Below are 60,948 nucleotides of genomic sequence, written 5' to 3'. Positions count from 1 at the left end.
TGAAAATCTAATAGACTGTAAGAATAGTGTTAAAGAATATAAAAAGGGTCTCCACAAAGCAAGAGCCGCCTACTATTCAAAACTAATAGAAGAGAATAAAAACAACCCCAGGTTTCTCTTCAGCACTGTAGCCAGGCTGACAGAGAGTCACACCTCCACCGAACCCTGTATTCCTCGATCCCTAAATAGCAATATCTTTATGACCTTTTTTAATGATAAAATTCAAACTATTAGAAATAAAATCAACCATCTCCTGCCCTCAATTGGCACTAATACCCTCCCAACAACAGAGATCTCAGAAACGGCTGAGAATCCTACCCATTACTTAGACAGCTTCTCTCTGATCACCCGTGATCAGTTTACCAAATTAATCTCAGGTTCTAAACCAACAACCTGTATCTTAGATCCCATTCCTACCAAATTACTTAAGAAATTCTGCCTCTAATTGATAGTTCGTTACTTAACATTATCAATCTGTCATTATCATCAGATTATGTACCACAGTCTTTTAAAATAGCTGTCATCAAACCCCTATTAAAAAAACCCACCCTAGACCCAGAGGTTTTAGCCAATTACAGGCCAATATCTAATCTCCCCTTCATTTCTAAAATCTTAGAAAAAGTTGTTGCCAATCAGCTGTGTGAGTTTCTCCAGGAAAATAATATATATGAAGACTTTCAATCGGGGTTTAGAGCCAATCACAGTACAGAGACAGCCTTGGCAAAAGTCACTAATGACCTTTTAATAGCCTCAGATCAGGGACTTGTGTCTGTCCTCGTTCTGTTAGATCTCAGTGCAGCATTCGATACAATTGACCATCAAATTTTATTACAAAGACTCAAACAGTTAATTAACATTAATGGAACCGCCCTTAACTGGTTTAAATCGTATTTTTCTGATCGCTCCCAATTTGTGCAAATTAATGATGAGTCATCTGTGCGCACCAAAGTTAACCATGGTGTTCCACAAGGCTCTGTGCTCGGCCCAATTTTATTCTCATTATATATGCTTCCACTAGGAAACATTATCAGGACACACTCGGTAAATTTCCACTGCTATGCGGATGACACCCAGTTATATTTGTCAATAAAACCTGAACAAAGTAATCAATTAACTAAACTTCGAACATGTCTCAAGGACATAAAAACCTGGATGACCCGCAATTTTCTCTTATTAAACTCGGACAAAACAGAGGTTATAATACTTGGCCCCAAACCCCTTAGAGATGCATTATCTAATGATATAGCTGCGCTAGACGACATTGCCCTTGCTTCCAATGAAACAGTCAGGAACTTGGGGGTGATCTTCGATCCTGATTTATATTTATAATTTATATATTAAATAGTCACTTAAAACAAATTTCTAGGACCGCTTTTTTCCACTTGCGTGATATTTCAAAAATTAGACATGTCCTTTCACAAAAAGATGCAGAAAAACTAGTCCACGCCTTTGTTACATCGAGACTGGACTATTGTAATTCATTATTATCAGGCTCCAGCAGTAAGTCGTTAAAGACTCTACAGCTTGTCCAAAATGCCGCAGCACGTGTCCTGACGAGAACAAAGAGAAGAGAGCACATTTCTCCAATATAAGCATCGCTACACTGGCTTCCAGTTAAATCTAGAATAGAATTTAAAATTCTCCTCCTCACCTTTAAGGCCCTTAATAATATAGCGCCTTTTTTACCTTAAAGAGCTGTTAGTACCTTATAAACCCACTAGAGCACTCCGCTCCCAGAATTCAAGCCTACTTGTCGTCCCTAAATTCTCTTAAAGTAGAGTAGGAGCCAGAGCTTTTAGCCATCAAGCCCCTCGGCTGTGGAATAATCTACCACTTTCAGTTCGGGAGGCAGACACCATCTTTTCGTTTAAAAGTAGGCTCAAAACCTTCCTTTTTGATAAAGCTTATAGTTAGAGCTAATTAGTGCGCCAGAACGTTACTTGTTCTATTTTATGACACATGACACACGGAGCTTCTCTTTCCAGCTTCTCCATCCCTATCCCCCTTCCCCGGAATCCCTTTGCTTTATCACCCGCAGATCCAGGGCCTCTGTGGCCGCACCATGGATTGCGTTTTGTGGATCGCGCACCGGGGGTCGCGGTGTTGGATCCAGTGTGGCGGATTCTGAGTCATGTGGGCTGATCGTGGTGCTGGTGGCGGAACCTGTGTCGCGTTGGCATTGGGCACGGGCGGTGGACCAGGACCGCGGTGGTGGCTTGTGATGGGTCCTGGTGGGCGGCGGTGGACGTTGACTGAGGACTGGAGTGGCGTCTGGTCTGGATGGTGGATCGTGGTCTATATGGTTGCTGAGCATGGACTGTGCTTGCAGCGGGACTGCTTGGCATGTCATGTTGGGGTTGTCCTTCTGGATGTCTACCCTCATCAAATGCTGCTAGAGACTTTGATTATTGATGATGTTTTCCTGCACGTGGCATCTATTGCACTTCTGTCCATCCTGGGAGAGGGATCCCTCACATGTGGCTCTCTCTGAGGTTTCTACATATTTTTACCCTGTTAAAAAGGTTTTTTTGTAGTTTTTCCTTACTCTTGCTGAGGGTTAAGGACAGAGATAGAAGATAAATTACATTAGTTTCATATAAAAAACTAAAATTACCAACATGCAACTGTTTGCCTCCGCCAACCAGTGCAGTATTCGTCTACATAAAAATGTTTTCCACTCACATGACGTCCCCTTGAACTTTGACCCCTAAAATGTCATCAGTTCATCATTGAGTCAAAGTAAACCAAATTTGAAAGAATAGCCTTAACCTGCGCAAGCATAGTGGATAATGCGCATGATGGCAATGCATAAGATGAAGTCAGACACAAAATACACCTTGAAATTATGTCTTTATTAACAGGAAGAATAACTCAGTTCATTGCACTCCACAACCACATTGCATTCATAGTTATCCTGTGAAATTGATTTATTAAAGGTGTAGTACGAAAAACAATTTAGCAAAATGTCAAAGCAACTATTTAGAAACCTCCCCATAAACAAAACTAAACCAAGTGACTGGCAAAAAGGTTTTAAGACAACTCTGAAAAAGAATTTAATACTGAAAATAGGTAACACAGGACAATAAAAAGTCTTCCCAACATGAGAAATCACAGTATTCTGCAGAAAGTACTTTTGGTTATTTGTACTTGGCAAAATGTACCAATTTGTGACATATGGCAAGACAATGCAGTTAAATGTAAAAAAAAAAAATATATATATATATATCAAATTTAAATAAAGGTTTTGCTACTGATTGAGCAACCCTTTCAGACAATGTCAATCTCAATCACATATTTACACCTATTCACTAGAATAAAACACAAAACTAATGAAAAAAAAGAAATGTATAGGGGAAGAACATACTAGTTCATTTGGCTCATATAAAAAAAAAAGTACAGTCAAGCATTAAGTGTTTGTGGAGTTACAAAGGAGTGCTGTAGTAATAAGTCTGAACTTGATTTTGTTTTTGTCCCAGTGAGTGTGCTTCGTCATCTGCTGACGTGGAATCGTTTCTTTACCTTACACTAGCTTGAAAAAACAACTGCATGTCTGAGACTACAGTAAACTTAGTTGACCCCTGAGTTTGTAATGCAAAACTAGTGTATGAAATACCTCATTACAGTGTATCTTAGTGCAAGCCAGCAATATGCTTGATTAATCAGAGGTAAATTAGATAGCACCCAAGCTGACAAAGAATCCCCAGAATAGTAACTCTGCTGGCCAAAATCACAACAAGCAGTATTAGAGGTGGCGTTCAGCTCTGCATCCTTGTGAAAACCAGCAGATCAAATGCTCGAATTTGTATTACATCTATAAACATGTTTTTTTTCTTCATAGAAAATATAAATATCCCTGAATGAAACAGATTCACAGCATTTTCTCTCTAGGACTCCAGTGCTACTACCATAACATGGCCATCAAGTGTCTTTGAAGTCTACATTTAATATCCTTTCTCTGTCTCCCCTCTACAGTCCGATGTTTCCAGCCATTTTGTCTTTCATTCGCTGTCGTGATAATTTACCGTCCGCTTCCCCCGGTTGCGAGTGTTCACACGCCTTTTCTGCTGCATTTTGCTGTACTCCTCCTCTTCCTCCTCCTCTGAGGCAGCCTGTTGCCGGCGCTGCCTCAGCTGCCGGCTGGCGCTCCTCCCGTCGATCCCAGATTGTATGTGACTTCTCCTCTTTGGACTGCTGTGGGACCCTGAGCTGACAACTGAGTTTTCAGAGGCAGAAGATGACTTGCTTTCTGAGCCGGAACTGTCGTTGCTGCTGTAGCTTTTGTTTTGTTTTGGCTGCCTAATTTTCTTCCCCTTTTTTGAGGAACTGATATCCTCCTCCTCGCCAGAATCAGACTCGGAAGAGGTCTCCTCCTCGTTGCTGTTGCCATCCCCTTTGTTTGATTCCCTTTTGGGAGGCTTTGAGGAGCCTGACCTGCTATTTTTATTGTTCTTGGACACTGGCTCTTTCTTTCCCTTCTCCTCCCGATTTTCTTCGGAGTCTGAAGTGTAAATACGTTTTCTCTTGGAAGACAGTTGATTCCTGGTTTCACTGGGAGATGTCCTCTTTGACTCTCTCGTATTACACTTGTCTTCCCTCAAAGCTCCAGCGATTTTGTTGCCGTTCCTCTGTTTACTCTGGCTTGCAGAAGCAGAATCTTCCTCGGAAAGGGAGTTGTCATTGATGTATTTTTTTTTTGGCAGGGCTCTGAGATTCCGCCGTCGATTTGACGTGCTATCTGAATTATCTGACTCCTCTTCTGATGAGCCAGTGGAGCGTTTCCTCCTAGACTTCCTCTTGGGTTTGTATTCTTGCTCAGAACTCTCTGAGGCTGAGATGTCGCCATGAGGCCGTTTAGATTTGCCCTGGGTTTGGGCCAATCTCTTTGTCTTAATTTCAACCTCAGATTCCTCACTGGAGTGATTGCTTTCTTCAAAGCTTATTTCATCTTTTTTCATTTTTTTCTTGCGTGGGTTGGATTTCTTTGGAGAATTACTGAGTTTGTCTGATTCTGGACCGTTCAGTTTATTAGTTGAGGCAGAATTTTGCTTATCTTGGCTTTTTGATGGTATAAGTTTACTCTTTCTCCTAGAATCCTTGTGGATTGCTTCCTCCACGTTTCTTCCATTTTGGTGCGGATGTTTCTGCAAACTGTTTTTTTTGTCCTCTTCACCTGAGCTCACAGGTTTGTGTCGCGTGGTCCTGTGTTCAGTGTCCTCTGCCTCCTCCTCACTTGTAATTCTCTTTTTCCTGGCTGGAGTAGCTGCTGTGCTTCTTGAAGGTCTCGGAAAAACTACTGTTTCTTCCTCATTCTCCTCAGCATCTCCAGAACTCTCCTCTGCAGTCCCCTCCTGCTCAGAGATACTGTCAGATTTGTGATGTTTTGCACTGTGTCCGTTCATGTGGGACAAAGTATCTGCAGAGAAGATGTTTAGATTAGAGAGACCTTGACATGAAGTCACAACTGGATATAAAAATGTAAACATGACATGAGGATATTTTCTCACCATTTCCCTTTGCTTTAGCAGCTTGTCTCCGTTTGTTGGATCTCGCGTTGCCATTTTGCTGATTCTGGGAGGAGGATGAAGCTTCGCTCTCATTTCCATCCTCCTCATCCTTCGTTTCACGACCTGATTCTTTTATATTCCGAGAAGCTATAAAGCCGAATGAGAGCAGAACTGAGCACATTTGTATCCTGTTAACTGCTCTAAATATAAAAATGGGAATGGAATGAATATATTTAAAAGATCTGAGAACATGCAAAGGCATAAACCTAATGCAGACATTTCATGCGTGTACAGAGGCAGTGTGAGCACGAAGAGATGAGCTGAAGCTGGAGTGCAGGGAATCTGTCTAAGCAAACTTAGATTTGAGTGAGAGCATTACAAAATCTTAACATGAAAGTCCTGCTCTCAAACTGAAAGACCCCACTCTTGAATAAAGATAAAAACCCAAATGAAAGAATTTCAATGTCTATTTTAACATGTATTTTAAAAGTACATTTGCTTACCCCGTGTTGACAGCTTTCCATCTGAATCTGAGCTGCTCTGGATCACTGCGGGGCGTTTGCCGGCCCGGGATGCAGGGCGAAGGCGGCTGCTGCTCCTTCTTGGCTTCTGCTCCTCTTCTTCATCCCCCTCAGATGCTTCAATGAGTTTCATCTTATTCACAGCTGCCCTTGCTGTCTTTCTCTTGAGTGACCTGCGGACTGAGATTTCCTTGTCCTCCCTGTCCCAGTCCTGGGACATGGACAAGTCCTGGTGGTGACGTTTCTCCTTAAGAGACGACCTGCTGCTGTGACCATTCATTTCAGCTCTGTCCTCTGAAAACAAGCCATGAAGATGTATGTGAAATGTGTAGCTGTGACTTACATGGCTTTCAGTTCACAAGTGTCTATCTTAAGCATTTACCTGTCCGTTTCCTGTCCGCAGCAGCACTGTTTCTGGTCAGACGTGTACTCCTGCTGTTTTTACTCCTGCTGGGGTAGACATTACCTGATGACTGGGAGGACACTTCTCCATCCTCACTCTTCTCAACTTCACTGTCAAAGTCCTCCTCTTCTTCATCGTCCTCTTCCTCTTCTTCACTGTCGCTCTTGGCAGCTGGAAAAACATTGTATTAACAGGGTTAATCACTTAAATACATAAACTTCCTATGTTGCATTATGATCTCCTTGGTTTTTCTCTGAATCTAATTTGAAAAATGGATTTCAACGGATGGAAACTGCTGACATTTTTTCCTCTGTTTGGCACAGTTGCTCCTTGTAACTCTTCCTTTATGTCTGCGTTGGTGGTGCCTTGAGGAATCAGGATGTTTTTCCTCTGGTTCGCTCAGCTCACTGTCAGACTCTGAAGTGGAAAAACATTGGATCATGTCACGATGAGCAAATGAGCTATCAGACTTGTCACTCTCAGTTTGGGGACAGAAAGAATTTATGAGAAGATTCAACAGCACATCTCCATAGCTTAGTTTCGTAAGACTGTATGTATTTCCACTATATAACACGTCAAAAACTAAATGCGGTAGTGAGGTGGATCTGGGTATATCTGACCACTTAGGATCAGGTTTTTGTCATCTGAAAAACAAACATGGCATAGAATCTTGTCCTATAATTTAAGTGCATGTATAAAAAAAAAAGTCTAATTTGTACCTGGTGTTGATGAAGCAGCTTTAGAGCCAGAGTCGTCTTCTGAGGAGCTGTGACCTGAGCTTCTGCGTCGACTCCGCCTGGCTCGCTCAGAAACTGACACTTTTGCTGAGGTAGATTTGGTCACTGACGTCATCTCGACTTTAACCTGAGTTTTGACTGCACCCTTCTTTTGACTTGAGAAAATAAATATTTATTTATTTAATTTTAATCAGGCAGTGTCATGGAAAACACGGATTTCTCTTAGGCATTTGTGCTGTAATTTACTCTGTACATTGGAGAAAAAGTTACAACAAAGTACTTAAACCAGATTTGTAGATAGTAGATATTATATACCCTGAACCACTCATTTGTTAGGCGGACACATTGAGAAAAGGCACAACTCAAACAGACCTTGTTGTGGTGGAGGATTGATCCTGTTGCTGCATCTTCTTACGGAATCTCTGACTGCGGCGGAGCCTATCACTGCTCTTCACAGCAGTTTTGTACTCAGATATGACTGTCCTGATTTTCTCCTCGAAGAAGGCAGAGAGCCGCAGGGTCATACTGTAAATCTACAGCAGAAAATGTATAGAAGAGATGGAGACCAACTAAAATATAAACTGTCACTTTTGTCTCTAAAAGAAGATTTGCAGTAGAAGATTAATTGATGATAAGTTTTAATTATTGCCCTACCTTGGAGCGTTTATTGGGTGTGTAGGCTTTAGCATTAGCAAATATTAGCCGGGTGTCTTTGCAAAGCTCGATGGGATTTTCATAGTGGTCTTCTTCTAGGGTCCTTTTCACAGAGCCAAAGTCCATTGGTGTATCAATAATATCATGGTAGTCCTGCACACACAAAACACGATTTAGACTTAAAAGAAACCCTAATTGTGACCACTGATGTGAACTCTGTTAATGGTATGACTACAGGGTTTTGTTTTAACTCACTGGATAGTTCTCAGGATCCACAGACTTCCTGAATGGTTCTGAGTCCTCACACTGGAATATGTAATTGACCAGACTCTTGCACTGTTCCTTCCAGGCATCTCTGTCTGGCACCACCTCCACAGAGCACTGCAGATGTCAGCAAATAAGAGAGGAGATCATCATTACAAGTTAAACACACTAATCTGTTGCTGCTGAAGTCAATCTGCCACCAAACAGGAGTTCAGTGCATGTCCATGTTATTAATGGGTTGTGTTGTTTTTAAATTGCTGAAAAATAACTTTGTATAAAACCGCATGTATTAGTGATGTTGATCATTAACCTTTTAACCATTGGCCAACAATAAGAATTTCAAACAATTGATACCAGGGACCTGTTAAAAAAGTCCTGGACATTGTTACTATCTGAGCAGGTGTTCTGTGTCGTGGGTCTCACAGTTGACAGCGCACCAGACTGAACCCACAGCATTTAAACATGTTGCAGTTTCTAAACAAAAGCATTATAAAGATTGTGTGCTGAAGAATGAACAGACCTGGCCATTTCTGTTTGACCATTGAACGAGTATGCAGTGTACCATCATGCCCATCCTATTAAATGCATGTCCATCATGTGCGGGAATGTGCACAGCTAATGTAGAATGTTAAGCCGATTTCTACCTGATGCAGCCGGTGTACAGCTGAGGTTCCTGGTGCTTCTGTATCCTCATCCTGTGGACATTAACCAAACGTCAGATACTTGAATCTGAACACTGAAGTGCTAATTTCATTTTCTACTGGTGAGCAGATGTTGATAAACTATCTTAAAATAAAATACCATGTTCCTATTACTAATGGAAAATCAAAGTCTTCTCAATCATCACTTCCAGATCTCTCATCTGTGTTTCAAGTAAAATCAACCAAATCACAACAGACTTAAGACTTGTATGTCACCAATATGTGACATACAGAAAATATAAAGAGTCATTGCATATAATATTATCGTTGTTAAATTCGGTTGATTTACCTCTTCGTCATCATCCATCTCTTCAACAGCATTGTAAATCTCCATGATATCTGTGCAGCTTGGATCACTGTCAAAGCCAAGGAGGTTTGAAGAAATTATACACTGTGGTATCATCACATAGTCTTCTTTTAAAGTTGTTGACATGCATCTATGTATCCCCTTAAATTTTTTTTGAGGACTTGTATATTTTGTATATTCAGATTACATTTAGCTTTGAGCAAATGGTAATATATCTAGCTGTCTGGCCTCTGTGTTGGGAGTTTCTCCATTTTTAGGTGCAAAATTGCTCAGGGGTCTCATTTATAACTGCTGCGTACGCACAAAGCGGGGCCTGAAATGTACGTACGCCACTTCTCAAGCAAACGTTGGGATTTAACGACGGGAAAATTTGCCTATTTCTATGCAAACTCTGACCCATGCGTACAAACGTTTTGGAGACAGGAAAGTGCTCATTTATTATTTTCATACACATTACTGATTCTGATTATTGATCATTTTAAGTATATTGTAATACATTTTTTAAGTTCGTTTTTTGGCAAATAACAACAGCTAAGAGAAGAAGAACTTACTTGACAAATTTCTGGAGGACATTTGTGATGATTTTTGCAGAGTGGGCAATCTTGCTTCTTGGCTCATTGAAAGTGCGGGCGTTATGTGCAATATACCTGGCATCCCAAATTAATGCTGAGAGGCGTCTGTGGATGGATGTGAATAAATATAGTGAGCACAATATATATGCAAAGACAAATCAAAGACAGATCAAGAGTACAAATAATTCCATGAATTCACTCTGACCAGCTTTGCATTAACAGATATGCAGAAGAAAGTCTGGACTGACCTGTAGAATCTGTGCAAGAGTCGCAATTTGATTGTTCCCAGATCAGTAGGATAGGCGATCACAGTGCAGTAGGTGGGATACTGAACCAGGTCCACGGGACCAGAGAAAGGAGCTGCGATCTCTGTAACATACACACAATGCAGCTGGGAAGAAATTCTTTAAAAAAACCATAGATACCAATGTGGGCAATTGACTGAAAGGAGACTGGGTGTCAATTGCCTGAGTGTCTGTATGTATACAAACCAATGGTGATGAGCTGGTCGATGGCTGCCATGATGCGTTCACACTCGTTGGTCCTGCTCCTCTCCCCCCACTCCCCTGGCAGAGGCTTGTACATCAGCTCGCTCATCTCATCTGCCGTCACAGGGATACCACCTCCTTCAGTCTCTGGCTGCTCGGCTGCACAGGAAGGACAGACCTCTTCAATATACAGTGAAACATCATTATGTCTTATAAAGACTTCATAATACATAATAATATCTGTACGTCTGTATGTGGTGGATGTGACTGTAAGTACAGTTGTTTTAATTACCATTATCCAGAATGGGTTCCACATCCCAGGGACTCAGTTTCTCATTTTCCCCATTGTCCCAGCTGGGAGGGAACACAAAAATTTGTGTAAGACAGTTTGTCATGACAGCTATCAGATCTACAACACTGAGAAATAATATTATATTATATTCATACATAACTTATAATAAACTTGATTTATGCACCACATTTCTTACAATATTCTTCGAAGAAAATGTGGAAATTAAAAGAAAAATAATAACGATATTTAGTTCCCAAATCTAAAGTGAAAAAAATTAAGCTACAAACAGTATTTGTAAAAGATTTGAAGAACAGACATAAAAGATACTAAGGATGTTGCCTGTCTGATCTCAATAACTGTTCAACATTTTTCAATATTTCAACAGCAAAGGCCCGGTCACCATTAGTACCCCCTTTTAAAAAATGGTATTCTTTTAAAACTCGTAAACATTATTTACAATCTTTGACAAGATTTTTTTTTTTCATAAAAAAAAGGGTAATGCTGTTCAAAATGTCACAAATATGACATTCTATACACCAGTATAAAATACATAATCCTGGTTCAATGTGAATGTCAACGATTAACACTGTAATGCATGTTAGTGACCACTGGGGGGCATTTGGAGTCCTATAATTGATTGGCTCCAAATGCCAAAGACTGCGAAAAGACTTAAGCTTAACAAATTACAATGAAATATGTCTTCTGAAAAAATAAATGTTTGTTTTGGCTTTGTATTTTCTTTGTCTGTCATAGCTGTAGTCTCAAGAGGCAAAAAAAACAAAAAACTAACTGTTTCTATCTTCAGAAGGCCTCTAATGTCTTAGAGCTTTGTTTAAAATAGGGAAAAATTTACCATCTCATTGTGTTAGAAACTAGCTCAGACATGGGCAAAGTACGGCCCATATACTATACTATATATATATATATACACATGACCTCCCTTCACTTTATCGCTTTACCCTGTAGGCCCTTCTGTAAAATGAACGGATCAAGGAAACGAAAAATTGACAATGAGTGCCAATTGTTTAACACGGAGTGGACAACAAAACGCTTTTTCACTGAAGTCAAAACGAAGGCTGTGGACAACAAAACGCTTTTTCACTGAAGTCAAATCGTAGGCTGTGGACAACAAAACACTTTTTCACTGAAGTAAAATCGAAGGCTGTATGCCTGATATGCCGAGAAACTGTCACAGCTTTCAAGGAGTACAACATCAGCCGTCACTTTGTCAAGAGGCATGCTAACTACGCTAGCAAGCAGTCAACGCAAGAACGGGCGGCTACGGCTCAGAGGTTGGCGGCTAATTTACTGACTCAGCAACAATTTTTTCAACGACAAACTGCCATTCAAGAGTCAACTTCCAAGGCAAGTTTTTTTGTGCTATTCAAAATAGCAAAGGCTGACAAGCCTTTCTACGAAGGCGAGTTCTGGTTAAATTGCCTTGCAAATAAATGCTTTGCTACTTGTTAAAGGCCAAATCCTTTCATGTAATGATTTTTCCATGTCATTTATATTAGTTCATAAAAACACTCCATCAATTTGGTCCTGGCCCGGCCCCTCTGGCAAATTTTAGACCCATTGTGGCCCGCGATTCAAAAAGTTTGCCCACCCCTGAACTAGCTTGTATCCCCAGTTACCCCGCCCTGGCAACACATGTGTGGTTTCCCACCTGACTTTAAAACACTGGAAGAGACTGTCAGGATATTCAGGCTGGTACGGCTCCTGACAAATGATGGTTCCAAACCACCAGGCATCGTCTATTACTGAACGAAACCTGTCGCCTGCAACAGAGAGAATAAACATAATTGGAAAGTTTCATGAAAATGTTTTTCAAGTTCTGCCTCAGAAACAAAATTACTATAGACAGAGAGACGGGTGTGTTGATCACTTTATCTCTCTACATTATATGCCGAGGTGAAAATCCTCACAATAGAATAAGGCTGTCCCCACAGAAGTACGTTTTATTATATCTACATAAAGAAATTAATTTCACTCTAGGGAGCATCTTTTTTTGTGTACATAAATGCAGGATAATGCTGAACATAAAAACAAAACGTCAGCCATTAGGCATCTCTAAATCAAAGATTAAAATAGACCTAGTTTGATTATATCTTGAAGCAGCTGGGGATTATGGTAGTTGTTGTCTTCACCACTGCTGCCTATGGAAATCTACCTGATACAATTCAGTAACATCTCTAATAAGGTCATAAACTTACGTGGTTGCCAGTTTCGACGCAGCGCCTCGTCATAACTTTGCCTCAAAACCAGGAAATCTATAACATCTGGCATGTCGTGGTACCTGTTGAAGAAATCTGTCATTTTAAAGGGCAAGTGCCAACATCCTTTGTCTTTGTGAAACTGACGCTCAATCATAAAGAGCAATAAGAAACCATTTTACAAAAGAACAGCATCCGAAATGTAGCCAGCATTTCAGCAAAAAAAACATATTTTGAATGTAGAGAGCTCATTATCCTCATCATAAGAGCAACTCAACCCACAAATGTGGCCATTATAAATTTAGAATAAAACATATCTAATTTTTTACTAGTGATCTTTGTGAATGTACATTCAGCTCATTCAAGATACAGAAAAATGCCCCTTTCATGTGTTTAAAGAGAATAAGACACACATTTGAATGTGGTAATATGTAACGTGTGAGGCAGTTAATGAAACTGAGCTGCTTACTTGACAGAAAATGACTTGTCTGTGATTTTGCCAGTGCCGTGGTCGATGAGAGTCAGCTTCAGGCAGCAAAGTGTTGGAGGGCAGACTTCATATTTGATCCCTGTGATCTTTACAAACTCTTGGTCCTGGAAAACATACAGAAGGGTTCCATTAATTTCCTAGACTTCTACTTGTGCCGATGAAATAAAACAGTAGGATCACTCAAAAAGCTCCAAAAAACAATTAAGTGTGCAGTCCCTCTTACATGATGTTTATTGGAGCAATATGTCACAATGCATAGACTACAAAGATGTTATGTTCAACATTTCTACAAATTATGTTTGACTTTACTTTTAATTTGCTCTCATCTTACCCGCAGCTCCATTTTTTTCCACGGTTGTTTGTCTAAGTTGATGGGGTATTGTTCACTCCTACTCACTGCCTCAACATATGCTTCATGTCCCTGCCGAAAGTAGATCACCTGAAAGACACCAAAAGAGTCAGATCTTGCAACTGAAACACTGGATGATGATAAATGTTTTTACTCTGTATTTTTTTTTACAAGATAATGATGATGCTCTGCTACTATCACTAAAGGAACTTACAAAAGTATTAAGACTACGTCTATATGTTGGCTTTATATATTTAAGAGCAACCAAATAAAAACGTTGTTTCTCAATTCTCCTGACAGCTTATATCACCTGAAAGAAATTTACAACAAGATTTCCTTCCATTTCCTTTATGGTAAATTTCTTGGGTTGAGTACATTTTTTCTCCATTTCTTTATCGTGCCAATGAAATGATTTTTAGTCTCACGAGAACAGTTAACATTTGATCTCGTTTTCATAAGCAGCATGATAACCGATATTTTAAGGTTCGGTTACAACAGGAAAAGTTATAATTTATATTTGAGAAGAAGTTACCGAGACGTTATCGGAGGGATTGAAATAAATCTCATAACAAATACAAATTTTGTAATATCAAATAAAAGAACTGTAAAAACACAGATCCTAATATTAGCATATACCTCATCGCCCATTTGGGGAACAAATGGAGACTTCCTGGGAATGACATCAGTGATCCATGGTGAAGGTCTGAACTCATTGGACACTTCTCTGTTGATGGATGGTCGGGCCTTGAGATGCTGATTGGAGCACAGAGATGGAAAATGTAATAAGACTGAATAGAAAACCGTTGATTAATTGTTATACAGTATTTCTTCAATGAGATAATCTACAGAACATTGACATGTCAGGATTAGTAATCTCACAAGTGTCTGATAACTCACCCGCGGTGCCTTGTTCTTCCCTTTCTTGGACTTCTCCTTAATTTTATTCCCTGTATTCTCCTCCTCATCACTCTGTTGCTTCTCCTCCTCTTCCTCGTTCTCTTCCTCTTCCTCTTCAGAGGTGCTGAGTCTGCGCTGCACTCGTTTCCGTGACGACAAGGGGGTGGAGGGCTGCAGATTTATACCCGCATCTGCCGTCCAATCTGAGTACTCACTGGACGTGTGGCTATCCAATCAAAAGCAGTTATGATTAACATTTAAATTTTAAACACAGATGAAAACAGGCTGGAAAAAACATGTTTAACTAACTTGTTCAAACTTGATTAGGGTACCAGATTCATGGAGGTGACACAAAGCAGTAGAAAAAACTTTTTTAAAACAAGTTTACAAAAAATGCTTAGAATTACTTCGTAATACTTTGTGATCCATGTTTAGACAACTATATACCTTGAGCTGTCACTGTTCCATTCCTCCTCATCAACAGATGACTCCAGATCACTCCCATCCAAATCATTGTCCTGAACACATTCAAAACAAATTTCTTAACAATTGAATAAAGGCAAATAGAGAAGACCTCATATACTTGTAAATTACATTTTCCTTAAAAGCACAGTAGAATTGAAGATGTGGCACCTCAGAGTGAAGGTCTGAGCCTGGGGTTACCTCTCCCTCTTCACATGAAAACTCAATGTATTCCCTTGTGTCACTGCGGCCGTGGGCTCGCTTTGTAGTGCAGGCCTCCTCGTCTGAATCATCCTGATAAGACAGCGCAAAATGTTCGTACTGAAAGAGTTGTGAACTGGAAAATAACTCTGAAATCTTTGAAGAAGATCTGATACAGAGGACAATTACAAATCTTAAAATTAAGACCTCCTCCACAAGTAAAAGATCAATGAACCTACTCGACAGCTGCTGTAGATAATTCGCCTCTTCTTTGCATTGTACAGAGCCACTTCCTCATCTCCTTTTGCTGTTCTGATGTCCTCTTGGTCCCTGAAAGACAATTTTCACAATGTTTCAGATTAAAGAGAGCAGGCCCAAGACTGAGAGAATTATAAATTCTATAATTTTTTTTATTTGAAACTACATTCTGAAGCATATTGAGCCACAGGCATCAGACAGCTTTGTTTTCTGGCGGTCACATGATGTCTTTTACAATTTAAAAATAATTATAGGGGATCTTTAGTCTGTTGATGTCAACCAGGCTAAGTTCACTTTCTTTTCCTAAATTCTTTATATGTGTAATAAAACAAGGCCTTAGGAAAATAATATCTTCACCAAACTCACTAAAATCATTTTTATTCCATTTCAGTTGATACAATCTCAATATTGATTCGATCTAAAAGGGGAGTAGATCAATCTTCCTTTGCAGCATTTTAAACCCTAACATTATAAAAACTAAAATACAAACCTATAACAAGGCCAATAATAAAACCACATTTAAATCCACTAGATTTCTTTTTTTTATTTGGATTTGCAACAAACTGCACACAATCATAAACATCCCCAAATGTCTAAAAGTTCCCTAATCCAGTCAAAAAATGTTCATCATGGTCCAATAAATATTCTCTAAAAATAAAGGAAAATGTTGAAAATTGTTGTTTCTTTCTCAGCCCAAAACACATTCATGCACCAAGTTTCACGCTAATCCAATTGTTTTTGCATAATCCAACAAACTATCAGTAAGAAAAACAAAATGAAATTTTAACCTCCTTGGAAGAGGTGATAGTCTATTGTGTATGAGTGATATACTTCATAGTCAAATTTATGGCTGGTAAAACAAAAGATAATACTGCAGGTCTAATACCTGTAGCTGCTGGTTGCCAGTTCAGGCACCACCACCCTGCGTCTCCAGGCCTGCAGGTCCCTCTCAGTGGCTATCTGGCTGCGTGGGGCATTCTGGTGCATCTGACGGACGCCTTCCACCTGTCCACTGCGGCGCAGACCCACATTTGGGGGCGACTGCACTTCTGCTCGATCATTTACAGACACTGAAATTGAAAAAATAAACCCATTAATGATAAGTGGACTCACCACATCAACACATCATCGAAAACAATTCAATCCAGCTCTGGTGCTGTATTGATACCTCTGCGTGGAGTGGTTGGTGCTGGTGTGAAGGCTACACCCTGTGCCTCAACTTGCCCCTCCGGTCCTGCTCCAGCAGGCAGCGCTGCCTCTGTCCCAGCCTGCGACTGCCGGTCCTGATGCCCCCTGAGCTGTTCCGCCCTGAGCTGTCGGATGGCTTCGTCCAGAAGGCTGCTGCGTCTTATCGTAACCTCCTCGTGTTCTGCCGTCTGCTGGCTGATCACCTGCTCCACCACCTCGCCATCGCCTGAAGAGAGCGAAAGGTGAGAGAGAGATAATGAGTGGGTGGTAGAGGACTAGTAGAGGATAGTCTGGCTGATAAAGCAGTGAAAGTGGACTGGATTTATGCATAAACTGTAAATTCTTGCTTAAATTTTTTAAGTCAAAAGAAGGCCTTACTGGTGGCAACATATCCCAGCTGAGGAACAAGGTGTTCAGCAGCAATGTTCTCCCGCCCTGGAACGAGACGCTGATACCTGATGTAATACAATAAATGAAAACATTGATCAGTTTGAGATACATTTCAAATGGAAGACAACTATGAAATGCCTACACTGATCCTGCTATGAAGATTGCAAGTAAAACAGGGAGAATAAGACTATAAAATAATAAAAACAATGATTATTAAAACGCTCTAACCAGCCAATTTTCATCATGGCCTAGAGCAGTGGTCACCAAACATTTTGAGCACAAGATCACTTTTTTTTAATTCTAAATGTAAGCAGAGATCTACCACCCTGATATCTTTCAAAAACCCGCTTAGGGTCATATTTATAATTTTTTACCATTTCTGTTAAAAGCTCAACGTAAGAGTATAAATACACATAAAGAAAGGCAGTTATGCAACTTTATCTTGTCAATATTCACATTAATATAAATGTATTCTGATTTACAGCATCTGTTCAATGCATAATATTTAGCTTCTCAATTCAACAATATGTTCACCTGCTATTGCAGCACAATATTTTTTTGTATAAGCTTTGCCTTGACCATGGCCATATATATTTCCTTGCATAAAAGTAGTCCTGTGTAATCATATAAATTCCAGTACTATACAGTATAAAGCCGTGCATCTTCCGCTCCTGCGTAATATTTCACAATAAATAAATCAAAATAAATAAAATTCTTTAACAACTAAACAATTGAAAGAGGACCATGTCTACCTTGGAGGATGGGGGTTTCCATCCACATCCACCAGGAAAGGAGGGGGCATGAGATGGGGAGCCTGCTGAGTCTGTTCATCCAGCACGAAGCCGTTGGCATCTCGGATCAGTGGTCTATAGTCTGTGTGGAAGAACACCTGGTCTGGAAGCTGTGGTGAGACCAGGAGAGAGGATGGATAATACACCATGCTGCTTAAGAAATAAACACGCATGCACGCACGCTGGCTTTTACCTGGCAGTATTGATGAATCATTTGTATAAACATTTAAAGTACATTTTCTGGTTAATTCTTGCCTTCTCATATGGCTTGGAGCTGCCGAAGCCAAAGATGAGCAGATGGCCATGAGAGTCTGTGCAGGCAAAGCGTTGGCCATCGGGAGTGAATTTGCAGTCGAACACAGCTCCATGACCTTGGCCTTCAATCTGGATGAGAAACACATATTCACCCCAGGTACAGAAACTCATTAACAAGGGTTGCAAATTCTATATACAAGATGAGTTTTTCCACAGGAGCTCAAATAAATGTGTAGGTATTTGTAGGTTTAAGAATGGTTCATACAATGTGTCCTTGAATAATTTTTACGTGAAGGACCACAAAGTACAATTTTCTAAAATCTGTTTCCACTTCCTATCAGTCTTGCTCATTGATGCATTTGTCATGTTGAGTATTGCTGTATGTCTCTAATCTGAATCGAGTGATAAGCGTCAGTGTACCATGTTGAAGTAGTGCTGTGTGTTTGTCCCTTGAAGCAGATTCCATATAAAGACATTCCCATCGTGACCGGCAGATAGGATGATCCTGGGGTCAAAAGGATGCGGCTCCAGCACAAAAACCTCAGCCTCATGGCCCTGAAAACAAACTTCAAGTTATATGTCTGGCTTGCTGAGGTTAATTCCACTACACTCAAAATTGTATTAAGAGAAACACAACATTGTGCACAATTACTTTGAGGATATGTAACAGGTGTCCTGTGTAGGAGTTCCACACTTTGAGGAGATGGTTGTTAACAGCTGTGATGACTGTATTGTCATGGCGATCCCACGCTACCATGGTGACTTTAGGTTTGAAGTAGCTTTCCTCTTCAGTCATTGCCTCAGCACTGTGAGAAAAAAAAAATCAAGTTGGAAAATAAACATTTTACAAGTATACAACACCTACTTCATTATCCTGGGTCTTTGTTATTTCTCTACCAGTTAACTGAAGGTAACGAACTGGTTCATTTCTGCTTGAAAAAAAGGAAGGAAGAGCAGCATGCTTCCTACTTAATAGAATCAAGTTCTAGGAGTGACTTCCTCAGCTATATAACAAATAACTTAACCTGTGATATGCTGATGATTTTATTTTACGATGAAACAGAATACATTTTATATTGGACTTGTTCTTTATAAATGACCACAAAACTTAATTTAAAAAGGACTCATCGTATGCCCATTTTACCACAGTTGATATGGTTCCTTGGGGCCTTAATGAAAGGTCTGTAACATGCTATTGTCAAAATACCACAAGGATCATTTAAAACAGCCCTCCTCAGATTGACCGGTTTTGAGTGATAATGGTGCGGGTCGGTCCAAGGTCATATAGCGAAACGGACGTATTTTTGACACCATCTAGGGTATCGTTTCTGACCTAGAGGAACCACAACAAAATGAGTTTTTGGGACGGTGTACATGCCAGATACCCAAATCAACGTGTAGAAGCACTACAAATGTGGAATTTTCATAATATGTCCCCTTTAACACATGAAAATGTACTGAAAATGTTGAGAAAATATAGAGCTGGAAAAAGTGTTTTTGCTATTAAAGCCGTTGTCAGACATGAACTCCAGAGAACTGGGTCCGGACTTTCTCTGCAGTTTGTTGGTGGTGCGGCAGGCAGAGGCAGGATATAACATATTGATTCTGCTGCGACGATCCCCTTTCCTTGTTTACTGCACATCAACACCGACGTCGCTCTTATCACCACAAAATCTCTTTGACGTGTGTAACACAGCTTTTTCTTCCAATGATATTTGTGTATGTATATATATATATATATTTTTTTTTTTTGTTCATCTGTCGCGAGGTAGAAGTGGCATCAAGCATCTCCTCCGGAGTTTCTGCTGACTTTACACTCTGGGGCCAGGTGGAAAAAGGCAGCGGAAACTCTGGTAGAGCTTTCCATCTTCACTAGCCTCACGATTTGATTACAATTCAGCAGTTAACAATTCGATCACAAAGCTTCATCTCGTTGCATTCCAATGTATCACATCCACAATTATTTATATTACTGCACATAGCTGCTTTATCATCAATTAATAAAATTGGTCAAAAAAAACTATTTTTTATTTAGAAAGTGCTTTAAAAGATATTATCGACTGTAACTGTCATTACGATTGTGCAGTGATTTACTGCACCTTTAATGGTTCCCCCCTTAGCAGCACACTGCACTGAGTTATTTACTACAACTCAGTTGAATGTCTTGTTCTTAGTCTTCCACGCCAATCCAGGAAACACCAACAGCCAATCATATTTGTAGTTTACTGTGCTCCTTGGCCTTAAACTGAATTCTTCAGCACTGTAGCCAGGCTGACAGAGACTCACACGTCCAGTGAACCCAGTATTCCTTGATCCCTAAATAGCAATATCTTTCTGAATTCTTTTTATGATAAAATTCTAAATTTTAGAAATAAAATCAATCATCTCCTGCCCTCAATTGGCACTAATACCCTCCCAACAACAGAGATCTCAGAAACGGCTGAGAATCCTACCCATTATTTAGACATCAGATCAGCCGTGATCAGTTTACCAAAATAATCTCAGGTTCTAAACCAACAACCTGTATCTTAGATCCCATTCCTACAAAATTACCTAACGAAATTCTGCCAACAGTCTTTTAAAATAGCTGTAATCAAACCCCTTCTCAAAAAACCCACCCTAGACCCAGAGGTTTTAGCCAATTACAGGCCAATATCTAATCTCCCCTTCCGGTCTAAAATCTTAGAAAAAGTTGTAGCCAATCAGCTGTGTGAGTTTCTCCAGGGAAAATAATATATGAAGACTTTCAGTCGGGGTTTAGAGCCAACCACAGCACAGAGACAGCCTTGGCAAAAGTCACTAATGACCTTCTAATAGCCTCAGATCAGTTATTTATGTCTGTCCTCGTTTTGTTAGATCTCAGTGCAGCATTCGACACAATTGACCATCTTCTATTACAGAGACTAAAACAGTTATTAATATTAAAGGAACCGCCCTTAACTGGTTTAAATAGTTTTTTCTGATCGCTCCCAATTCGTGCAAAGTAATGATAAGTCATTTGTGCGCACCAAAGTTAACCATGGTGTTCCACAGGGTTCCGTGATCGGCCCAATTTTATTCTCATTATATATGCTTCCACTAGGAAACATTATCAGGACACACTCAGTAAATTTCCACTGCTATGCGGATGACACCCAGTTATACTTGTCAATAAAACCTGAACAAAGTAATCAATTAACTAAACTTCGAGCATGTCTCAAGGACATAAAAACCTGGATGACCCGCAATTTTCTCTTATTAAACTCAGATAAAACAGAGGTTATAATACTTGGCCCTAAACATCTTAGAGATACCTTATCTCAAAATATAGCTGCGCTAGATGACATTGTCCTTGCTTCCAATGAAACAAACAGTCAGGAACTTGGGAGTGATCTTCGATCCTCTTTTGTCCTTTAATTGTCACTTAAAACAAATTTCTAGGATTGCCTTTTTCCACTTCAAAAGTCCTTTTGCAAAAAAAATTCTGAAAAACTTGTCCACGCCTTTGTTACATCAATACTGGACTATTGTAATTCATTATTATCAGGCTCCAGCAGTAAGTCATTAAAGACTCTGCAGCTTGTCAAAAATGTGTCTTGACGAAAACCAAGAAAAGAGAGCACATTTCTCCAGTATTAGCATCGCTATACTGGCTTCAGGTTAAATCTAGAATAGAATTACAAATTCTCCTCACTTTCAAGGCCCTTAATAATATGCCGCCTTCTTACCTTAAAGAGCTGTTAGTACCTTATCAACCCACTAGAGCCCTCCGCTCCCAGATTCAGGCTTACTTGTCATCCCTAATGTCTCTAAAAGTAGAGTAGGAGCCAGAGCTTTAAGCCATCAAGCCCCTCTCCTGTGGAATAATCTCTCATTTTCAGTTCGGGAAACGGACACCATCTGTTTGTTTAAGAGTAGGCTCAAAACCTTCCTTTTTGATAAAGCTTATAGTTAGAGCTAATTATTGCGGTAGAACGTTACTTGTCCTGTGTTTTAAAATAGGAAGCGTTTAGTTTAAAAAGGCATAAAGGCACTGATGGCTGATCTACTGAGTGGGCCACATGGTTTTCATCGTACTACCACACAAACCAGTAGCCAGTCAGATGTACCTTGAGCCTCAGTGTACCCCCAAGTTTGGCCTGTATCATTGTATCATTGATTACAAGGCAAAAACCAATGATGACGCTAAGACGCAATGGGAATTTATGACACATGACACACAGAGCTTCTCCTTCCTCTTCTCAATCACTATCACATTGAGGTAAGTCATATCTCATCAGTACATGTTACTGACTTGACCCCTTCCCCGAGGCCCTTTGCTTTATCTCCCGCAGATCCAGGCCTCACCATGGATTAAGATTTGTGGATCGCGCAACAGAGGTCGCAATGGTGGATCCAGTATGTCGGATTCTATATCGTGCGGGCTGATCATAGTGGTAATGGCGGATCCTTTGTCGCGTTGGCATCAGATAATGGTGGTGGACCACGACGGCGGCTGATGATGGATCCTAATAAGTGGCAGTGGACATCGACTGTTACAATGACTGTCCGTCCTGGGAGAGGGATCCCTAACATGTGGCTCTCTCTGAGGTTTCTAGGTATTTTACCCTGTTAAAATGGTTTTTAGTAGTTTTTCCTTGCTCTTGCTGAGGGTTAAGGACAGAGGATGTCACACCATTTTAAAGCCCTATGAGAAGAATTGTGATTTGTGAATATGGGCTTGACAAATAAAATTTGATAGATTGATTGATTGAAATGGATTCCACTGCTGACATCAGCACTGGTTCACCTGGCTACACTCCGACAGCTCTGTGAGGCGGCCTCAACAGCCAATGGTTTCACCTTATAAAATAAACTTTCAGATACTTTATACAGCATCTGATAAGCTTCTTCTTCAACAATCTGTTGCTCTTTCTTTGTATTTTCCCCATCTTATTAAGAAATTACTCCAAACACGACGGAGGCTTTTGCACCAAGATGATATCAATTTCATCAACATTGCCTTAAAGTTTTCCTTACCCTGGAAGAGTGGCCGACATGTTGAGCAAGAGGCACCTCCACTGCTGCCGCTGATGGAGCTTCCAGATCCGTGCTGTTCCATCACGACTTCCACTCACAAACCTGGGCCAGGACAGTGACATCAACTGGTACATTCAATTCGCTATTAACTACTATGATAAATAAAGAAAGCAGTTTAATATAGTCAGGTTATCTTACCTTTCACCTGAGTGACAAAACTGGATGCTATCAACTTTGTCCTGCACAGAGACGACAGAAATATGGAAAAAGATCATTATACTTGTGTTACTGCTGATCTGACATAGCCTGGATGCCAGACAAACCCTGCCCCGCCCACACCATTTGAGGTCGGGAAGTTCGGTCTGGAGTCACTCCGTTGGGGAGAAACTATGCCCGAACAGAAGCTGTTTGGACCAATCAAATTGTCAGGGCGGGCTTTATACGATGATGGACAGATGATCAACAGTAACATAATCAATACCGTCATCAAAGTGCTCTTGGGTTGAATTTGTTTTCAACAAACATGGAGAGTTGAGATGTGTAGATGCTGCCATTGAGTCTGTTTTAGAAGGCATCGACAGCGCATTCATTTTGAAATATGAACAGAGAAACGTGATCAAGGCATTTGTAGAACGAAAAGATGTTTTTGCCGTCCTTCCTACGGGATACAGAAAAAGTTTAATTTATCAGCTGGCCCCGATGGTCGCGAAGAAGATGGGACACAATTAAAACCAAGTGGTCAGTCATCTTTCCAAGTGAAAGAGGAGACCGAAATGGGCATCACGGCGATGCAACTCGGCGTGCTCGACAAAGTGGACATTACCAGCGGTCGTTAGCGACTCCCGTCGCATATATACCTGCAGTTTAAGGAGCGGACCATGTTAATGGACGCACCAGTTCCCTCGCTTGCGAACCAGTGCAATAAGACACCTGCCGTACAGCCCCGGCACAAGGATAGGAGCAGGAACTACAACCGGACACCGGCTGTGCAGCATTTCTCAAAACCTTACGGATCAAACAACTATAGTTTAACGCCCCTTCGCCAGCGGAACGAGGTAAAGAAGCTAATCCCTTTTACTTTGCTTCAGGTAACGCGTAACAGGAGTCGCTATGTCACGTTAACGCATCAGATTTGTCTCGTGGTGATTTGTTTGTTTATTGTATTTTAATGTTTGTGTTTCGTTTTATGGATTAAAATACTAGTGTACTTAATGTCATTCCAGTTTTATGGTGTATTTACGCCTATGATGAAGTGAACAATAAAGAGCCGTGTGACATCAGTAGAGAAACTCTGCGTCATGTTCGGGGAAGCGGGGGCTGTTACAATAGGTGTCGATGTACGTTCGCTTGAGTTCTGTTGACAACAACTATGCGTCGCTTAACATACATCACATTCTACGTTGCTCTGATTGGTAGTAGGTCTATCCAATTGAGCGAAGAGGCTTTTTTTTTCTGGTTCGGTTGAAACACACCACATAATCACAGCCCAATGGAGCGGTATCAGACTCATATTCTGACTAGAATTATGAGTATGACAACGTCAGGCTAGATCTGACACAAAAAATGTACATGAATATGTTCTGTTGGTGCCATGTAAAGCATCAGAAATGTGAACATTAATCCGATCTTACTGTGTGCTCATGGAGCTCTGATATCTTTTCTGGACTCCCGCTTCCCAAGTAGTATATTCTGATGACATCATCTGTACTTCCTGTTGCTAAGAATATTCCACCTGAGAAAAAAAGATGTAAATTTAAGCCAAATATTCAAAAGTTAACCTGTGCGTCTTTATAATGATATGCTACCTAAGTGATAATAATGAGAACAATGCAATACTCAATCATATATATTTTTGGGTCCAGACTGTCTCCAGATTTGCCCATTACACTAGCAAAGCAGCCAGAGAGTCTGCAGTCAGACATGTACACAACAACTAAACTCTCCAGAGAATTCAGATGAGGTGTGGATCAGCAGGCAGGAGGCAGGACGTAATGTATACATTCTGCTGCAGAGATCACATGTTTATGTTTACAGTGGTGTCACCAAAAGTGCTCTCAATATCTTTGTCTGTGCTGCCACATATGTTCCTGCTTTTTCACCCTGAGATATTTTTATTTTATTTTATTTTTTTAGTCACACATTTACAATGAAGTCAAGTGACAGGACACAATAAAATCCAGATAAACACATATAGTGAATACATAAATTCTCCAGAAAATAACTTCCTGTTTTCTCACACAAGCTCCCTCTGACATCATCCTGAGTTTTTACTGGGTGCCTTGAAGGAGAGACTAGGACATTTGCATTCTCACATACAGCCCCTCTAGAAAATGTCAAGAGATTATCTGGAGTTCAGTGCATGTCTGAAAGCCGCTTAAATAGCATTTATACAGGTTGGGTTAACACAACGCGACAGACAATATAACATTTGAAATTACCTGGACTGAATGAGGAGCAAACTGTCTGAACTCCTGGCCTTGGCCGCTCAGTAAATTTGTGAGGCCGATCACTTTAAGGAGAGCAGAGAAAAAAGAAAAATGTTTAGATTCGATTCATCCTTCAACAGAACTGTCAAGTAAAGATCCATCTAATCTAACCAGCATTCTAACTTCAGGATAACAGATGTGAATGCAGTCAGGTCAGACGTCAGGTTGAACGTCTTATCAGATAAAGCTCATTCACATACTTTGAGGTGAACAGAAGTCATTACACCCATTTAGTCCAAGTCTTACTAGTTTAATTTTTTATACTTTTACCTGGTTATGTACTGTACAAGTAAGGTTTTTCTACTTAGTTTAATAAGACAGAGCAGCCCCTGTTCATGCACCTACATTAAAAAAGGTACCGTATTAGTCCTATAGCTGCAGTGTGGAGCAAAGAAAAAGCTGTCAAACAAGTTTGGCTTGTTTCCCAGTGTTTGCAGTGGGCCTGATGCTGATTGCAACTCGGAAAGCTTCCATTTTTACTTGACTGTATAAAGCAGGTCGGCAACGAAGTTTTCTAAGCAGACAATGCAGGGGCCACACTTTCAAATATTTTTTTTTTCCAGGCCTAATAGGCCTTTTATTGCCTAGCTTTAAAAAAAAAAAGTTGGTTATAATCAGTGGGAGATTAAAATTATTAACTAGAGACTGAGGCCTAACCAGAAAATACTGTCAGACTTCTGTCTAAGAGGCAGTTCACTGAGGAGGCATGATTAATTAAGAATATAGCCCTCATTGACAAGCCTTTAACTGGTTATAATACCATCATGGAGCCCCCTGATTGGTGGAATGAGTTTGTCCCTGTTCTTGCCTGAAGGTTGAATACAAGCTACATTCCATTCATAAAAGACTGGAAGTTTCTGTCAACTTCATTCATCAGGCAACTGCTACTCAGTGCACAACAAGCTCTACAGGCAGAGCCTCAAAATATGGAATCTTGGAGATCTCATCATATTGGTTTGGTTTCAAACGTGTTTTCTTAAGTTTGTTGATACTCTTCCATGCGCCTCCTCAGAACGAGCCATTTAGTATCTTTAAAAGTAATTTTCAAAACTCAAAGCTAACAACAATTTGACCTACTCCCCCAAATGATCATAGGGAAGCTCTGTGCACAGGTCTGCAAAAATAATTTACCCACTTGAAAAAATAAAAAAAAGACAAAATCATTATGAGTCACTTAAAGTTATACTGTGGTGGATTGCCACTAATAAGTCAATGTTTGGATAGGGGAAAAAAAGCTACATATCCTAAATACCAGAACACAATTTGTTCCACCGTGGAGCTAGGCCCAGACGGAGGGCTCGATGGTGAGCGCCTGGTGGCCGGGTTTGCCACGGAGCCCGGTCGGGCATAGCCCGAACAAACTACGTGGCACCCCCCCTCTCTTTATCTCATGGGCCCACCACCTGTGGGAAGACCCGTTGGGGTCGGGTGCACAGCCACATGGGTGGCAGCGAAGGTCAGGAGTCTCGACGGACCAGACCCGGGCGGCAGAAGCTGGCTCTGGGGACGTGGAACGTCACCTCACTGTGGGGAAAGGAACCGTAGCTTGTGAGGGAGGTGGAGCGCTATCAGTTAGATCTGGTGGGGCTTACCTCCATGCACAGTCTCAGCTCTGGTACCGTACTCCTGGATAAGGGTTGGACTCTATTCTTCTCCGGAGTTGCCAAGGGTGTGAGGCGCCGGGCGGGTGTGGGGATACCTATAAATCCCCGGCTGAGCGCTGCGGTGTTGGAGTTTACCCCGGTAGACGAGAGGGTCGCCTCCCTGCGCCTAAGGGTTGTAGGGGGGAAAACTCTGACTGTTGTTTGTGCTTATGCACCAAACAGCAGCTCAGAGTACTCGGCCTTCTTGGAGACCCTGAATGGAGTCCTGTATGGGGCTCCAGTAGGGGACTCCGTAGTTCTGCTGGGTGACTTCAACGCCCACGTGGGCAACGATGGAGACACCTGGAGAGGCGTGGTGGGGAGGAACGGCCTCCCTGATCTGAACCCTAGCGGTCGTTTGTTATTGGACTTCTGTGCTAGTCATGGATTATCCATAACGAACACCATGTTCGAACATAAGGGTGCTCATAAGTGTACCTGGTACCAGAGTACCCTAGGCCGAAGATCAATGATCGATTTTGTGATCGTGTCATCTGATCTGAGGCCGCATGTTTTGTCGGGTAAAGAGAGGGGCGGTACTGTCAACCGACCACCATCTGGTTGTGAGTTGGATCAGGGAATTTGGGGAAATTTCCGGATAGACCTGGTAAGCCCAAACGAGTAGTGCGGGTGAACTGGGAACGTCTGGAGGAGGCCCCCGTCCTAGGTATCTTCAACTCACACCTCCGGCGGAGTTTTTCTGGTATTCCTGTGGAGGTTGGGGGCATTGAGCCGGAGTGGGCGGTGTTCAAAACCTCCATTGCTGAAGCTGCGGCGGCTAGCTGTGGCCTCAGGGTCTTAGGCTCCTCAAGGGGCGGTAACCCTCGGACACCGTGCAGGACACCGGTGGTCAGGGAAGCCATCCGATTAAAGAAGGACGCCTTCTGGGATATGGTATCCTGGAGGACTCCTGACTCGGTTGCAGGGTACCAACAGGCCCGAAGGGCTGCAGCTGCTGCCGTGTCGGAGGCTAAGCAGCGGGTGTGGGAGAAGTTCGGAGAGGCCATGGAGAAGGACTTTCGGTCGGTACTAAAGTGTTTCTGGAAGACTATCCGGCACCTCAGGAGGGGGAAACGGGAAACCATCCAAGCTGTGTACAGTAAGGATGGGACTCTGTTGACCTCAACTGAGGAGGTCGTCGGACTTTGGAAGGAACACTTTGAGGAACTCCTGAATCCGAATAACACGCCCTCTATGTTGGAGGAAGAGCTCGAGGTTGATGGTGTTTCATCGTCAATTTCCCTGGTGGAGGTCACTGAGGTGGTCAAACATCTCCGCAGTGGCAAGGCCCCAGGGATTGATGAGATCCAGCCAGAAATGCTAAAGGCTCTGGGTGTTGAGGGGCTGTCATGGTTGACACGCCTATTCAACATCGCGTGGGAGTCGGGTACAGTGCCAAAGGAGTGGCAAACCGGGGTGGTGGTTCCCCTGTTCAAAAAGGGGGACCAGAGAGTGTGTGCCAATTACCGGGGCATCACACTTCTCAGCCTCCCTGGTAAAGTCTACTCCAAGGTGCTGGAAAGGAGGGTTCGGCCGATCGTCGAACCTCAGATTGAAGAGGAACAAGGCGGTTTTCGCCCCGGACGTGGAACTACGGACCAGCTCTTCACTCTCGCAAGGATCCTGGAGGGGGCCTGGGAGTATGCCCATCCGGTCTACATGTGTTTTGTGGATCTGGAGAAGGCGTATGACCGGGTCCCCCGGGAGAAACTGTGGGAGGTGCTGCGGGAGTATGGGTAAGGGGGTCTATCCTCAGGGCCATCCAATCCCTGTACTCCCAAAGCGAGAGCTGTGTTCGCGTCCTCGGCAGCCAGTCAGTTTCGTTCTCAGTGGATGCTGGTCTCCGCCAGGGCTGCGCCTTGTCACCAATCCTGTTTGTGATATACATGGACAGGATATCGAGGCGTAGTCGTGGTGGGGAGGGGTTGCAGTTCGGTGGTCTGAGGATCTCGTCACTGCTTTTTGCAGATGACGTTGTCCTCATTGGATCATCGGCCTGTGACCTTCAGCACTCACTGGATCGGCTGGCGGCCGAGTGTGAAGCGGCTGGGATGAGGATCAGCACCGCTAAATCTGAGGCCATGATTCTTAGCAGGAAACATTTGGATTGCTTACTCCGGGTAGGAAATGAGTCCTTAGCCCAAGTGAAGGAGTTCAAGTACCTTGGGGTCTTGTTCGCGAGTGAGGGTACTATGGAGCGTGAGATTGGACGGAGAATCGGAGCAGCGGGGGCGGTATTGCGTTCGCTTTACCGCACCGTTGTAACGAAAAGAGAGCTGAGCCACAAGGCAAAGATCTCGATCTACCGGTCGATCTTCGTTCCTATCCTCACCTATGGTCATGAGGGCTGGGTGATGACCGAAAGGACGAGATCGCGGGTACAAGCGGCCGAGATGAGTTTTCTCAGAAGGGTGGCTGGCGTCTCCCTTAGGGATAGGGTGAGAAGCTCAGCCATCCGTGAGGAACTCGGATTAGAGCCGCTGCTCCTTTACTTAGAAAGGAGTCAGCTGAGGTGGTTCGGGCATCTGGTAAGGATGCCCACTGGGCGCCTTCCTTGGGAGGTGTTTCAGGCACGTCCAGTGGGGAGGAGACCTCGGGGAAGACCCAGGACTAGGTGGAGAGATTATATCTCAACACTGGCCTGGGAACGCCTCGGGATCCCCCCGTCAGAGTTGGTCAATGTGGCCCGGGAAAGGGAAGTCTGGGGCCCCCTGCTTGAGCTGCTCCCCCTGCGACCCGACCCCGGATAAGCGGACGAAAATGAGATGAGAATTTATGCAGAGTGGATGGGAAACTTAGGTCGGCCGGATGCGGATCGTGTGTATAATTCATTGCTAGAAGCCCTTTGCAATTTATTATTAGGGTTAAGGAGGGTTGTAAATAAAAATAAAATCATGGCATGTCTAAGATCTATCTTTTTTAAATATACATAATGTGAGTCTTTCCTTTAACCGCTTACGACAATGTTCTCATTTTGCTCATGGATACGTTTTTAAAGAGGAAACCCACAGTATTCATAGTAGAGAAAATTAACAACATTTTACGTCTTATACTTTTTATAATCATATAACTATGAATTAATATTTCTGAGTGAAAAGATCTGAAATGTAAACTCTTAACAAGCAGCACTCACCTGAAGTTAATGTTGTGGACGTCCCATTGCCAGAAGCAGACAGTAGCATCAGTTCCAGTTGACAGCATGTAACGTTTTGAGCCCTTTGCAAATGGTGAAAACTGAAAACACAGAACATTTAGACATTTCTCAGACCAAATTATTATGAAGTCATGCAGACATGCATATTAATTCTTAGTGAAGTTAAATATACTATCCAAGTAAGGCCAAAATCTTGACTTTGACGCTACATTAAGAATAGCAAGGTTAAATTTTGTTTTCTGGTATTCATAAACCATACAAATTGACAGGTTATCTGGAACTGAATAACTTTTTTCTGCCAACAATAATTTTACACTTGGCTGGGGCAGAGTATGTGATAGCAATAAAAGAGTGCTGATGGAAACAGATTCAAATAAAACAAGGACTGAATACAAACTAATCTAGTTTAATTTAATAACAAATTCAGCCCCGCCCACAACATTTGAGATCGGGAAGTTTGGTCTGGCATTGCTCCGTTGGGGAGAAACTATGCCCGAACAGATGCTGTTCAGACCATTCAAATTGACAGAGCGGGCTTTAAACGATGACGGATAGATGATCAACGGTAACGTAACCAACCACGTCACCAAAGAGCGCTTGGGCCCCCGGTCTCTTTTCTCGCTTTGGCGTCCTCTCTGCGTCTGGCGTGAACACGGCGTTACTGTTGCTCTCAAAAATGCTGATCGTGTTGGTAAGTTCTCCATGTATCCTTATGTATCCCGTAAAACCGGCAAAAATCATTTTTACTGATCTTCTTCTTCTTCTTCCGGTGCAGTTGAGTTCTGTTGACAACAACTATGAGTCGCTTAACATACGTCAAATACTAAGTTGCTCTGATTGGTTGTAGGTCTATCCAATTGAGCAAAGAGGCATTTTTTCCCCTGGTTCGGTTGAAACAAGCCCCGAAATCACAGCCCATGGAGCGGTATCAGACTCATCTATTGACTAGAATTATGAGTATGACACAGTCAGGCTAGGAGTCTACACCTGAGGCCACAAAATATTGTCAGTTGCCCTAAGAGTCTAGATCATAATATTTCTTATTGATATAATCATTTTTGTTCTACATCTGTTTAGCACTAGTTGATGAACATATACACTGAGTTAGCATTTCTTTTTTCTTCTAACTTCAGTGAAAATATATCTAGTAAGACCTAAGAATACTTAACTTTTGTTTTAAAAGGGTAGAGTACAATAAAGGTACCTCACAGTCAAATTTTTGGCCATAAATAGTTTGAATACATGAACCTTAGATCAGTATAGAAAAAGGAAACAGCTCCCCTTTGTCGTTCATAACGCAGAACATCCTCTTATTTAAAAAGACTCAAAATTATTAGATGGACAGATATTATTTTACCTGAAGGGAGGTAATGGATCCACTGTGCCCCTGCAGCACAGCCACGGGTGCACAGGTACGAAGGCACCACACACGGATGGTCTTGTCACAGCTTCCTGCAGCTATTAGTGTGTTTTCGTAATTAACAGCCAAGTCTGTGATTTCTGCAGAGTGTCCTCGCAATGTTGAATGAAGCCTTCCATCAAACGAAGACCAAAGTTTCACCAAACAGTCGTCCGAGCCCTGATGACAAGAAAAACAAGAAGAAATTTGACTTAGATAAATACTTAAACATAGATCCAATGGTTTTAAATATGTGACAGTCAATTTCTTTTAATGTGCTGTGTTAAATTAGGGGTTTAAAAAGCTAAAGAAATCGTCACTCAAATTAATTCCTGTGATGTTGAGTAGGGGGTTTCTTTTTGAGTGGGGGTAATGTGCAAAAAAAAAGTCAATCTTACTGTGAAGATCCTGAGACCCGTGCGATCAAATGCGATACAGTACACTGCAGACAGATGGCCCAGGATCCGCCTATGCAGTCGCATGTGCTCATAGTTGCTGACAGGATTGATGGAACTGAAGCGCTGCGCTCCTGTCAGCTCTCTCCCTCGATGTACCTCCACTGTTGATGATAAGAAGCCAATCATTATTAGAGAGATAAGAATACAGGACTACAGTGCAACTACTATCAGCAGAAATAGAATGGGATATATTTACTCAGATCTGGGCAGGAATGAAGGGGGCGTTATAATAACTGGATGAAATGAAAAATGGAAATGCAACAAACCCAAAGGAAAATGCTTAGTTTCCTAATAAACAAAATGCTTCTCTCAATACAGTACAAAATCAATATTTGGTTTTAAGTGTAGTTTGTCTTTAACTTAGTCACTTGCTTCATGTCTATTTTACACAAAAAAATGCATAGTACAAACCTCCATCCCTAATTCAAAGCCACTATAAACAATAACTATATCCCCGCTCCTCTGAAGTGTGGTGCATCTGGTTTGTATCTGTTACCATGGGAAACCATAAAATATCAGAGAAACCCTGTTGTTATTCTGCTTTTCCGTCTCGCTGCCCCAATCTGAAAGTGTTTTTCAGAGATTACTGAGGACCATTTGTGCACCATCCCTACATTCTAAAATGTAGCTTACTTGATCTGCTGGGGGTTAATTATTTTACGCAAATCTATAATTAAATAATGACTGATGTTAATAGCAACAAAGACTGCACGTATAACAAGCAGCATTTTTGGCACTCAATCTGGACAAGTCATAGTCGTGCACCAAACATTTGTCAAATATAGCTTGGAAGCTGGAGAGTAATACACAGGGGGCACATTACCCAATTCTTCAATGTCTTATCATCAGACAAGGCCAATGCATGGTTGGTTAGTAGGGAGAAACATTTCAAGCATTGCCAAGTAATGTCATAGCAAGTACACATGTCTGCATCGCCCATTTTATTAAATTTATCCCATAACAGTGGAACATGAAGAGGGACCAGACGTACCTAAGTGTGTAGGTTTCTTGCAGTACAAAGGCCTCTCTGGTGGTCTGCCCTGGTGAAGGGCTGCATATGATGAAGCTTTATACCGCACATGTTCGCAGTCTGAAAAACAAAACACAAAGTTGATTCAGTTAATTTACAGCTGCATGTGGTGAATGGATTGTATCAGCTCTGGCAAATGCACACACAAATAATCTAACCAAACTGTTATATTATACTAGATGACACAGTACAGGGGGAAAAAATGCAATTAATTTCTGCCAACAAAAATACTGAAAAACTTGAAGTGTATACCTTTTGGGGTTCTAAGGGTCGACTGCTTTCCGGACCCCAGGAGAGAGTGTACACCTGGGACACATGATGGCACCTCTTTGTCGAGAAGTGGTCCAATCTGCTCACATATCTTTAGCAAATGATCTGGTGCAATGTGTCTGTTGGCTGCAACCTTTCAGAGCAAACAGAGACAGAGCAGTAATGTGACACTGAACCCAGACGCCTGCTAAAAATTAACTGATTGAATATGGATAATGGATTATTTCACCAAAATGCCAAACATCCTTCGTAAATGTAAGCATTTGCAGCCCTTTTTTGTTTTGGATGACTGTGAACTGATGATGTTTAGATTTTAGATTGATGGTCAGACCAGATAAGCAATGCAAAGATGCAAACTTGGATTCTCAGGCCATAGCAAATTACCATATTTTACTGTAGTGAGCGAATTTGTTTAAAATGTTTGAAGTCTTATGCTGAATTTTATGTTTTTGATGCGATGTAAGGCAAGAATCCTCTTCAGTTTAGATTATTCTCATTTTAAGAAAACCAGAAACACATCGGGAAAAAAACAAACATTCTGGTTCATTATTACATATCATGTAGCTGACGCTTTTATCGAAAATGACCTCAAATAAATGCATTCAACCATGAGGGTACAAACCCAGAACAGTAAAAATCAAGTAAGTACATTAGCTTTAAAAAAAAGCTAATATACAAAAAGCATTGTAGGAGCACAGTGAGGAGGTGTATAACAACTCTGATCTACCACAGATTTGTAAAACTAGTGCAGTGCCTGTTCTAAAGCTGACTGTTTGGTCCACAGAACCATGTAGCTGCACCACTGCTGCTGCACAAAGAGCTGTTCACCTGTTTGAACAATGTTTTCAAAGTTTGGCTAAGCTCGACTGAGAACTAAGAACCACAAACTAGAGAATCAGTTCAAATTGGCATTGTCGTTATTGTGAACGTACTGTTGTATTGACCGACAATGTCACTTTTGGATGAGTCCCAGCAACTCAAAGTTTATAAATACTGAACATATATGTCAAAATAGTACCATATTCCACACTGCCTGCACTTCCTTGGGTTATTAACAATGGACACGGCAGGTGTGAGATCAATGAGATGAACGATATTTGGGGTGTGCGCGCCACAGACAAAGATTTCTATTAGAGGGACGTGTTCATGTTCATTAAGTGCTCATTCTCTGATCCTAAAGAAGATTTTCAAACAATCAAGATCAATACTCAAAAATAGTTCTATGATCAAAGTTTTTGTGGCGGCTTCAGTTTTGCACGGATAAATGTCTGAAAGTGTCTGCTGTGCTCTTGTTCCTCGGGGGCGTGGCTTATTATGCAAAACGTTCTCTTTCCACGGACCAATCGCAGCTCCGGTCACACGAACAAAACGCGGAGAAAGCGCAGCTCGGCCTCTGATTGGCCAGACGATCTGTCCCTGAAGAGGGCAGCTAGAACTACCCACCCGATCTGCAGCAGAGACAGAACTAAATAATATTAAACCCCGACACCATAAACCTCTGTCTCAGCCAACATGTCGGCTCGTTATCTCACAACCGGAGCCGGTGAGAAGGAGCCGGGACCCCCCTCCATCACCAGAGCCTCGGACAAGACGGTGGAGCCGCAGGAGGAAGAACAAAGAGAGTAAACAAGCACGGTTCGCATGGACACACACACGGCCCCCCAGTCACAAGACAATAACAAGTGAATTAAAACAGAGATGAAGTTTAATCTCACCACATCTTCATATGTTCTCGCGTGCTCGTTTCCAAGCCAGTCCAGTCTCCCGGGCAAGAGCTGTGGAAAACAAGTTCATGTTAATATGTTTGTGTGAAACAAGAGAAAGGAGCAGCAGGTTCGCGTGGACCTAGTGAGAAACACCGGGTGATGTCAAACGAGTGAGACGTCCGGATGTATGGAAAAGTCAACAGGCAAGTATTATGTCCAGGCTGGCTCGAAAGCTACGGGCAGCAGCTAGCAAAACAACCACCAGCACGGCGGAGATACACACCTGATGTTCCTCCAGTTCTCTCGCCAGGACCTGCGGAAGATAAATAGACACCATCATAACCACACTGGCTTCTATTAACGAGCTCCATTATTAACTAGCTAGTCAACTTAGGTGCACAGACAACACAGCTGAAGCACGCCAGCTCACCTCCGCCGCTCTCCGACATGGACCCGTTGTCAGGAAACGAGAGATCAGGTAGTAGAGCTCTGAAAGGGAACATGGAGGCAAATATCAACCCTGAGAAAAATACTTTCAGTAATAACACAAGCCGTCCGTATCGTAGTAAACGGAGCTACCAGGAGGGTTTACTTCTTGCGGCTTACCCGACTCAAGGAGCGAAGTCTTCCGATTTTTGGCCATTGAAGCGGCCCTGATGTTTGGAGAGGCGTAACAATATGTTATTCTTAACTTTGTGCCAAGACTGAATTAGATATGTGTACTTAATTTCGGCTACCCCGCTCTGACCCCCCTCCACGGTTGCTCCCGCTCTCTATTCAGCCTGTTCGCAGTCGCCATTGGAAGGATGAGGCCTCCGCGAGTCGACTTACTTCCGCCACAGCGGAGGAACACAGGAAAAGGGGGGTGGGGAGGAGCGCCCTCCCAACAAAAGACGCAAGTAGCGCTTCCAACTGGCAACCCGGAGACATTTGTGTTATTAGGAGGGCAACGCATCAAACGGACATTATTTACAATATTAGTATTAACATATTTACAATAATAAAAACATTACAACAACGTGGTAAATCAAGGGCCATTTATATCGATCGAGGTCGTGAGTCCTGTATATGACGTCATTGGTGAAGGGTGGCAAATTTTCTTCTCAATATTGTCCGATACATTTTGCTCCATCATTGTTGTTGATTGACACATTTTGCTTTGATAGTTCAGTTTAAAAAATCAGACCAGTCCTCCATGCTCACTGAATAACAATAATAATACTTAGTTATTATTCTTGTTATTATTATCCAATATTCAAATGATACTTCAATTATAACTAGATAGATAGATCCATTAGTTTGTTAAGTTTCTTATAATACCTTGCTGCTGTAACAAAGAATATCTATCTCTCCGTCTGTCTGTCTGTCTGTGTGAGTTGTCACATTGTTTATTAGACTTTTTAAACCATTGAATAGTTTCACTATTATTTTTACTGATTCCAATATGGACTGAAAACATTTTTCAACCAGATATAAAGTTGAGGTGCATGTTGAACACATATTAGGGTCTAAAAACATAGGTGTAACTGTTGCCACTATATTAATGTAGGGTGACCATACGTCCGTATTTCCCGGGACATGTCCGTATTTCACGTCCTGTCCCGGGTGTCCCGGGTTATTTTTAGAAAGTGAGGAAATATCCTGGTTTTTAAAATTACCTTCTTTGGACCATTACATTTACATGCACTAGGGCACTGCCCACGGCGCTGCGTGCGACGTAGCCTAATCCCCGCCCCTATGCTGTCAGCCCTATCAATCAGAACGTAAAGCCTGAAACATGCTTCTGCGTTTTCAAGGGCCCGTAAGCGCAAGAGCCCTTCCGGGTCTCTTAAGCCTGAAACATGCTTCTACGTTTTCACGGGCCCGTAAGCGCAAGAGCCCTTCCGGGTCCCTTACGTGCTTATGTATCCCTCCTTACGTGCTGACGGGTGTCGACCCCCTTTTCTAAAGTTTACGGCAAAGCTCCGCAAGCTCACTCAGCCCGCAAGGCTGTGATTGGTCTGCTCTACATCCCTTTTAGCTTGCGGAGCTTTGCCGTAAATTTTAGAAAAGGGGGTCGACACCCGTAAACGCGTAAGGAGGGATACATAACCCGGAAGGGCTCTTGCGCTTACGGGCCCGTGAAAACGCAGAAGCATGTTTCAGGCTGTAGACAACGTGACTGTCAGTCATACGCAAGCAACGTGCCGAAGCGCAGGTGCTCGTTTACCGACGAATTACTAAAGAGTTTCCCGGTCGAGACAAATGGGAAGCCTTGTGCACAGTGTGCAAAGCAGGCACATATGTATCGGTGTCCAATGGAGGTGCAAGAGATCTGAAAATCCACCTGGACACCGAGAAGCACAAAACAGCTGTCCGAGGCGAGACTGCGGTCAAGCCAGCCGACACTCGAGTCTCAGTGGACAAATCAGCCGACACAGAAATTCTACTGCACCCATATACTGATACTTATGGTAAACGCATCCGAACCGCCCAGAACGGGAATAGGGATATTTCAAAGTACAATAAAAACTGTTTGCTCAATAATTCCAGAGTGAGACTGATATGGCTGTGTTCAGGACCTCTCTGGCTACCCACACACTCAACATCAGACATTTTTAATGTATAGATTAAGAGATTTTTCAAAGTAAAGTGCAACATTTCTACTGTGTAATAGATCATTTCTGGATATTTCAAAGTACTATAAAAATACTTTTCCCAATAATTTCAGAGTGGGACTGATATGGCTGTGTTCAGGACCTCTCAGGCTACCCACACAATGAATATTAGACATTTTTACTGTATAGATTAAGAGATTTTTCAAAGTAAAGTCCAACATTTCTACTGTGTAATAGATCATTTCTTGATATTTCAAAGTACTATAAAAATACTTTTCCCAATAATTCCAGAGTGAGACTGATATGGCTGTGCTCAGGACCTCTCTGACTACCCACACAATTAATATTCGACATTTTTACTGTATAAATTAAGAGATATTTCAAAGTAAAGTCTAACATTTCCACTGTGCAATTCATCATTTCTTGATATTTCAAAGTACTATAAAAATACTTTTCCCAATAATTCCAGAGAGACACTGATATGGCTGTGTTCAGGACCTCTCTGACTGCCCACACACTCAATATCAGACATTTTTACTGTATAGATTAAAAGATTTTTCAAAGTAAAGTGCAACATTTCTACTGTGTAATAGATCATTTCTGGATATTTCAAAGTAATATACAAATACTTTTCCCGATAATTCCAGAGAGACACTGCTATGACTGTGTTCAGGACCGCTCTGACTGCCCACACACTCAATATCAGACATTTTTACTGTATAGATTAAAAGATTTTTCAAAGTAAAGTCCAACATTTCAACTGTGGAATACATAATTTCTGGATATTTCAAAGTACTATAAAAATACTTTGCTCAATAATTACAAAGTGAGACTGATATACCTGTGTTCAGGACCTCTCAGGCTACCCACACAATGAATATTATACATTTTTACTGTATAGATTAAGAGATTTTTCAAAGTAAAGTGCAACATTTCAACTGTGTAATAGATAATTTCTGGATATTTCAAAGTACTACTAACACACTGAATATTAGACATTTTTACTGTATAGATTAAGAGATTTTTCAAAGTAAAGTGCAACATTTCTACTGTGTAATAGATCATTTCTGGATATTTCAAAGTACTATAAAAATACTTTTCCTAATAATTCCAGAGAGACACTGATATGACTGTGTTCAGGACCTCTCTGACTGCCCACACACTCAATATCAGACATTTTTACTGTATAGATTAAAATATTTTTCAAAGTAAAGTCCAACATTTTAACTGTGGAATACATCATTTCTGGATATTTCAAAGTACTATAAAAATACTTTTCCTAATAATTACAAAGTGAGACTGATATGGCTGTGTTCAGGACCTCTCTGACTGCCCACACACTCAATATCAGACATTTTTACTGTATAGATTAAAATATTTTTCAAAGTAAAGTCCAACATTGTAACTGTGGAATACATCATTTCTGGATATTTCAAAGTACTATAAAAATACTTTGCTCAATAATTACAAAGTGAGACTGATATGGCTGTGTTCAGGACCTGTCTGACTGCCCACACACTGAATATCAGACATTTTTACTGTATAGATTAAGAGATTTTTCAAAGTAAAGTGCAACATTTCTACTGTGGAATACATCATTTCTGGATATTTCAAGGTACAATAAAAATACTTTTCCCAATAATTCCAGAGTGAGACTGATATGGCTGTTTTCAGGACCTCTCAGGCTACCCACACAATGAATATTAGACATTTTTACTGTATAGATTAGGAGATTTTTCAAAGTAAATTCCAACATTTCTACTGTGTAATAGATCATTTCTGGATATTTCAAAGTACTATAAAAATACTTTTCCTAATAATTCCAGAGAGACACTGATATGACTGTGTTCAGGACCTCTCTGACTGCCCACACACTCAATATCAGACATTTTTACTGTATAGATTAAAATATTTTTCAAAGTAAAGTCCAACATTTTAACTGTGGAATACATCATTTCTGGATATTTCAAAGTACTATAAAAATACTTTGCTCAATAATTACAAAGTGAGACTGATATGGCTGTGTTCAGGACCTGTCTGACTGCCCACACACTCAATATCAGACATTTTTACTGTATAGATTAAGAGATTTTTCAAAGTAAAGTGCAACATTTCTACTGTGGAATACATAATTTCTTGATATTTCAAGATACAATAAAAATACTTTTCCCAATAATTCCAGAGTGAGACTGATATGGCTGTGTTCAGGACCTCTCAGGCTACCCACACAATGAATATTAGACATTTTTACTGTATAGATTAAGAGATTTTTCAAAGTAAATTCCAACATTTCAACTGTGGAATAGATCATTTCTTGATATTTCAAAGTACTATAAAAATACTTTGCTCAATAATTCCAAAGTGAGACTGATATGCTTCTATTCCCACTCCTATGACTAGTCCCTTTTCTTGGAATCCCTTACTGTCCTACCCTCTCTTTCAGCCGCACCCATATGTAAAAATCAATCTTGCCTAAGCGATGTCTTTTCAATTTCTTGATCGCAGCGTGAAAGACTCTCTTTGTATTTGTTAATTATGTTGAGCATTTTGTTTATTATCTTATCCTTTTATAGGGATAATGCTGAGGTTAGATTGGGTTACCCTTTTACACTACAAATAAAATTTGTTTTCCTATGAATTATGCTCTGTTCAATTAGCTTGTAAGTACAGGTAACATATAACAAAATACATACATAACGCCAACAATGGAGGAAAAAAATAGTTTTTATAAATAAAACACCGGAGTAGTTGTCAAAAGCTTTGTTCTTTATAACAAGGTAAAACTTTTTTTTATGTAATTTTGTATAAAATGGGAACCTAAAACCTTCATGTAAAAACACAAAACATCACTCAACTGTGTTATTAAAACGAAAATAAAATTATAAAAACCTAAACAGCCATGATGCTGAATTGTTTAAGGGGCGTAAAGTCCTGATCAACCCCTTCCTTTTAACCTCATAATTCAGGTGCCATTGTTGGTCCACACCCATCTTCAAACGCGGCCTTCAGTTTGATAAAAAATAAACACCTGTAAAGTTTTGTGACTGCATCGTTCACGGTTGCTATCGGTATGAGAAAATCTGTCCACAGAGAGATAGCAATATAAACACCTGGGGACTTGCACACAGACTCACAAAGTGAAAACAATACCAGTGTTGCTTTTGCAGCTGGTAATACTATGAAAGGCAAAATATGTGTTTTAGGCGACTCTTTCATACACAGACGAAGAAAACAGTGAACATACAAAAAAAAAAAGACTTAGCACATACTGAATGTGGAATTATTTTTGACACAGACAGCAATTCCAGTCAGCGGTTTGCACATTTTGAATCTGGGCTGTGTCCATCTGTAGGCACTGGGCATGAAACCACCGGCTACATCTGTCATACTGAATCTGTAAAAAATTCAAATTTCCCACCTTTAATACAGAGAGAGGTTCATTGCTTAGTAATCATTTCAAATGTTTCACCAAACTAGCAGGCTTTATTCATGTGTACGAGCTTTACCATGCTTTAACCAAATGCTACATTGCTGTTGTTAACAGAAAATTATAAATGTGACTTAGCCACCTTTTTATGAAGTCTATGAGAATGACTTCGGCCAGAGACCTTTGTATCATGTAATTCCCCATCTATCTTTACCCTCGTTTCCTGTCATCTCTAAAATGTAAAAAATGCACAAACAAACAATGACAAGAGTAAAAAAAAAAAAAAACATACCCAGTCAGTGAAGGAAGGCCCTGGACCTGGTGGTTTTGTCGCTGAGCACATGGCACAGTTGTTATCTATGTCAAACACTTACATACAAATACACATTTTAGACATTGAGTAATTACTCACAATATGACTAAAAACACTCCTCACCCACCTGAGGCTTTAAGTATTTGCAGAGCGTAATGTTTACACTGATGTACCATCTCTGTCTTTGTTGTACCAAATGCAATGTTTGGTATTTTCGGAAAGGCCTCCATGACTGCGTTTGCCATCTAAACAATGACACAATAAATTATGTACTTTGGATAATGTTCAAAGTCTGCCAAATGTGGCGGTTGGAAATACTGTAAAACAGATTAAATCCTAAATGCAAAATTTATACAGTTCTTTTGGAAAATCTTAACATTTCAATAAATATTCATCTTACTATGATTACAAGTACCCCACATCTATCTCCATCCTGCTGCAGTGGGTGTTGCAGAACACCCCCTTTGAATTTGATGTCCACCCAGTCAGTCTTGCTGTGGCAGGTCCTCCTCAGTTTGAAGTATTCAATGTGTGACAATAATTTATGAAAGTATTAATTTACTATATGTACAAACATACACATACAATGTATGTTCAATATAAGAAAAAAATCCTCTCCCTCTCTCTCTCTCTCTCTCTCTCTCCCTCTCTCCCTCCCTCCCTCCCTCCTCCTGGTCAGCCTCGTTACAACACAACACCAAAGTGTATCTCTTTAAAGTTGCAACTCAAAGTTTTTTTTGTCAATGCAACTGCTATCCAATTGATGGTTCCTAAAGATCCCTCCCAAGCCATGAAGTTAGTGTTTTGGGTCCAAGCATATATTCATGAGCTTAAATCTGTGAGGAGCGCACTGCAGCGCTCTCCAAGGTACTATCTTGCAGCTGTTAGCAGCTTGGGAGGTATTTATAATCTTTGAACCAATAACTTCCTTGTCTAATAATTGACTTCACCTGTTTCCTAACATATGTATAAGCCCCATTACTGTTTTGTTTACTAAATCTTGTATATTATTTCATGGGAGTACCAGACAAATGCATCACTTACCTCTTTTCTCTTTTCATTTCTTTATTTCTACATAATAGATTGAAGGTTGCCTCGTAACTTAGTTAGAAAGCCTTGTTGGCTGTAGTGTTTTTTGTTTGGTTTTGCAATGACAATTAAACTCCTAACATGCTTCTTCAGCCTCCTGCCTCTTACTCAGTAACAGGGACATGATAAATTGAAGGTGACATGATACAGACCATTGTTATACTCATACCGTGAAAGACTTTTTCTAAACTTTTCAAGAAACCTAAAATATCCGCAATGAATAATCAGCACTCAATGGTTTTTGCTCTCAAACCTTGCTTTCAGTAGGAATGTCTTCTGTTCACTCAGCATCAGTGATTACACATGAGTTTGAAAATGGATTTCACTGCTAACCAATATACCAATATAACACATTCTGATTTCTAATGTTAGACAAGATGAATTTAAAACAAAGCTTTTGCTGGCATTGCTAAACACGTGCCTGTTATTATTTTGAATGTACTGGTGAGCCAGCTGTTACGCTCTCATCAGAAAAGGATGTTGCTTCATACTGTAAGCCTGTTTCTGACCATTGCCTCCTTGATAACGTTCCTTTTACTACCTGTACCAGAATTGTGACATAAATTGACATAATTTATATAGGCTGAATGGTTGAAATTGCGTAAGTACCATATTCTTTTTGCAGCATGGTCTGAGTCTGTCAGCTCTGTGGACCTGCGTGCTGGGTCAACCAAATACATGTTTTTTTCTGCTGCATTGATGTACTGGAAACACATTAAATATCATTCAAAGATTATTCCCGACATCCAGAAGAAAATGAAAGACAATCAAGATAAATATAAATATAATCATTACTAACCAGAAGCTTCCAGTGGGAATTGTGTATGTTCACAAAAGACACAAATGCTTTATAGTTGTCAAAGTTGATCTGTAACACATCCAAAAATGAACAACCTGATATAAACATTTTATGTTGAAGTGTTTGTAAATATCCTATAGTTACAACAGATCTGTTGAATTGTATCTGCTTTATCATACTGTACACAAAGTCACACAAACATTCGCTAACATGTGACAGTTATTAAACTTCTGGATGTATCCCCAAAACAAAAACAAGTCACCTTAGACAAAGTGTTCCTCCTGATCTGTTCTCTGTTCCCAAAGAGGATCACACCAGCCGTGTAATGATTTAGAATATAAATCATTCTCTCCAAATGGAGCTCATTAGAAAAGTGATGCAAAAGACACTCAATGACCTTAAGAGATTGTTGAGATACAGACAGATAGTCAATCAAACATCATAAATTGATTTATAATTATGACAATTAATGTCTGACTGTTTAAAAAAAAGACTTACATAATAATCAGGTCTACATAATACTTTGCAATCACATGCTTGACATTCAGAATCACAAATTCACAGATTATTACATTACTATGGAAAAATGTTTTAACTGGGAATATATTTAAACACCCACATAATAGTCAGCAGCATGACATAGGTATTCGATTAATGTATAGTGGAGAGATTTATTTGGGTCGTTTTTATGGTAATTTGTTTTATTATATTAATAGGACTACATACCTCGCCCGTAAGCCACTGGTGAGGTCTAAGTGTCCGTAGCTCACTGTGGTGGATTATGAAGCTGTTCCCTCTGATTTGAGAGGGGACCACAGACACAACCACTTCTGTGTCACTTCTTTTCCACAATTCCTTGAGCTGAGGGTCATAAAAATAATACAAGATATTTGCTGGAGTAGATAAATAAATAATTTACAGATGATAAGTTAAACACATCCTGTATGAATACATGCACTTAATGAAATGTACAATTTACATCCCAGATACATTGATTGCATTGGATGTATTGATAACACACTAAGTTCACCTGAGATGGAGCATCCACTGGACTTTGAACATTGCTTCCCTTTGTATCCTCCTCATGATGGCCTGTCATGTCTGATTGGATTTTGGTAGTGACCTTGTCTGTTGGTTTCTAGATATAGAAATTGTTAGATATTATTGGAAGCTTTTCATTATATGCTTTCATACCACCAACATGGTGAAATACGTTTCGGTAATTGCATGTCATGGCAATTCACTAAGTCACAGAAGTGTTTAAAGCACAAAATGCAACATTAAGCTTTTGATTTACAGCTGTTTTATGTTAATGCTTTTGATTAGCTTCCTGTCCTTGTGTAACTTTGCCACAATTGATTACCTGTGATGAAGCATGACACTGATTGCTTGTTGACAATCGTGTGTTTTCTGTGTTGTCTGAGAAACACAAAAAGATTCTGTATGGCACAAACTTTTTATCGATGACATTTTTAAGCTATTTAAACATATGGAATGATAATGGATAGCTCTACAAAATATTTACCTTTTTCTTCTGCTGTTTGAAAACAAAAGGCTTTATTATAGGTGACACATAAACTCCTCGCCTCTTCTGATGTCGTTGTTTCCACCGCTCCAGATCCACACGGTGTGTCTACAGTTGATCAAACAGAGTAAATCAATGTTAATAATTCAGCTACTGCACTGCTGAAGTACATTTAACTTCACTTATTTTATTTAAAAAAAGCCACCAATCCCAGGAGTTTCATGTATAGGTTATATATCAGAGCTTTAATTTTTTACCTTCCTCTTCCTCTTCATGGAGTCACTGTATTCCCTTAGGAGGGCATTCAGTGTGAGCTTGTATGTATATACAAAATCGTCCAGTCTGGTTAGCCGTCTCCGTTGAAAGCGGATCTTTTTGAGGTCCCACTGGCTTTTTTCCATTATCCCTTGAGTTTTGTCGTCTTTGGTGTAATTCTGGAGTTCAACATGTACAGTACGTTATATAAAATTGCTTCAATCACCTTATTTGCATTCAAATCTGTAATATCCAGGATTGAATAATGCAATGTTTTTCAATTTTTCTAAAGAGATCTTTTGTGTTCAAGTACCTGTGTGGGCTTACGGGCAGTTATTTTGAACTTCTGAGTAAGCCTGTCGTACACAGGACCCGTTCCGTGGCGTCCAAGGTCACCTGCCAAAAGATAATGCAATTTTAATTTATTTACTGAATAAGCTATTAAAACAAACATGTATCAAAGCATATGCCATAGAAGAGGACTAACCCAGGAGTAAGCCAGACCAAAGATCAGGCTGAGGAAGGAAAAATGTCAGCATGTTTGGGATGAATGTTGGGCTGAAATAGACATTCGGATCCCCATCTTTCTCAAGCTCTGCCCTCTGAATGACTTCCTCAAAATGATGTTGGAAAGGTGTTGGTCCCACATCATTCTAGAAAAAATAATAAGAAATTACATTTTTTTTCTTGAGTTGGATCTTGGAAACAAATGAAAACCGTCATTGCTTAAGGATTGTAGTCAATTTGCATTTTGCTATAATTATGGATGTGAATACAGTCCTTACAAAGACAACAATAAATTATTGCTATAAAACGGGTGGCAATTGAGACAATGATCACATACCACAAAGTCTTGCTCCACAATGTTTGTGTCATCACTGCCAGTATGTCCGGCTTTTAACAACAGCCTCTGGAGATTTTGGAAGTGTTTTTCAACATTCCTCTCACTGTGGGAACTGGAAAACACCATGGCAGCACTGATGACAACTTCATCCATGTCTTTAAGTGTTGTAGCCTGGGTCATGAGGCCAAACACATGCATTGCCAGGTGGTAATGTTGGGAGGCACTGCAAGGACAAAGCTTGTAAAATAAGTTTTACAGATATTTCCCATGTTATGATGTTAGAAAATGTTCAGCATATACAGCAATCACTCACTGTTTTCGGCATAGGTCCTTTGCATTTTTCATCACATGACTCAAGCAGCGATGCAAAATCGGAAGCCCTATTGAGTCCTCTTGCCCTTGTCCGATTGTAATGTCATAGTACTTGCACAGCAGTTCCTGAAGGCTCAATCCACAGAAGTTGTAGGAGAGTGCCTGCAGGAGGACTATGGAGCCATCACAGATCAACATTGCTGGCCTTTTATTCACTCTTCTTCCGTGGAGTCTTCTTAAGTCCGTCACAAAGGACCCCAGGAAATATGACACGATTGTTGTGGTGTCGTCGTTTGGTCAGATAAATGGCCACAGGAACAGGGGAGGATCCTTTTGATGGATGTCTCACCACCATTTCGTACACATAGAATGGGGCAGTTTGCCCCTTTCCTTTGTGAACAAAGCTGCCCGTCACATCCAAATAAACAATGTCAGATTTGCACCGCTCATAAAACAAGTTGAGAGTCTTGTCACACCAAAGCATAATGCTTTTGGGCTGCAATATTATTTTTTGGATAACTGCATCGTCTGAATCTTGCTCTTGCTCCTCCTCCCGCATAATTTCTAAACTAAGCATTTTGTGTCTTCTGTTTTTTTTCCGGCTATTGCATGAGAGCGTTTTCATGACACCGGTTGCAGGAACGTCATCTCGACATCCAGATTCCACAACACTGTCTTCCAGGTTATCCAACTTTTGTAAATATAATGTTCTTGGCAGTTTGGTGGTGAGGACATCCGCTATGGCATCCCTTTCATCTGCCCGCACCGGACGTCTTTGCAGTTCTTCGCTGTGGTGCCACACTCTGTCTCCACTAAAGGTCACAACCGCCTTGAGTGATGCCTCATCTTGTACTCTCACCTGAACTTTAACAGGGCAGTCTTTAAAAAGACAGTAGCCTGAACAATAAAATACAGGTGCATTTCTAGTCGACCCGATCGTTTGGACATTGTGGTGCTTGAATGCAAAACTGCAATGTGGATGAATGCTGCGGATTCCATTAGCAATAAAAACTGTCCAGTTCAGTGTTGTGAAACTCCGTTTACGCTGTGTCCTCCTGAGTTTTTTCCATTGATTTTCAGTAAGAAAAAAAAAACAGGGTTGCTTAGGCAATGGATGAGAAAAGAATTGTTCCTCATATTCATTTTCATCCGCTGATGAAGATGTTGTGGAGCCATTGCCATTTCCTGTTGTACAATGGAACTGTAAAACACAGTAAAATCAGTGAACAAATTGTTGTAAAGTTGCCTAATAACAGTTGATGCACGTTAACCATTGTTGTCACAGGGTATTATTTACTGGATACCTAACAGTTCTTTTGTAGAACTTTCTATCACCATGATTTGAAAAAACTGATACAGTATTCTGTATTTCATAGATAGATAGATAGATAGATGGATAGATGGATACTTTATTAATCCAGAGGGAAATTCAGATCATCCAATTATGTCATTATTGACATTGCAATATCATAACAATTATGTCATTATTGACATTGCAATATTTACCTCTGCAGTTTCCGCTGGAGTTGTCGATGTTTGTGTATTGGGCTGTTGGTGCACTGGCCCTACAGTCATGTCATCAGGCTGTGGGGAAACTGGCCATGAAGTATCAAAATCAGGCTGTGGCGAAACTGGCCATGAAATATCAAAATCAGGCTGTGGGGAAACTGGCCCTGCCTTTTGTGGAGGGCTCACTGCTTCATTGATCTGAAACACAATTTGAGTGATTCTCAGAATTTTCATCTTCACATCAAAGGAATAATTAGCTCAGGAATGAATGGATTTCTTTACGAAGACATAATACACTAATAAATATTGAAATGGTGAAAGTACAACCTTTATTACCTTTCTGTGTCGATGATATGCATGTTTAAGCCTCTTCCTATTGATATTGCTGTTAGCAATTCCCAGATCCTGGCATGCCTCACCCCAGAAAGTGGTGTCATCCTTTTCTTCAGCCTTAGCATGAAGCTTAGCTATGACCAACACAATAGCCTCTGCCGTAATGGAAACTCTTCTGGACTTAAATTGAAATAACAATTTTTGGGTCATTTATATATATTTTTTTAATTTGTAAAGGACTCACCTTTCCAAAGGCAGGAAAAACCAAGACTCTAAAATGGGAAAAAACATAAAGACTCATTGGAATATATTTGGTGTCTACTGATTGTAAAATAAATACACATTCAAGTTCATGCTTGTGGCGATATTGGTCCTTAACATTTATTATTTTTAAGTGAATTCACCAAACCTTTTAATAATACCCCAGTGAAAATATGGCATAATGACAAAATAAAATGTCCCTTGTAAGCAAGCAAGTCTTGTCTTGACATACTGTTTTAAAATAAACAGAACATTTGAAAAGGTTGGCATTACTTTGTACTAAGAAAAGAATAAGGATGCACAAAAGTATTTATACTGTGGTATTACGGTTTGTACATGAATGTTGATTGTCAAGAGGGAAGATGTAATGCCCTAGACAACCAATTATAAAACTGGTTGATGATGATATGATATACGATATGATGAAACGCAAGCAAGGCTGTTGTGAAGTAAGGCTGTCTATCTCTCCTCCGCCATTTAAGTCCCGGGGACAGCGCTGAGCCCCACTATAGTTTAAACGTATCTGTGTCCGTCAGGTAATTTTCAATTAAATCGTTGCGTACTTACCCTTGTCTTGCTGGCATTCTGGATTGAGGATCCGCTGACAAAGTTTCTCACCAGAAACGAAATTCGAAAATGAACAAGTTGCAAAGTTTGCAAAAGTTGTCGGACGAGTTGAAGGTCAGCACTGAAAACGTGTTCTACTATGTCGCATATATGATGACTAAGACAACGGCGGAAATGCGAGTTCGATATCAGGGTTAAGGTAAATAAAAAAATTTCTTTTTTTATTTGTTAGATTTTTCCTTTTTTATTGAACGAGTCAACCCCGTAACATGTCTCAGTTGTCAAAGGAAGTGTCTTTTAATTAAATATCTAAGTGTAAATGTATGGAATCTGCACTTTCCATTCGAACCTGGCTGTGACACCTCAGAAGTGAATTTAACCCCGCTATCATCGGGAAGCAGAGACAGATATCATCCTTGACTTTAGAAAACCGCTTTGGACCGTCGATTTAACTTCAAACTGTTCGTTAATTAAATTAGGAACCGACTGACTCACTGACTGCGGTTGGGCCGCAGATCAGCTGTCTGTCGGTTCTCTGTTGTTAACACTCGCTGTGTGTCCGCTATACGGCAGAGCTGCAGGGTTATCTCCAGCATTTCCTTCAATACTAGGATTATGTAATAAACACTTAGCTAATCAAATATCCAGAAATGATGTATTCCACAGTATAAATGTTGCACTTTACTTTGAAAAATCTCTTAATCTATACAGTAAAAATGTCTAATATTCATTGTGTGGGTAGTCAGAGAGATCCTGAACACAGCCATATCAGTCTCACTCTGGAATTATTGAGCAAACAGTTTTTATTGTACCTTGAAATATCCAGAAATTATGTATTCCACAGTAGAAATGTTGCACTTTACTTTGAAAAATCTCTTAATCTATACAGTAAAAATGTCTGATATTGAGTGTGTGGGTAGTCAGAGAGGCCCTGAACACAGTCATATCAGTGTCTCTCTGGAATTATTGGGAGAAGTATTTTTATAGTACTTTGAAATATCCAGAAATGATGTATTCCACAGTGGAAATGTTAGGCTTTACTTTGAAATATCTCTTAATTTATACAGTAAAAATGTCTAATATTAATTGTGTGGGTAGTCAGAGAGGTCCTGAACACAGCCATATCAGTCTCACTCTGGAATTATTGAGAAAGGTATTTTTATAGTATGCTGAAATATCCAGAAATGATCTATTACACAGTAGAAATGTTGGACTTTACTTTGAAAAATCTCTTAATCTATACAGTAAAAATGTCTAATATTCATTGTGTGGGTAGCATGAGAGGTCCTGAACACAGCCATATCAGTCTCTGGAATTATTGAACAAACTGTTTTTATTGTACTTTGAAATATCCCCGTTCCTGTTCTGGGCGGTTCGGATGCGTTTACCATAAATATCAGTATATAGGTGCGGTAGAATTTCTGTGTCGGCTGATTTGACCGAAGACACGCGAGTGCCGGCTGGCTTGACCGCAGTCTGTGCTTGGGAGGGAGTCATAGTGAAAACTCGGACTGTTCGTCGACGCAACTGGGCGGAGCAGCAAGACGTCTCAAGACTAGCGAGCTAATCTCGACGTGGTGGCTACGGTGCTTGGAACGTTTGTGCAGATGAGTCGAAATCACGCACTTTCACACAGTTGAAGACGCACACACACATGCTGATTGAGCAATTGTTGAAAGCAAATTCATAAGAACTTGGACAATAATAAGAGTGGGCTAAGAAGAGGGCTTTGCTAAAGTTTGCTTAAAGGTTTATGTGTGGGCTAAAATTGAAGTACTGTTGTTTGAGTGATGAATGCAACTTATTTGCTTAGCATGTACAACTGAATCCTGCCATTTAATGTATAACCAGTTTCAAGAAGCTAAAGGCTTAAAATTGTAAGCTACATACCTTTTCGTTTTGAAAGTTTAAAGTGTGTTTTGTTGTTATACTAAGTGAAGGCTATTTGCCATTTGATGTTTAAGTTCTCAATAAGTGTTCCAAGGGAACCGAGATTTAATTTATACATTTTCTAAGTGCATTTACTGCTATTGATTATCATAGCTTATGATGATATTTTCAATTTAAATATTATAACACTGCAGATACACACATTTAATACAGATTTGAATAAGCTTTAGCAATTTATCCAGACATTTATTATACTCCATAGTTCTTTTATTTACAATTTACATGTAAGCTAGGGTAAGCTATTCAAGACCCTTTGATAATGGCAGAGCCTAGTCAGTCTTTAACCCAGGTAAGGGACAATGTTAGGGATAGTGAAAATGAGCTGGCTGAAGATCAAACTAGAGACACTGAAGCCCAACCAGAGGAAGTGCCTCAGCCAAGACGCGGTAAACGGATCCGTAATCTAACAGAAAAAGGCAAATAAATGCAAGACAAGAAAATTAAACCACTGCAACAAAGATTTAACTACATTTACCAAAAATGGAGAACACAAGTTAAATCAGCTAAGCAGCCATTATCACAATCATCAGAGCCATTAGCAGACGGTCTGCTTCATGATATCATTGGCGACACCAGAGGCCTTTGTGCAGACGTCCAGCGTGTTTATGAAGAGCTGCGCAGAGTCACAACACCAGACTGTGATATGCGTCGAAGAGTTGATCGGTGTGTAGAGATTTCCAACTTCATCGTGTCCAAAGCCACGAGTCGTCTGAGAGGGAAGATGCCAGAGGGAGAAGAACAAGATTGGCCAGATGCAAGCTCTCTTTGGAACTCAAGCACGAGTGAATCTGGAACTTCCTCCTCTATCTTAAAGGGCGCCTCAGAGCATTCAAAGATGTCTTCTGTGAAACATCAAGAAGCTGCCGCCGACGCTGCTGCCAGCCAAAGTGTTCTGGAAGTGTTGCAAGAACAAGAAAGAGAACAATTGGAAATACAGCGCCTGGAAGCAGAGGTTAAAAGGAAGAGTGCTGCTCAAGAGGCCGCCGCTCTAAAGCGTCGTTTAGAGCAAGAAGCAGAAGAGGTGAAGAGAAGAATAAGGAGAGAAGATGAGGACCCTGAAATAAAAGCTGAACTGGAAGAAGAGCACACAGCTATGCAAAGAACTCTTGAGGAAAGACGGAGAAGAATACAGCATTTGGAGGCCATGAAGGAGCTCAGTGCAGCACGAGCGAGAATGCAGGTGTACAACCAAGAACCAAAAGACATCCTAAGCCATGGGTTGGTTGCAGATAACCAGCTGCGGAGCCCCACAAGACACCTGCCCCTGCCTGTGTTTCCTGCCCCTCAAGCCGATACAACCTCCACAAGTGAAAGCACAACAGAGCTTGTCAAGGTCCTTGAAGATGCTTTAAGTGCCAACAGAATCCCAGTTCCTGAACCTTCAGTATTCAGTGGCATCCATTTAAATACAGTGACTGGAAGCTTTCTTTCCAAACTCTGATAGACCAGAAGAATATTCAAGAGAAGGAGAAGACATACTACCTCCGTAGATATGTAAGTGGACAAGCCAAGAGTGCACTGGATGGCTATTTCCTACTTGGGACTGAATCTGCCTATGTGTCTGCATGGGAGATTTTGGAGGAAAGATATGGAAACCCATTTACAGTTGCGAAGGCATACAGAGACAAACTCCAAGCATGGCCCAGGATCGGCACTAAGGAGAGCTTCGAGCTCAGAGAGTTTGTTGATTTTCTCAGAAGTTGGTCCACATCAAAGCATTTGAGAAATTTCTAAACGACTGCAATGAAAACAGAAAAATACTGTTAAAGTTACCTGACTGGCTAACTGCAAGATGGAATCGGAACGTCATAGAAGCTGAAGAGAAAAGCAGAAAGTTCCCCTCCTTTAGTCAGTTTGTCAAATTTCTGATAAGAGAAGTGAAAATCACTTGTAATCCAGTTACATCATTGCAGTCATTGAAACAAGGTGAAATTGAAAAGCCAAAACAACAAAGATATTAAAGTGTTAACGCAAAGACACTGACTACGAGCTCCAATGAAGACAGTGTGAAAACCTGCACTTTCTGTAAGAAGACTGGGCACACTTTGCTCAAATGCAGGAAGTTTGTGGAAAAAGCCGTCTCAGATAGAGTAAAGTTTGTCCAAGCTGAAAGGCTGTGCTTCGGTTGCCTTAGGCCCGGTCACCTCTCAAAGAGTTGCAACAAAAGGAGTGTTTGCGACACATGCAACAGGCGCCATCCCACTTGTCTGCATGAAGAGAGAGACACAGGCCAACAAAGAGCACCACAAGTCACACAAAGTCCAAGTCAAGACAGGTTAACTACAAGGCAGGAATGGAGTAGGGAAAGGCCCCAAGCAACAAAACGTGAAACAATTGCAGTAGCTACTTCAAATAGAGTAATTCTTAAGGAAAATAATAAACAAACATCTGCAATAATTCCTGTCTGGCTGTCATCTGCAGCTCAACCATCACAAGAAGTACTTACATATGCTCTTTTGGATTCGCAAAGTGACACGACCTTTGTTCTCAGTGAAGTAGTTAATGCTTTGGAGGCCGACAAAGAGCAAGTCAAGTTAAAAATCTCTACTATGACTTCAAGAACAACACTAGTAAGTTCTCAGAGAGTAAACAACCTTCAAGTCCGTGGCTTTTACTCCAACAAGAAGGTCTATTTACCACCAACCTACACACATGACTTTATTCCCGCCAACAGAACTCACATTCCAACAGCTAAAACTGCCAAAGCTTGGTCCCATCTAGAACACCTCCAAGACAATGTGGCACCTTTACAAGACTGTGAAGTAGGTCTGCTCATTGGGTACAACTGCTCGCAAGCCTTTCTCCCACGAGAAGTTGTGTCTGGCGAAGAAAATGAACCCTATGCACAGCGCACAGACCTTGGGTGGAGCATTGTCGGCCCTGGGAATGCCTGTGTAGATTATGGAGATGCCATCGGAATCAGCCATCGCATAGTAGTGAGGCAAGTGACACCAGGAGTTAACCCCTCAGTCGGTCTGAAAACGGAAGAACACTATGTGAATAGAACCAAAGTCAAAGAAATCAACCCCTTGAGTCACGCCGGGTTCACAACGGACGCGTAAGCGACGCCGAAGCGAGGCGTAAGCGCTAATCCCTAGCGTTCCGGCACTTGGCGCCGAGGCGCCGCTGTTATCAGCCTGCAGTAAAAACAGCTTTTAATATTTTTTTCAAGCAAATACCCCTATGTTGCTCCAAAATTAACTATAACAGCGTCCATACATGTGTCCTTTTTAGTGTTGTCTTTAAACAACATGTTCCGAGGATCATACATCTCTGTACTTCTCCACTTCAATTATTAGTTTAATGTCATCCATCTTCAAGAACTTCTCCGCTGTTTGCTCTGTTAAATGTCGGGTGTCGAGGGTAAATTACGTATTCTCCACTCAAATCCATGTGAAGAATACGTAGCCCCCCCCCCCCCTCTCTCTTTTTATCTTTATGACTGCTTGTGTGGCTGTAGTGGATGGGCAGAGGGGGACATTTAATAATGTGGACAACAGAAGGTGAATACAAAGTATGTGATGCATATTTGATCATTTATATCATATAAAATGTGTCGTCAATATTGTTTATAATCATTTTTCAGTGTGTTTCCTGTCGCGATACGCTTGCGTTAAGAGGAAAAAATAGACTCGATGTCCGGTGTGTTCAGCACAACAATTTAACATGGGAGTGGATGGGAGCCAGAGGCTTGGCGCTGCGCTTACGCCTCGCTTCGGTGTTGCTTCCGCGTCCGGTGTGAACCCGGCGTCAGACTTCTCAGAAAGAGCTGGAGAATAGGATCCTGTGTCTCAAGACGATCTCAAGTTCCTGTCAAAGATAAGAGAAAACATCAAACAAAGGGAGATGGGCACTATGAAATGCCATTACCGTTCAAACAGGAAAGACCAAAACTACAGAACAACAAGATATGTGCAACACATCGTCTTAATTGTCTTCAAAAGAGGCTAAAGAAGAATGAAGCATACTATAAGGATTACGTGAACTTCCTGAACGACATCATTTCACGTGGCGATGCAGAGAAAGTTCCTGAAGAGGAAATTGACCACAGCCCGGCTTGGTATATTCCACATTATGGAGTTTATCATCCGCAAAAACCAGGGGAAATCTGTGTGGTATTTGACTGTTCTGCCAAATTTCAAGAAACATCTCTTAACGATCATCTACTCACCGGACCGGACCTGACAAACATGTTAGTGGGTGTCCTGTGTAGATTCCGAAAAGGCTCCATCGCAGTGATGTGTGACTAAAGGATGTTCCATCAGTTTCATGTGAAAAAAGAAGACCAGCATTACTTACGATTCCTATGGTGGGAGTATGGCAATCTGGAAACCACACCCACAACCTACAGAATGAAGGTCCACCTGTTTGGAGCGGCTTCGTCTCCTGGCTGTGCCAACTTTGGCCTGAAACATCTGGCGGCACAGGGGCGGGGTCTGTTCAGTGAGGACACGATCCACTTCATACAAAGAAATTTCTACGTAGATGTTGGGCTGGCAAGTGTTCATACTGAGAGGGAGGCCATCCAGCTCGTCAAGGAATCAAGAGAACTTTGCGCAACTGGCAAGCTAAGACTCCACAAGTTTGTCTCCAATGACAAGAATGTGATGGCATCCATCCCAGAAGAAGAACGTGCTACAATTAAAGAGCAAGACATGGCCTTGAGCTTACCTCATATGGAGAGAGTGCTTGGAGTTGAATGGTGCATCACTTCTGATTCATTCAGATTCAGAGTTCAAGTAAAGTCCAATCCACTGACCAGAAGAGGTGGGCTCTCTACAGTAGCCTCAGTGTATAATCCATTGGGATTCATGGCACCTTTTGTCCTTATTGGGAAACAAATTCTTCAACAAATGTGCAGAGAAAAGATTGGCTGGGATGATGAAATTCCAATAAACCTAAAGCCCCAGTGGGAGTCCTGGATCAGAGACCTACCCAATCTAGCTGAAATGGAAATCAAAAGATGCTACTTACCTTCAAGTTTTGGCAACATTAAGAGTAATGAACTTTATAATTTTTCCGATGCAAGCACCTCCGGATATGGTGAATGTACTTACCTGCTAGTCATCAATGAGTCCAACGATGTCCATTGCTCTCTATTTATGGGAAAATCTCACCAATGAGTCTCACCAACCAAAGTGACAACAATTCCAAGACTGGAGCTCAGTGCAGCAGTATTTGCAGTCCGCACCAGTGACATGTTCCGCAATGAATTGGAAATCCAAGACTTGCAAGAATACTTTTGGACGGACTCTACAGTCGTCCTCGGCTACATAAACATCGATGCAAGAAGTTTTCAAGTGTTTGTAGCCAACTGCATACAAAGAATCAAGTCAAGTACAAAGCCTGAACAATGGTTCCACGTTGCATCTGAGGATAATCCGGCCGACCATGCGTCCCGAGGTTTGACTGCAGAGCAACTCAAGACCTCCAACTGGTTCAGCGAACCAAAGTTTCTTTGGCAAAAGGACCTACCTGACAGAGCACGCAAGGTGGAAGAAGTTAAGGAAGATGATCAAGGGTAGTGCAAGCAGTTACCAGATTGAAACGATGAGTTAAAGAACACAAAGCTGACAAGCAAAGAACCAATGAAAGTGCAAGCCTAGAAGAAAGGAAAGAAGCAGAAATTGCTATCATTAAGTTACTTCAAGAAGAAGCGTTCCCAGATGAGATAAAGAGCTTGGAAGTGAAGAAATCGATCTGTAAGACAAAGCACAGCGAGCTGTACAAGTTAAGTCCATTTTTGGATGAAGAAGGGATCCTAAGAGTGGGAGGACATTTAAGTCAAGCCACGTTACACCCACATGTGAAGCATCCAGCAATACTTCCAAGAAACAGTCACATATCAGACACGTGGAATGACTGTTAACGAACTGTGAGTTAATGGATTGTGGATCCTGGGATGCAGCAGTGCAGTGTAGTCACACATCTTCAAATGTGTCAAGTGTCGAAAGTAAAGAAGATGTACTGAAGAACAGAAAATGGGTAACTTACCTGAAGATAGAATGGAAACAAGTCCTCCGTTCACCTACACTGGCACCGACTGCTTTGGTCCAATCCATGTTAAAGACGGAAGAAAAGACATAAAAAGGTATGGACTTTTACTTACCTGTCTATGTTCGAGAGCTATACACATAGAGATGCTTGATGACATGACGACTGATGCGTTCATAAATGCCTTAAGAGCATTCATTGCTATAAGTCATTGCTATGTTTGTCAACTTCGAAGTGACCAAGGAACCAATTTCATTGGTGCAAGAAGAGAGTTTGCAGAACTCATGAAAAGATTGGATGAAGACAGAGTAAAGGCTCTAGTATGTGAATTTCTGATGAATCTTCCAGCGGCAAGTCATATGTGTGGCGTCTGGGAGAGGCAAATTAGAACTATAAGAAGTGTTCTCACTGCCATTCTTGACCAGTCAGCACAAAGACTTGATAGCTCATCTCTCAGAACTTTTCTATATGAAGTTCTTCTTACAATGAAGTCCACCATCATTCTTCCTCCACCTGGACAGTTTATCAAGGAAGATCTTTATCTTCAAAAGAGGTGGCGTCGAGTTCAATATCTAGCCAATGAATTTTGGATTCGATGGAAAAAGGAATATCTTTTGAGTTTGCAACCAAGACAAAAGTGGCAGAAGAACAGAAGAAACCTAAAAGTCAACAAAATTGTGCTTTTAAAGGATGTAATGAATGGAAGCTGGCCAAAATAACAGCAGTTTATCCAGGGTCAGATGATAGGGTGAGAAAGGTCAGATTGTTAGTTAGTGACACCACATTTAATGAAAAGGGTAAATCCACTACAAAGACAGTTTTCTTGGAGAGACCTGTGCATAAGTTGGTTACTCTGCTTGAAGCAGACCCAGTGTAATATGTCTAACGTTTATCTTCATTCTATGGAAGAAGTTTAATGTTTATCTTTGCATTCCACACGTAATGGTTAATGATAGATGTGTAATGTTTTAAGGTCAAAGACTTTAACTGCAACAGTCAGTATGTATGAGGAAATCTCAGAAGTAAGGTTTTGTGATTTGGTGGGAGTGTAACTGTTGCCACTATATTAATGTAATATGTTATATAGGTTTCTAATGTTTATTTTGTATTTGTATATATCATTGCTGTAATTAGAAATAAGACTTTTATTTTGAAGCCTCCGCTGAGCTGCATGTTTTGAGAAGAACCATCTAGAAGAAACTCGGAGAAGTAACACGAAGAAGAGACACAGAGAAGCAGGCAAATGGAGTTACACACCTGTCTAACAGTTTGTTAAGTAAGAGAAGATAAGAGGATTCCTTTTCAGACCATGCAGCCAACAAGGTATTTTGTTTGTTATTTATTTTAACTTTAACTGTAATTATTGATACTGTGTTTGCTAGTTAGCTAACGCTGTATGTTGTGTCTTTTGTTGCCGTGTGTGGCGCGGTTTTCACGGTCTGATGTGAAGAACAAGACTTTATGAAAGACCCGTGGAGGAAACCATTTGCTGTCTGATGTTGGGCCACAGTCCAGAGGCTGAGCACCAGACACTGGAGCCGACGGTGAGGACAAAGGATTGTAAAACTTTTGGAGGGAAAACATTCTCCAGCAGGCCTGAGAATCTCCCCCTGGTGGTTGGGAAATGTCCTGAAGAGCCTTCAGGACCCCCGCTGAGTTCCAAGCCCCGCCCACTGAGGTCCAACTTTGACACTCAATTGGCTTAAAGCCAGCATCATCCTATGACCAGCACCTCAAGGAGGCAGAACCTCTCAGGTAGAATAAAATCACTGAGACATCAATAATCGCTGCCATTTTTACCCTGCTCTGAAGCCTACAGAGGCCCCTTCGGGGCCTCCCAGCTGTTTTAGTTGCTAAAGGGGGCAACCAGAGTTATTTTCTTTCATTTCTTTCATTTTCTTTTATCTTAAGTCTGATCTTACTTTGATAGAGACTATCTATTGTTTTTAACTTGAAAAGGCCGTGCACAGGAACTCACTCGCTCGCTGGCCGAGCTCGGAGACTTTCTTTCCAAATCCACAGCTGCGTCAACCGCTGCTCATCCCTGCAGAAGAGACGAAGCCGAATTCCGTTCCAAGAGCAAGAGAATTCGCTCTATTTCGGCCCAGCGCTGACCTCCGTTGCAACCACGAGACCCACCGGAGCACCGCTTAAGAGGCCAGGACACTGATTTGTTTTCCAGGAATCCGCCCGTTCGCACGCATCCTGAGGTTAACGACAGATTCACTGGACTTCCGGGAAATCCGCGCCCCACGCGCAAGAAACACCGCGGAGGTCACAGTAAGAGGCTTTATTGTCTGGGCAGAGACTAGTTTAAATACTTAGCGTGTCATTTGTTTGATTGTATGTTTGTTTGTAGATCGCTGATCTGTTTTTAGCCGTGCTACACGGCGGGCCGAGACGTCACATCCAGTTCCTTTGTTTACTGTGTTTTTGAGAAGAGCGCGGCACAGAGCCGGCGCTTCCTTTTTGCGTGTTACCGTCAGAGATATTGTGCGGAGATTTACATCTGTTAAAAGATCAATCTCACGTAACTGGTCTGCTTCGTTGGAAGTTTGTCTCTGACGATGTTTTGAGAGCTTTCCTGATCTCTCTCTCTCTCTCTCTCTCTCTCTCCTCCTAAACCTGTTTTTACACACTTCCCGACCTACATTTATACATTTCATGTTACATGGAGAAATCTAGATTTAACGAGCATTTATACATCTCGACGCCATTCGGTGCCAAAACCACGAGATAAGAAATCTCTTTGTCTTAAAGATCCCCTTTGTTAAGGTCAGTGACCGGCAGCCATTTTGCTTTTCGCAACGTGGCCTCACTAAGGTAACCTCCATCTTGAAAGTACGTGAATGTAACATCACCTTGAATTCGGCCAGAGGACGTCACCACGTCATTACGCCACAGCCACTCCCCTTTCTCTTTCTTACACACACACACACACACACACACACACACACACACACACACAGACAGGCAGACACACACGACCACACACACACATAGATCCGTATTACATGTGTGACAATTGTGATAAGTGCTGCTGCTGTTGTTACCATCTTTGAAATATTGGAGTTTGTTAAATGAAGAATCATTGAAATAACATTAACTTTATTTCCCCTTTTTAATAAATACTTTTGTAATTAAAGTATTTGTATTTCTGTGATTATTTGTGCATATGTATGTGTATACAGCTGGATTATGATTGCCTGTGCTCGAACTTAAAACCCTTCATTGTTTATTATATAATCATTAATACTAAATATTGAGATTATTAATATAACTTATATCATTGAGACTGATATTTTATAGATTGACTCGTTGGTCCCTGTAACCAGGGTGGTGCCCCGCGACAATAAGCAATGATTACAGATTTGTATTATTCTTAATTCATAATTTTATTGTTTTCATTAATTATTTTAACTATGATTAATGGATAACCGTATCATTTCTAATTAAATGTGTTACTGTTCTTAATTAAAGCTTTATCATTTTTGATTATTTTTAATAAATAATTGTTAATTTAATAATCATATTTCATGATTATTAATAATTAGCCAACGTCAATTCTACTCCTACTATTGCACAACACTGACTGTGCTTGGAAGGGAGTCATAATAGGTACAGGTGCTTAATACTTACATTAAACATTGAGTAACTGTGTTGAGTAAATGTCAATCTCTTACGGCCATACCACCCTGAACACGCCCGATCTCGGTATCTAAGAAGGGTCGGGAACTATATGGTTAGAACTTTGGTGGGAGTCATGGGAGTACCAGGTGCTGTAAGCTTTTCCACTTCTTTTTGCAAACACCAATATTAGCATATTGATTTAACTATTACTTACACAAAACTAAGACGAGGGGGAAAGTGCATAACAAAATATAGTAAACAACTAAAAGAAAAGGTATGGATAGTATAACTGTGTTAAAGGTATAAGTGAAATTCTGTATTGTTCAAAAACTGAATAATCAAGTGAAAAAAACTAAATGTAAGAGTTTCAAATGCAAGTGTTCAATTATAATGATGGATATTGGAGTGGACTGCTTTTATTAATTTCATAATCTGCAATCCAGTGCTCTAGTTTAACGT

General features: G+C 40.9%; 1 protein-coding gene across 3 annotated transcripts; it reads right to left on the bottom strand.

Moving 5' to 3' along the window:
• Positions 1 to 2,833: 2,833 nt before the first annotated feature.
• brwd1 (bromodomain and WD repeat domain containing 1) lies at positions 2,834 to 35,905 on the bottom strand. 3 transcript variants are annotated; one of them, XM_062385279.1, is made up of 44 exons: positions 35,691 to 35,905; positions 35,515 to 35,573; positions 35,368 to 35,397; positions 35,094 to 35,153; positions 33,361 to 33,511; positions 33,070 to 33,168; positions 32,019 to 32,179; positions 31,579 to 31,800; positions 30,201 to 30,301; positions 25,377 to 25,447; positions 24,570 to 24,670; positions 23,137 to 23,177; positions 22,939 to 23,040; positions 18,593 to 18,746; positions 18,361 to 18,495; positions 17,941 to 18,069; positions 17,647 to 17,795; positions 16,883 to 16,959; positions 16,485 to 16,730; positions 16,203 to 16,386; positions 15,298 to 15,388; positions 14,990 to 15,151; positions 14,843 to 14,913; positions 14,396 to 14,621; positions 14,135 to 14,251; positions 13,481 to 13,588; positions 13,129 to 13,253; positions 12,660 to 12,742; positions 12,113 to 12,224; positions 10,444 to 10,505; positions 10,155 to 10,310; positions 9,912 to 10,032; positions 9,643 to 9,768; positions 9,074 to 9,140; positions 8,728 to 8,778; positions 8,075 to 8,200; positions 7,820 to 7,972; positions 7,538 to 7,698; positions 7,148 to 7,320; positions 6,729 to 6,845; positions 6,408 to 6,599; positions 6,008 to 6,319; positions 5,505 to 5,651; positions 2,834 to 5,413 (listed from the first exon to the last, which is right to left on the bottom strand). In XM_062385279.1, exons 1-44 carry the CDS (start codon positions 35,725 to 35,727, stop codon positions 3,999 to 4,001), a joined length of 6,783 nt encoding a protein of 2,260 aa, XP_062241263.1. In that variant the 5' UTR covers positions 35,728 to 35,905; the 3' UTR covers positions 2,834 to 3,998. The 3 variants fall into 3 exon arrangements, with proteins under 3 accessions (XP_062241263.1, XP_062241264.1, XP_062241265.1); XM_062385280.1 differs by having other exon boundaries at positions 15,029 to 15,151; XM_062385281.1 differs by having other exon boundaries at positions 15,059 to 15,151.
• Positions 35,906 to 60,948: the final 25,043 nt, after the last annotated feature.

Source organism: Platichthys flesus, chromosome 4 (genome assembly GCF_949316205.1).
Source record: "Platichthys flesus chromosome 4, fPlaFle2.1, whole genome shotgun sequence".
NCBI classification, from domain to species: Eukaryota; Metazoa; Chordata; class Actinopteri; order Pleuronectiformes; family Pleuronectidae; genus Platichthys; species Platichthys flesus.
This window is presented reverse-complemented; position numbering and strand designations above follow the sequence as displayed.

What these genes read in the sequence shown, in the direction of transcription:
- brwd1 (XM_062385279.1), bottom strand. Translation starts at nt 35,727, where the DNA reads ATGGCCAAAAATCGGAAGACTTCGCTCCTTGAGTCGG. An exon ending in ACCAACCACTCCACGCAGAG is followed by an intron (nt 16,387 to 16,484) that starts GTATCAATACAG and finishes TTTCAATTTCAG; the next exon opens with TGTCTGTAAATGATCGAGCA. An exon ending in ACTGTGCTTTTAAGGAAAAT is followed by an intron (nt 14,914 to 14,989) that starts GTAATTTACAAG and finishes GAATGTGTTCAG; the next exon opens with GACAATGATTTGGATGGGAG.